Source organism: Chaetodon auriga, chromosome 6, assembly GCF_051107435.1.
Source record: "Chaetodon auriga isolate fChaAug3 chromosome 6, fChaAug3.hap1, whole genome shotgun sequence".
In the NCBI taxonomy this organism is placed as follows: Eukaryota; Metazoa; Chordata; class Actinopteri; order Chaetodontiformes; family Chaetodontidae; genus Chaetodon; species Chaetodon auriga.
This window is the reverse complement of record NC_135079.1, coordinates 8863147-8933505: the sequence shown is the minus strand read 5'-3', so window position 1 is coordinate 8933505 and position 70359 is coordinate 8863147. Positions and strand designations below refer to the sequence as shown.

The following is a 70359-nucleotide window of genomic DNA, read 5'->3' as shown; positions in this document are numbered from 1 at the left end:
AATTCTAGACAGTAGTTGTATTTAGCAGCAAATTCTCTTCTCAATAAATATAGATGTACAGTATATAAACGTCTCTTTTGGGCCAGGTTCAGGCCAAACCTGCGCGGGGAGGGGGGGGGGGTCGGTGACACTGTGGACAAGTTTCCCAAGCAGTTTGGGGGGAGTGATGATGATGATGATGATGATGATGATGATGCTCCACGCCAACATCCATCTCAGGTTACCGATCCATAGGCGAGACTGTACAGCCAGGAGATCCTTCCCAAATAAAAAAATACAGTCCAGAGAATCTAAAACAGCATGCTTTGTCTTCTGCTCTTTCCATTGCCTGAAAGGAAACACAGAAAAAGCGTCATAGTTTACAGAAGACACGGTGGGACCCCGTCAGACAACACTGAGACGAGGGACAAACAGGCTGCAAGAATTAGCTGTTAGCCGCTCCTGTCTGCGTTGCACCGAGGGATGTACAGACGGCTAACTGGATCGGAAAACCTGATGATGCTCGGGCAAGTTCTGCCGTTAAAGGGGCATTTTTTAATAGTATTTCTAGACGGATTTATGGATGTTTATGGACGAGAGAGCTGGGGAGAGGAGCAGTCCTTTTAATACAGGAATAAACAGCCGTTAAGTGCCACAATCATGTTAATGAAAGCAAAACAACCGTCAAGAACGCTTCAGCCTTTCAGTCTGAAATGGCAGTTACTGCTGTGTGTGTGTGTGTGTGTGTGTGTGTGTGTGTGTGTGTGTGTTACATGGTTAGCTGCTGAACGATGGTCTGTCAGCTCGGGGAGTGTGTACTGGAGCGCAGTGCATCATTGTCAACGCAATCAAACTACCTCGACGTAAACAACAAACACGGCTATCGTTAGTGCTCAAAGCTGTCCAGCTGGCGTGTCAGTGTTGGGAAATTCTGGCTGCACTTTGTCCGCCATTCTGATTTGAACGTTTGATTTATTGATTTCTTTCAGGATGTAAAGAGAATTTCAACAAATATAAGAAAAAATGACAGACGACAGCTTTCCTCTGTGAGCTGTCACAGCCACTGCTGCAACTGTGTTAGTCAAAGGGCCAAACTACAACAACTGACTTCCTGTAGTTTTTAGATCACTGGCATACACCTGTCCCTTTCACCTCATGCACTGTCTTTGCCTCACAACTCTCCATGCACACTCCTCAGCTCTCCTGCAGCTCCCTGGAGTTTAAAAAACCTCTGATTCGCAGTGAAAACACAAGCAATCAAAGCATCCATTCTCACATTTTCCCTCACCTGACTCAGGGTACGATGAGTTCCGGTAGCCGGGATCCCTCTGCAGCTGGACCTCCTTCAGTGTGAATATGGATATGTCTGCCAGACATAAAGAGTCAGTCAGAGCAACAGAAATCAGATCTTGCCAGGAGAATGGTGTCTTTGTCATGCAGCTGTAACTGATCCTCACTGTACACTGTAATATCCTTCAAGTCGTACCTAGCGCAGCCTGCCAAGTCTGCATTACTGTGTTGCCATTTCATTACTCACTCTCTGGCAGTGTGTGCACACGTGGCCCCAGGCTCCTGAAGTATGGCTGTCTCATTGCTTCATCAGCAGAGATCCTCTTTTTTGACTCGTACTGAAATTCGGGGGAAGTACAAGAAACATAAAGTCGTTAAAGGACGAATGAAAATGGGGTCAGCGTGATGTGCTGAAGCGCCTTGATGAGCTTCTCTCCAAACATACAGGCCTAATATAGCTGCAAAATGTGTCACACCACATTTAACATCACATTCATGCCTGGCAGATAGAGTGAGACTCACTTTTAGGAATGACATCAGCAGGTCGATGCCATCAGTGTCCAACCTGAGGGGAGGGGGAGGGGTGGAAAGGGAGGGGGGGGGAATTGAGAGCAGGAGAGAGGGGGGTCAGTGGAGGTGGGGGTGACGCACAGATGCTGGTGAGTGTAAGGAAGGAAACAGAGTCAACTATTCCACAGGATTTCCTTACAGGAAGTGACACAGAGCGCACACTCCTAACTAAACAAACCAATACTACTAATGTCTAAGTCTCTAAATCTAAAAAGCTCTGCATGCAGTCGCAGCTCTTATACCTGGGTCTGATTTGAAACATTTGCTCATTTCCATCTCCAATGATTTCAGGGCTAACAAGAGAGGTGGGGGGGGGGAGTGTTAAGAGACTGTCAAGGTGTGTAATCGTCATACAGATATCTGAAATAACCTCATGTAACAACATCGTATTTGATGTCCTTTACAAAGACACACAGCAGCAGAAAAGCAGCTGCTCACAGGTTTCCATGTCTCACCTGGGTGCGTGGTTAATGAGGGGCTGGGCCTTGTACTTGGGGAACTTGTAGGACTTGAACTCGTCGATGGAGGATATTCCGGGCCAGCTGTCTTCTGTGGGAGTGCCTGTGGAGGGACATTCAATCGACCCTGTTAGAGGCAGGCTCTAGCACGGCAGCTGGAGGGGCTTTTCACGCTGCCACGGGGGCTGCATGCCGGGGTTAATGCGATTAAAGGATCATATTAAAAGTTTGAGTGTTTCGCTGTCAGCAGGGGGCAGCACTGACCTAGCAGCCTGAAGATGAGGTGCAGCTCGTCCTCCACGGTGGAGCCTGGGAACAGGGGCCTGCCGGCAGCCATCTCGTAGAATATACAGCCCACACCCCTGACAGGAAGACACAGACTGAAGCGTCAACACAAATCCAATCCACAGGTCTTCAGTATTGGTACCAGAACTAACTTCCTGGATCAAACCACCTGAATCGGCCGGTTTCAATCTGTCCGATGAGTGAGATATCAAAGGAAGAGGCAGGAATTTGTGTAAGAGAGCAGCCGGGCACTTTGAAGTTTACATTTACAGTTAAACTCCACGACAGCTTGTTCATTAACAGCCGTGTGCCACATCAAAGTCTGCTCACCGCAGATTAGGACACCTGTCAGCTCCCCACTTCGTATGTTGCTCAACATAAGAGCACCAATTAAATGAAAGAAGCTCCGAACATCTGCGCTCACACCACAAATCACTGGAGCGGAATTAGAAACGACAGAACTTCTTTCTGCTGGAGGTTTACATTCGCCCGAGCACCTTCACTGCGCTCGCTCGTACGGACGTGACGAGCGAGGAGCCGGGAGTTTACGCTGTGTTTTCCGACGGTTGTAATCATCCCTGCTGAGTGAGGCCCACTCACCACATGTCTATCTGTGTGGAGTACTCAGAGGAGCCCAGCAGCACGTCGGGGGGCCGATACCAAAGCGTCACCACCTCGTTAGAGTATGTTTTGGTGGGCACAGACTTGGCCCTCGCCAGGCCTGTGGAGCAGAAACATGAGAATTAAAAACAGACATTTTGGAAAAGCTCATATGAGGAGTTTCAATCCAAAATGACAAATATTCATCAGGTTTTTTTAACACGGCTCAATCGGCTCACACTTTTTTGATGATGAATGCAGCTTCAGAAAAATCAGCTTTCGTCCAAACGGCAGATAATTAATTTAAAGACATGAAAGCTCACACGTGGATAATGACGTGTTTTTGTTTTTACCAAAGTCAGCCAGCTTGAGCTCTCCTCTGTCGTTGATGAGCAGATTCTGGGGCTTCAGGTCTCTGTGGAGAACTTTCCGCCTGTGACAGTACGCTAAGCCTCGCAGGATCTGGAAGAGAAAAATCTGGGAAAGCAGATATTTTAGATCAGGGACGAATCATCACATCGGTCAAAACAGCTTCAGGTTTGTATAGAATACAGGTGCTGTTGCTACATTACAATTTATCCAAACCCCTCTGGGATATAGATGATGTGGAAGAAGTTAAAATCCACTGAATCCTGACTTTTTTTATAGACACAGTACTTACATGATCCGTCCAAACTGCAGTTTCATGCACTTTAGGTATTTTCAGTCCAACTCAAAGGAACATTAAACCAAATTTCAACAAAATGCACGCAAGCCAAAGAGGTGTTTGTGGACGAGTAAGGTCAAGAGGACAAATCCCCCCACTGTCTAGACTCCACCACCAGGGGGCACACTAACAGCATTTCTTGTTGATGACAGAAACCACAAAGCCGTGACAGTTGCTGAAGTTGGCCGTGGGGCCAGCAGGCCGCCTGCGGAGGCTCACCTTGACATTCTGCATGCTCAGGATGTTCCCACAATCGTCCATGTACTGCTTGAGGTCTTTGTCCTGGATGGGGGGGGGGGGGGGGGGGGGGGGGGAGAGAGACAGAATCAGAGGAGGCTACAGGCACACCACCTGCAACAGCTGACCTGCTGAGCTGCTGTATGACTGTCCTCAGCTCTGCAGAGGGTCATGAATAATAATGTGAAATATGTTTATTTTAGCATCTGTGCTTCGTGCAGAGTAACACAGGACGGGTGAGGGCGGACGCTCTGATGGTCTCACCAGGTACTCGAAGACCAGCGTGAGCGACTTGTCTGTGTGGACGATATCGTGCAGCGTCACAATGTTGGCGTGTTTCAGGTCCTTCAGTAACGACACTAGAGGAAGAGAGAGACCACACAGCTGTAAGAGCGAGGATGTGATTACACTCTGTGATCTGAACCATAACGTTTACCTTTTTAACTTCTGACTCTGATGTCAGTGGGTTCATTGATTAAGCCAAGTAGGGTTCATGTAGAAAGTCTTACATCATTGATTAAGAAACAAAATGAGCCAGAATGTGATCATTTGCTGATCCTCTTTGACATATACTCAACTGAAAACAGCACAAAGACAATATATTTCATGTTTTACCTCATCGACTTCATTATTTTTTCAATATATATGCCTATTCTGGATTTGATGCAGCAACACGTTTCAAACAAGTTGGGACAGGAGCAACAAAAACACCTGTGTGGAACATTCCACAGGTAAACAGGTTCATTGGTAACAGGTGATAATGTTATGACTGGGTATGAAAGAGGCATCCTGGAAAGGCTCAGTCGTTCACAAGCGAGGACGGAGCGAGGTTCACCACTTTGTGAACACATGACTGTATGAAGGATGTTACTACATGAGCTCAGGAACACTTTGTGAAACTCGTCAGTTCACAGAGCTCATCTGTAAATGACTGCATTCTGTTTCTATTTACACTTTACAGAGCTACCCAACTTTCTTTTTGGAATCAGGGTTGTAAAACTTCGCATGTCTGGTTCTTCCCTGCAGTCTTACATTCACACCCCAAACCAACCACAACGCAGCGCTACAGCACAGTTTAACTGCGGGGCAAAATATCTTTAGATCTTTTAGCATTTTCGTCCTGTCATGCTCACACACTCTCGTAAAAACACTCAGAGGTAAAGCTGCTACGTAATCTAATGATATGAAAGACCACCATCAGAAAATGACAATGGAGGGAGAAATCCCAGCATTCCAGGGAAGAGAGTGATATTCCTGCTAAGCTGTCATCTAACCTTCAACCTACTAATAACAGAACTGGGCTGGATGCTGCCGAGTCTGAAACACTAGAATCCACATTAAACCTAACCGGAGGCGGTCGCGGGTCATGTTTAATACCTTCTCTGATAGCCGTGCATGGCGCCCCCTCCTCGTGCTCCAGTCTGATCTCCTTCAGCGCCACAAGGTTGTCCGTCAGCTTACTCCTCCCCTTGAAGACAGTAGCGTAGGTGCCCTGGAGGACAGGAGGAGAGGCAGAGAGGTGATTAAAGGTCTCGGGAGCTGGACTGATGCGGCACAGTCAGGCCGTCCGGGGTTCAAAGTAAACTCTATAACTGGGACAGTATGTGTTATGTCACTCAGCATGAGAACATCAGCACCTGCGAGGAAGTCGAGGTTACTGGCGAACACACACTTTCACGTACCTCCCCGAGTTTGTCCAGTTTGATGTAAGTCTCCAGCTTCCCGAATCCAATTTCTGACTGGAGGAGAGAAAAGGACAAACAGCATTAATGAGGGTGGCGTCTTTATTAGCACTGACAAGCTTACAGACACGACGGCAAATCCTTCTGACGGCCTCGCAGCGACAGAGGGGGGATGTAAGGAGGTCACACACCCCCAACCAACATCAGAGCTAATCTCTTGTGACAAAGGACTGCTGGCTTTTGGCTTTTACAATGTGTTTGTTTACAGGGAAGGAAGCCAAACTTTATTTATAATGCATGTTTAATACACAATGGAAAACTTGCGTGTGCTTTAGAGGTCAAACAACTAGTACTCATTTTTTAAGCAAAAATGGATGCGGGTTCCAGCTTGTCTTTTGTCAACATTTTCTGCTTTTTGCTGTTATTTCTGATAGTAAAGTGAATATATTTTCGGTTCTGGACACCTTCAGCTGTGGGATGGGTATTTTTCGTAAGACGTGAGAGTCCTAGGTCATTTTGAGTCTTCAGCAAAGCAACTAGGAGCATAAAAATCTACAGACTTTAAGCTGACCTCTGTCCAGCATGAAGACCAGCACCAGGTCAGCTGAGAGGCCTGGGTGCCTCATAGATTTCCAACACGTCAAACACGTCAAACTCTCTAAACATCTCTGCAGGGGAGCGTGTATGCAAATGCAGCGGAGTGGGTGAGGCGGTGTTCATACTTTCCCTTAGTTCCCCTTTTTGACGGAGGCACATTCAAAGCAAAACCACAAGCCAATTACTGAGGCAGCTGATGGAGCGAATGCTGCGGTGCGATGTAAACACATGACAACAGGCTGAGAGGAAGAGATTAGGCAGTCGGAGGGTAAGGTGTGAACTCTCATCCACTCACCTCTGTTTCTTGCTGCCTTTAAATAAAACATAATTCTCACAGCTATCTTTATATTCTGCAGCCCCTCCCTCACAGCCGCTCCGCTTCTATTTCCATCCGTTTCGGTCCAATTCTCCTCCACTGCTGATTCTCAAATCACTACCGCTCGCACTCACACGTGGGCAACAAGTACTGTGCATTTACATAAGCACAGTTTGGAGGTAAGCGCACTTCAGCTTTTTTTTTTTAAGACTTTCTCTCCACAATATTTCACACAGAAATAGCGCAGTTTCTCTCCCACAACATTTATCTGACAGTTGTGGCTTTAAGCTACCTTGCAGATCGTAGCCGCAAAATGTTAAATAAGACGAGTGGAGGACGATCAGGCGTCACACGGTTTAGCATATTTGCGTTAGACCTTTGTGTGCAGGACTGCGATTAATTAACATGCTTTATCATCCAAAAACTGTCATGAGCGCAGCAAAGACACAGCATGAGGTGAAAGGGACAGGCGTATAACAACAGGAAGCTTGTTATTCTTCTGTAGCCTGGCCATCGCACAGACATGATGCAGAGAGACTTGCACTTTCCATCGTGGATAAACCTGCATAAAAACCTGCGTTACTCCTCCTCCTAGTACAGAATTTCCCTTTCATTCTCCTTTTGACCTTGTTTTTGGTTTACATCAGCTCCTAAGAAAATTTTCTCTGGGCAGGTAACTGAAGACTGCTGCCTGCTGGGAGCTGGACACAAGGCTGATGAGCACAGTTTGCGGATTTAAGATGAAAACAACGAGCTGAAAGACATTAAAATGTTCCACAGAGCTGAAGGAAATAAGACTAACATATACACAGTGGTTGAGATGCTGAAGCACTGCACCTGTGGTACTAGCAGGGAATCAGTGTCTGACTCAGCAGGTACACTTGCTGACATAATGGCAATAAAACAGAACAATGTCATTTCTAATTTCCCTCCTCTGTCTTATCATCGCGTCTCGTTTCTCTCCTCGTCTCACCAGCGATGCTCTGCGGGAGCGTCGGCTCAGCGGCTGGTCGAAGGGCGGGCTGCTCAGCTGCAGCTTCTCCAGGTAACCGTCAGGTATCCGGATGTCGGCCGGCAGGGACAGACGTTTGTTTAGGTCCTGTGCACACACACACGCACACACAGATAGGAAAAAACAACAACACAACACCCAATTTAAAAACAGCATCAACGTGGTGTAAAACCCTGAGAAAACAGGAGTAAACCCTCAGTAAACAGCGTAAGCTCTGAATAAATACCAATGATTGACAACTAAATGGCAGAAACCCTGAGCAAACAAGTGGAATCTGTAAGAACCAGCCAGCTTTAGGCCTCACCAGTCAACAGAGAGGCCAGTGTGTGTATACGTGTGTGCATAATAACACGTGCAGCAGCATGCGTCCATACGGTTGTGTGTAGCGCACTTGTGTACATAATAAAGGCTGCCTGTGGGCCGCCTGTCAGAGTTCGAGGTAAAGTCTTTCCCAGAGCAACAAAGTACTAAAGCATGATCCTAATGACTTGTTATATAAAATAAAACACACACTCACAAAACAACGTCTGGATTCTTCCCATCATGCATTTCCTCTATTTGTATGATTACTGTTAATCCGTTCCCTCTCCCTCTCTCTAGCTGCTTTAAATCTACTTCCACTCCCTCTGAGGTAACACTGGACACTCAGTAACACCTCCTCCCCTCCCTCCTGACCAACCATACAACAATATGCAACTTTGAACTTCCACATTTCAACAACAAGCTCATTGATTACTTTCTAACTGAAGGTGACTGACACGTGGACGGCCGAGCTGACCCTTCGGTCTGTTCAAACCATGACAATGACTCAGCTTTTTGCCTTTGTGGTGGCCTTCAGCACACAGTCAGTTTCACAGGAAGTGATGTTTTTTATTAAGACTTGAGGAAATAAGACTGTACTGTAATACTGTACACTGCACACAAAATTCAGCCACAACTATTTTAATAATCAATATGGGGCTGCAACTGAGATAATTTCCATTATGTGACTGTTTTCTCGATTTGACTCATCACCTCCTGCACAAAATTTCACAAAATGTGAAAATTTCCACTACAAGTTGCTTATTTTACCTGAACAAACCCAAAAATATTCTGTGAAAATCTATAAAGCCCATCACAATTCATACTAAGGTCCACATATTCACCATGAACTAGTTTCTTATTGGCATGCATATTAGCAGCAAAGTGGCTCTTCATTAGTCATTTAAGGCACTTATTAATGCCTTATTCTGTATGATCATATTTTACAACTACTAACCCATTAATGCGTGTTTTCCACCAATAACATCCAAATTACTGACTATCAAGTATAAGTACAGAAGTTGGTGCACATGAATTATGATTTTAGTGACCCTAACCCCCAGAATAAGGCAATAATAAGTGCTTTATAAAGACTAACATGGAGCCAACAGCTACAAACATTCATGTTAATAAGCAACTAGTTAACAGGCCGGGATTATAATCAGTTCTGCTGGTCTGTAGTTTCTGTGTGCTGGCTCAGGATTGGTGGTTTGGCCCAAGAGGAGGCGATGCCATCCATCACATGACCTTTGTCCCCCCCCCCACCCTCGCACCCCCCTCCAGTTGTCCAATCAACCCGTCCTAATCTGTTACAACATGGGCCCATCTGGACCGTATTACAGTAATCCTTGTGATGTAATCCCAAAACACTGCTTCCTCTCCAACGAGAGACGTACAATCCTCTACCTGACCACAGGCGGAGGGATTTCCTTACTCTTCCTCCTCTTCTTCTTCTTCTAATAACCCTTCGTCTGAGTGTCACATCAGCACAAAGAACGAGGCCACACAGTGATTTCACTGTTGGATCACTTCATCAAAAACAAGTCTGAGGTCAATCGCGCTGCTCACAGCAGCACAAACAATGCACCGAGTGTTTGTTGAGCTGAGTCTAACTGTGTGTCTGAACGTGCTTCTGCCCAAATAAACCTCTCTGGTTGCGGAACAGTCACAGGAAGTGCAGGGTGCACTGCCTGCACGTACTCTCTACGCACAGCGAGAGGTGATGTGTCACGTCTATGTGTGGGTAGCCCCAAATGAAGTAAGCTGTGCGTTTTCTTTTTTCTTTCCTGCAGTGGTGCATGCTCGCTCGACTGGTATCTGCTTGTAAATCCACAGAGGTCTTGCAATCAAACCGGCCAATAAACACGGTCAGAGGGAGGGAAGTGTGCGTTCTTCAATCACAAGATGTTTCATCGCATGATTGCCCAGCAGGTACTGTGCAACATGTGGTTCACTGGCAAGATGTCAAAATCAGGCACACGTGAGGAAAACACGTAGAGCACAGTTTTACATTACATTCGAGTTACTTGTGGAAATAGGAAGAAGCTTTGCAACTTCTTAAATAGGTCAGATCATGTTTAAGCTGTATTCTCTGTTACAGTGTGTAAGATTCTAGTTTTGTTCTGCACACTGTTCTTCTCACGGTGTAAAAACAAGGATTATTCACATCTGCTCAGAGAGACAAGTCAACTACTCTTCTGACTGTGTGGATTTGTGAGTTAACCCTTCACTCTGAGAGGGATGAAAGGTGGAGCGTGAAGAAACAGAAACATGTCAGAACAGCAGGCAAAGTAAATGGGCAACCGTATGGCTCAGACTGAAGTGACTGGAGTGAGAATGGAGATTATTCAATGCTCAAGACAAGAACGATGAAAACAGAAACCGAAATTAAAAACCCTAAAAATGATAAATGTTCACAAGTCTATTTTACAATGAAAACGTATAGAAAATGAGGAAGACGAGAAGTCACTTTCTTGTTCACTTTCACTTTGAAACAGTTGTACTGACTCATGTCAGTTGCACATCCTCAAATCCCATTAGCATCCATTAAGGTGGACTGAAGAGATCAAGTCTCGGCTTTGTTGTACAGACAGAGAGAGAAACACACTGTTTCAGATGTTGTTTAAAGTGCTCAAGTCTTGAGTTAAATTATAAGATTTTGTCTGTTTTGCGCACACGTGGAGATATACAGTACTTTTATTTTACAAACGATTTAAGACTTAATATTTGATTCTTGATTATGCTGAACAAATCAAACAACCATCAAACACTGACGTAATTTTGTCAGTCTGATTCTCTTTAATTACTACTGGAACCTACGAAATAATCTGATGCAAGTCAAATTCAGAAATCAAGGCACCTCTGATCTCACTTTATCCGTTACCTTAAGATAAAGCAGCACGTTTTCTCCTCCCTCCTCGCGCTGCCTTTCCTGCGTCCCTACGAGCCAGCTGAATTAAAGCCGTCACTGCTGATCTGGTTCTGCATTTGTGCGCGCGTCTGTCTTTCCATATGCTCTGCTGTATTAAACTCTACATGGTGGCGCGGTGCCAGCCATGGCAACTTCATCATTTAGAGTGGCCTGCTCCTGTTCTCAGATGTTAAACGCTGCACTGTATTTCACACGCCCCGGATTAAAAAAACGCTTGTGGTGAAATGAAATCCCTCTTAAAAAACAATAAAAAATAATAACAATCACAGCGAGAAGTCTTTCCATAATGTGTTGACATTATGCAACCACCAGAGGAATGTCAAAATCTGAAATCTGCCTGCCCCTTTGACTCAGTGTGTGTGTGTGTGTGTGTGTGTGTGTGTGTGTGTGTGTGTGTGTGTGTGTGTGTTAGTGAGAGAGAGAGAAAGGGGGCTTGGGTGGCTAGAGGTGGCGGCGGCTGTGAAACCATTGTAAAACAGATTTCAAAAGTATGTTCAGCACTACAGTATGTGGAGTTAGTGTGTGCATGTGCATGTGTGCATGTGCGTGTGTGTGTGTGTGTGTGTGTGTGTGTGTGTGTGTCCTGCTGAGATTATGTGGGCAGCTGAGGACTTCTGCGTGTTCATGACACACAACGAGGATACGCCTACGCTGAGTTACAGCATGGAGCTGTAATGCACACATCATTAAATCCCACCTCTCGCAGGGAAAAGGGTCCATTGTCAAACGCTCAGATTCTTTTGCTTTTCAGTGAATTAATCACAACATACCTTCAACGCTAAAGTGGAGGCTGAACCTTTAAGCCAGGTACGACTTAATGATTCATAACGGTAACATATTCAAATGTCAGTGACGCATATCTCACAACGCATCCTCCGTTAAAAAGCAGGAAGGCTACGCAAGGACAAGTCTGAAAACACAGCGAAACAAGTCCCACCTCTGCAGAGATGCGTCTGTTCCCTCTGTTCCTCAGACAAACACCCGTGGGCGACTGCACCTCATCAGAGGAAGTCCCCGACGCCTGGTCGCTCTCCCCGTCCGAGCCCATCTTCAAGTTCTCGTGGACGATGTCTGGAGTGGAGAAAAGGAGGATGAGAGGTTGACAGATGGAGCGGGTCTGTGGAAAACAGAGCAGCGCTCGACACCAGCTGATGACTTCAGCAGGAAAGAAAAACACTCTGCCCGACACTTTAACGAGCCCCTCTGTTCTTATCAAGCCCCCGGCTGTGTCGAGCAGAGGATATTAAACAACAAGTATATTAGGTTTAATACATTTGACTGATAGATTTAATTTGTTTCGTGGCTTCGGGTCCTTACGAGACAAATCCATATATCGCACAGTAATCGTCCCATGGCTGAACAAACACAGCTTTCATACATATGAAACACTCGTTTCCTCCAGGGTTTAAGTTTTTTATGCAATGTTGTGAATTTAAATATTGTTTCTGAGTCGGGAGTCCAAGCTGCTGGTTTGTTGGAAGAGTCTTTTTTTTTTTTTTTCGGTCTCACTCATTAACAAATGGCTTATTGTGTGACTGAATGTAACACTGGAATGATTGTAGTCATATGTATGTGTGTCAGCAGTGCACTGATTTATGCCTCCAGCAGTGCGTTTGTTTAGCACGTTTTCACACATATGTCACTGTGTGTGCGTGTGTGTGTAGGCTCAGCTGACTCAGTAGAAATGCATTAGAAAAGGATTTTACATGTGCGTCTGACATTACTCAACAACCAAATCTAACAGCTTGACATTGAAATAAAAAATCTGTAATAAAATCTCGTCATTATAGCAACATCTAAACAGATTCTCCTCACCGCCATTAAAGAAATCTCCAGTACTAAATCTGTTTAAAGTCAAAGGAAAAATGTCAAAAGTGATCACGGCCTGCGTCTCACCGAGCCGACTGCCGTTGCGAGGCATGACCATGAGCGAGCCGAGGCCTCCTCCGATGACGCTCTGAGGCCGTCGCAGCGGCGGCTTTTTAAAGGAGCCTGTGTACTGGTGGAGGAAGGAGTGGACGCTGTGGGCCGACGGAGGACGGCCATTCCTCACTATGGGCTCTGTGGAGGAAGGCACAACATTTCTTTTATTATTATGACATTAAAAAAAAACTACCCACGTGCATTTTATATTATGTCTCCCCATACTTCAGGTTTACTTCCACTCTGAAGTCGTCACTCCCTCAAAACAGCTCGTCGGACACTCAAAGAGCTTTGAAAGCCCCCTGCCCCCAACACCTTTACAACATTGGATCTTGGGGGTCTGTGTCCAACAATTTCTGTGTTTTTCTGAGAGCAACAATCTGACATTCGCAGCCTCCTCACGCAGTTCATGGCCAAACAAATATAAATACGTTTGCCCTTTAGGAAAGCATGTCATAAAAACTAGTTCTCTTTGACAAATCGTCACCAAAAAGGTCAATGAATTTCACACGCTCACTTGGCGGTGGATGAAATGTATTCTGAAAACGCGTATTTCTGAGTTTATTGAGCAACTCGTTTGTGAGAAACACAGAAAAATGTTTCTGCTAAAATGCTCAAACTAGACAGCAAACATGACGGATTGTTCCTGTGAGAGGTCTGAAGCTCTGTGACTGCTTATCCCCATATTCTATATCAGAATCAGTATGTGCTTATGTTATTTTTTGTAAATATGAGCTTTAATCATTAAAAAAAAACATACATAATGTTGCCTCTGAGCATATCACATGGTTCCTTTTTCCAACCATTCACAAACAGCAAATCTCAGTTAGCATCAATCAAAATCCAGCTGGCTGAGAGTTAATATAATTGGGAGGCGGTGAGGATTTTAGGATTTCTTTTATTGGCTATCTGACAAAAATCCTTCCTATGCACTGACTTTACATTACCAGTAACGCCAAAATACCACTAGACTGCATAACATAATCACCGTTACATAAGAGGTTTTAACTTGTAATTTACTGATGCATAGATTTGCATGTAAAATCCTGTATTTTCTGTGACTTAGTAAGGTTGTCAATCGCACGCTAAATAAATTCTATTCCACATAAAGCGTGTGTTTCCAAGAATAGTGAGTTTCCTTTAAAACTGAGTGAGGCTGGCGAACTGGAGAAAACAGTGTTTGAGAACAAGGAGCTGTGCCAACAGCCACGAAAACAGAAAAACAAAGAGAGAAACAGAGATGAGAAAAGTGAAAGAACGGATGAACTCTAATACATACATTTTATGAGAGGTTGTGTGCTGTAAATAAACAGTTTAGGGTACTGGGATCTGTTAAATACACTTATAAAAACAATGTGATTTGGTTCAGTCTTCTCTTAATGTACATTAATGTTTCCTGAAAATCACATTCCTAAAACATTACACTGAAACAAGGCTTGTAATTCAATGGTTAACAGAGCTGGGACAGTTACAGTGTTCTCTCATCCAGTGTGAGCCAACATCAAAAATACAGAGAAGTCAGAGAGTCTAGACCTGAACATAATGTCTTGTCGTCTCAGCAGTGTGTTTTGGCTTGTGATAAGGGTCAACGACTGCCTGACTGGGCAGCATTTGTCCAAAAGCAAGAATGGAGCCGACAAGAGGTGAAAGATTTATCACATATAGAGTCGCACCAACTGAAACACCACCTGTGACAGCAGGGAGAAAATGGAGTCCCGGAGAAGCTGTTTAGCAGACAGTCAGAGCTCAGACAGGACAGAGGGACATGGTAGGACACGTGCACTTTCCTTCCAACAGCCTCTGAGATGAAGCACCCCTGACTGGTGTGTCACACACACTGGGCCTGATCGTCATGGTGGGAAAAAGATGACGACTCTTTTGTCAAATGTACCTTAAACCTGAATCAATTCGAGCCAGGACATAAGACACGCAGTTGCACTGTCATGCTTCATTTCACATCTACAATCCCTAAAATAAATAGTTAACAAGATTTGTGAGCTTTGAGAGGAAGCTAAACCACCACCACCCCCCCACAGCGGCCTGATTTGTCTGCCTTCCAGTTTCCAGGGTCAACCAATTCTCAGTGTATTTTTTACACTTAAATCTTATTGCCAAAATTAAACTCCCAAGATCCAGGCTGCCTTTGAGGCTGATTCAGTGCTGTGGGTGTGCGGGTCTTGTTAAGCTAAAAAAACAGATTTCGCTACGTAACAGCTTCACCACAGATATCAAAACTTTGGAACGGTTGGTGTGTCCTCTATTAAACTCCATGTCATCAATTTGTTTTGTTGTTTGCTTGCTTATACACCAATGAGGCATTTCCTAGATTTCCTGCAACAACAGAAAAATACACAGCCCCCGAGCAATATCCAGGTCCATATGCCACTTCTCCCTTATCTCTCTGCAGCTGCTGCTGCCGCTGGCCTGACTTACATAATCAGATCAGGACCAGAATGCTTTCCCCAATCACAGAGTTCAGATCACATCTCATCTGGCTACTCCATTCTGTCTCCTCTCTACCCTACTTACTGCTGCACAGGCTGCTAAAATCCCCTCACGCTAGCGCTCTCTCTCTCTCTCACACACACACACACACACACACACACACACACACACACACACACACACACACACACACACACACACACACACCATTCTGTGTCCCCACTCACCAAGCACAGAACACTCTGGCCAAACCTGGTGTTAATCACTACACAAAAAGCTCTTTACAAAGCCCAGTTAGTTCTCAGAGGGCGGTGGGGAGGAGGGGGTGGACTTGGACGATCTGATTGATTGAAGAAGGGGAAAAACTTCTCATTTGGACAAAAGACAAGAGAGGAAAACTGAGGACAGTCCTGAAAGAAGCTTGAGGGCTGGGGGGGGGGGGGGGGGGGGGGGCGCGACAAAGGGGGGCCAAAAGAGAAGAAGAGGAGCTGAAAGATAAAAATAAAGGGAGGGGGGGTGCACCAAAATGCCTAGCTGGTTTCACCAAGTCATCCAAGTTGCCGTGGCAATGTCATGGAAACTCCAGGATGTTTCCAGATCCCGAGCGCCATGGCAACGATGCGGCGGCACACTGAGGCGCGCCCCCTCCCTCACTTCCTGCACATTTTGTGAATATCAGCGGAGATAAGCCGCTGTGTCACTCTGCTTTAATTCTGACGCCTTGAAGGCCACAACCTTCAGCTGGGAGGCAGCTGAATGATGTAATCAACGACAGCGTCTGTGAGGGTGGAGCACGGCGCGTCTACAGCACCATAAACAAAGAGTCGCGTCAGGCGGAGTGTCCGTAGTCAATACACATCTGTGAAGAACAGGGAGCGATTACTGTAAAAGCCACTTTCATTTCCCGCACAGTCCACGTTAAGTGACCGGCAGCTCGAGAATTTCCAAGGACTGGATGTGCATGAACGCTTAGAGACAAACGTAAACCACGACTCCCCGAGGTGCATCGAGCTTAAAACTCTCCTGCTAACAGCGAGCTGACGCTAAACATTATACTTAGTAGAAACCTGATAGCACATTCAGCAGTGTGACTTTCAGATTCTGGGTCAGTGTTTTTGGATTTGGCTTTGGATAAAAGTCCTAATGTCCATTAAAATACAGAAACTAAATCCCATTTCAGACACGCACTTCATTACGTAAATGTACTGAAAACTTAACACGTCAGTTTGGTGTTCAAATGAAGCCCTGAGTTGCGTCCTCATTCGTGTCCTTCTCAGTCATGATGGTATAATGTTAAGGGTTAAACTATGATGTCCTTTATTCACTTAGTGACGGAAATGAAAAGCTCCTCAACCGCAGTGGAAGTCTTAAAATCTATAACTGCTGCAGAACATTCTTCTTCTTCTTTCATAACCATATTATACAGCAGGAGCTAAACATGACATAATACTGTTTTGTCATGTCTAAATAAAGCAATCACATATCTGAAACTGGTTTGTGCTGCAGGGTTTTGTTTTGAACGGCCTTTGAGTGGCTTCTCTTCCACTGCCACATCAGCTGTGGCTCACGGGTGTTGTAGCATTTACAGCCATTTAACAGGAGTTTATCCAGGAGATGCACTGAATTTACAGGTTAAAAAACTGGACACATCACAGCATGTTCAAACAGCACATAAAAACGCACCGCTGTCCTTCAGGCCATTCTCCTCAATGGTCATCTGTTCAGCCAGCTCGGACAGCGACTCGTCGATGGTGTGGCTGCCTCGCAGGGTTTGAGAGAGACGTCGCTTGAACCGCTTCATCTTCTCCATCGAGCTCTCGGGAAGGGGAGGCCTGAGGACGACAAACAAAACCACACATACTTGAGTTGTTGTTGTAAGCCACAGAAGATAATGCAGCAGCTACAATAAGCAGATAATGCAGCTTGTGTCAGTTACAGAGGAATATTTCCACTATCTGTAAGCTGCAGGGTTGATGCCGGCCTTGACATTTCACCAACAAAATCTGTAACTGCCTTTAATTCAAAAGAATACACCTCATCCGCCTGCAGCCATATTTCACAATCTCACACACGAGTCAAACTGCAACCAAAAACCTTGTTAGGTCACCAGGTATCTGACAAGACGAACAATGACACAGACCGATCGGCACTTAGACGTTAATTATGACTCAGCTCATTCAGGCGCATTACTTAACATTCCTCCCCCTGGGAAAACATGACAAGTCGGCGAGAGATTCTTAGGGGTAAGTTTGGAGTACGGTCCCTGGCACACCAGACTGTAAAAGCAAATCCTAAACCGGGGGGATTTGCTCCTGAATGGAGCAGGACTAGCCTGGGCCACATCGAGTCCACATCACACATTCCAGCCGCATTTACTGTGTGCATGAGAGTAACTGATTGTGAGAGCTCGAGACAGTATGTGTGTGAGAGACTTTGTGTGAGGAGTGGAAAAAAAAAAAAAAGATTTCAAATCAAGGCAGAGGATATTTGGGAATGTTTGGCAGGAGCAGATTACAAGAAACCTCTCCCTGTGACCTAAATGTAGAGATCATGACTGCACCACGACTGCAGATCTGGACAAGTGTCTGTCTGCACCGACGATGATGAGTAAAGTCAGACATGAAAACACATGAGTAGTATTCCTCCTCAGGGCTTGCTGCCTGTCAGCTATTCCCTAGTGACAGCCTTTTGTCTTCCAAATATCACTCATAACCTGAATTCTGTCCAGAGCGTACAACTTCCTCACTCGGCCTGAGCCAAACAGTGTAAAAGTAAGGCTGTCGTGTAAATGTTGACCATTTGAATCATCAGTTCAAGGAGAGGTCGTTTCTTCTTCTACTGAACTTTATGGCTCGGTTCCAGCGGGCACGGCCGGCGGAGCTGACTGCGGCCGTTCCAAACAAAGCTTATGATTGCACCAGACGCGCCGCAGCACGTTTCAGAAGTGTCACCGAAGCAGGTCTCAGCTCTGCTCCCCTTTAAATAGGCGCCTTGTCGAATTTTTGACGGAAGCCTCGTCAGGCTTCACCGAGGAGGCGAAGCCGGGCAGAAAGAAAATACATCACTATGAATTCATCTGGCAATTATTTCTTGCATTAATAGTTAGTCTAAAATGGCACAAATCTTGAAAAATCTGCCTTATCCAGTACCCAAGGTCATGTCTCCACATTGGTTCTTTTGTCAAACCAGCAGTTCACCAGTAACATATTCACTTTACAACAATCTGAAAGTGAAAAGCAGCAAACTCTCCCAACTGGGAAGTTCGAAACAATGTTTGGCATTTGTGCTTGATTAAATGACTTAAATGATTCACAGATCATCAAACGCTGTTGATTATTGCAGTGGAGATTTGGAAATACATGAGCCCACACTGGCAAATCAAAAAGTCGGAAAACATGACAACACTGACAGCCTATCGGGGAACAATACTGGTTTTCAGACATGGTGCCATGATTTAGGGTTTTAATTTCACATGAAGGGCTCACAAACATCTGTTTGGGAAGACGCAGTATGCGGGTTGAGAAACAGGCCAAGCAGCTGCTGAATCATCTGGAAGTTTTGAGCTACAGTGGCTCGTTTAAAAGGTTTGAACTCAGAGCTTTAAGAGGCTGCGAGTCTGCCCCCATTCCCTCCACACAGCGGACAGCAGCAACCGTCTGTCTGAACTGGGCTTCAGGCCAAAGCAAACTGGGACAGTGCAAAGGCGAAATATTAAACGGGAGATCATGAGCACTTCAACTACACAAGGAAACTTTATATATTAACAGCATCACATAGAGGTGAGGCTAAAAAGTCTGAACTTGAATACTCAAACTCATGTAACATGACCGTCCTGTCAGTTTAGCCAAGATGTTCCTTGTTTGGTCAGATATCTTTGTCACATGCCGTCCTCCCTCTCTCTCTCTCTCTCTCTCTCTCTCTCTCTCTGTGTCTGGCTACCTGATGAATTTAGGTCTAATATTCAGTCTCTTTGGGCTCCGTTTATGGTCTCCACCAATCCCTGAGGGGAATATCCGACTCTTTAGCCGCTAAACACTCCACTATGTTCACCAGCAAGTCACTAACTGTGTCTGTCTGCTGTTTGGTGCTGAGCTGGTGGTGTACAGCGGGTAGACGAAAACAGAGAGAGCGCAGACACTGAACCTAAACAGTAACGTTATGGACTGGACGGCTGAACAATGAGCTGAAAGTTCTGTAAAGCCAAGAGGAGCTGCAGATGTAAAGGACATTAAAAAGACATCAGAGGTACTGTTGGACTGATTTTGGGGTCCAGCTTTTTGTTCACTACTTTTGAGGACAAATTTATTCTGAGCTGGAACCTCCCATGAGAGGAAAAGTGCACAAATCCAACTACTTACTTTTGGCAGTCAGGGCAAATCTACAGGATCGTGAGCACAAAGGATGATGCACTCTTCTCCGCAAGCCTTCGTTTTTTTTTTTAACTATTTTTTAAAATTCAGACTGGTTAGAAAGTATTTTTGCATAATAATCCTGTCTAGCCTTGCACAGCTTTCATCCTACTTCTGTGCTCTCAGTCAAGCAACAATCAATGTAATTAGTCCAGGAACCGAGATGAGGCAGAACGTGAACTCGACTGTCATAACAGCTTCACATCAGTTATGACACATCAGCTCCAGCATGGGCAAGCAGCCTGTCATCTCCCAAACAGCTCACTGCCTTAGCCACTCTCCTGCTGCAGCCTTACACACAGCCTGCAAAATGTGCTCTGGATAGAGAGAATACACTCACGGAAAACTATTCATTCACCACAGTTGAATGATGGCCTGAAGGGGACAACAGCCATAAAACAGTGCTCATTTAAGAGTTTCTGTGAGTTCGCAGTGACTGTTCTCTGTGTTTTCTCCCCCACAGCAGGCGACACACTTGATACACAGTTCCAAGCATGTTTTGGATTTCAATGCAAATTAACATTCTGGTTAGATCTGAAACAGCTGCCAGCTGGTTGGACAAAACATGACATTCGAAGGCATTACCTTAGGCTCTAGGAGCTTGAGATGGCTATTTTTCACTATTCTATTGGCTGTTCACATATTAAACAAATGACAAAACCATGGACATTAATTAACAATGAACCCAATCATAAGCTGGAGCCTTTATTCTGAAATAGTTCTGGACAACAAAAAAGTGTTTACAGTCACTGGGGCAAACTCAAATGAGAATTATCTGGCAACAAATTGGGATACACTGACAGGCCAGACCCTCCTAATTTATGAATGTATATGATGGGGGCACGTTAACGTCTCATAAATAACCGGATGTGACCTACTATCCAGCAGACTCTGTGGACACAAATCACTTTGTGAATGTTCCATGGAAAGTTAATGGCTACAGCAGAGAGGGGGGCGGTCTACTGTGCACCCGTCTCCGGGCTGGTCCGCGTTCCAGCTCTGGGATCGAATGCGGAGCTTTGGACATGATCCGTGTCCCGAGCCTTATCCCTCCTCCCATAAGTAGGCCGGTCTGAGGTCTGAGCTCCAGATCTGCTGAGGGGTGGCCAGGGAGTTGGAGCGAGGGGGGAAATCAGGGGTGGAGCGGAGGGGTCCGAGCCATGCGCTGATTCGGGATTTGTTGCCATGGCAACCCCACTGCTTTTTCCATGCTGAAAATGCAGAGCGCTGCAGGAGGCTGCATGCATGCTGATTTTCAACCTCACACCCTATAGCAACCCTACGTCTGCGTTTTCATCCCCTGAACCAGCGATCGATACCCACTATAACATGACTCTCGCCAAGCAGACAAACTCTGACATCTGCAGCTGAATGCTAAATTGCATTTTCCACCTCTGTTTTTCTGGCAGTGCAGTCTGCAGGAGATGGGGTGGATGCGGGGGAAACGGGAGAGGAGGGGGGTTGAGGCATTATGGATGCTGCAGTGGTGACAATAGACATATGCCTCATATGGATTATGTCTTTTTCCTGCTGTAGCCACGAGCTAGCAATTGTGCTGATGATAAACAGAGGACTATTAAATGGGTAAGGTCAGAGTTCCAGCTGTGAGGAACCGCCACCCCCCCACGGCAGCCCTGCAATGCCACACTACAGCTCCACAAGCAACCATCATCACTGCATAAGTCTGTGAAATTGTCCCACTTCTGCAAGATGGACTAATCACACCACAGCCAACATCACCGCCACAGGGGGACTGCTGCCCGGGCCACCCACTGAAACAGGAAAAGCAAGGTCACAACCTCTCTGTGACCCCCACAGGCTTCGGTAAACCACCTAACGTCACTGCCTTCAGGAGAACGGGGGTCCTCGAAAACGCCTGCCTCTCCTCCCCTGGCTGCCTTACTTACAGAGGCAGAGAACAAGCGTGACTGTTGGCATGATTCACGGGTGAGCTCAGCCTTGCTTTTCTAAAGAGCAGCCTTTTCTCATCCTGGCCAAGACAATGAGGACATGAGTGAGGAGCTGGATCCATTATGGGGGCCTTATATAAAGGCTGCATTGTGCACAGAAAAAAAAAAGTAGGCTTGCTCAGGAGACGCAGGAGGTAGCGGCGTGCTGCGTGGTGCTGAGCTGAGCTGAGCATGACAGCCAGGCAGGCATGCTTCCCCCACACACACTGCAGCAGGTGAGGCGTTACTTAAACAACAAGTCTGTTTGAACTGAACCAAAGCCATTTACGTGAAACTCGCACCATATTTGCCTCTTTTCTTTGCTCTTTTCCATCCTCACTGACACACACTGTCTTCACCCGGCGTTCACACTTGTCACACGTGTCACCTGTGTCTGCAGGGCCGACAGACAGGTCAGTGGTGATGTGTGTGTGTGTGTGTGTGTGTGTGTGTGTGTGTGTGTGTTTGAGAAACACAACAGACACCTCAGCCAGAGCCTGCGGCCGAAGGAGGCCAGGCCAGACCAGTGACGCACAGCCACAGATCTCACAGGCAATAAGATTCAGCACTAGCTGATTAACACTGCTGCCATGGTTACAGCAGCTTGAGTGACAGCCGTGCTCCCATCTGAGCTTTCTTTGTGGCCCAACGCTGCCTGCAGTCAGACGGTGGAGGGAAAAGTTCAATAATGCAGGTTCATAGCTGCAGTTTAACAGTATACTGAGCTATAATATGGTTTTATAGACTCCTGGAAGAAAAGGTGTTACTGCAGAGCATCCTGCAAATTCACAATGTGTGCTGTGAATGTTCACATAATTACGGCTTAGTATTTTCATTATCAGTGCGACTGGTGCAACGATTTGTCAATTCATATGTAAATATTTTGCTGACCGGTTGATTATTAGTCATGTTTCAGCCACAAATATCACACATTTGATGGTTCCAGCTTCTCTAATGTGAGAATTCGCTGCTCTTCTTGGTCTTACGTTATAGTTATATCTCGGTTTTGGACAGATAGTCGGGCACTGAGTAGGTCACAGTGTGTTCTTGGATATTGTGATGGGCATTTTTCAGTTCCTTTTTTTTTTTGGTCTTCGATCAACTAAGAAAATAATCAGCAAATCAATCTATACAGAAAATTTGGGCGGGGCAATTAATCAAACTGTTTTTCAATTACGATTTTGGCTTCTCGTGATTCTTGTTAGAAATCCAGCACACCCGTTTCCTGTCCCTAAAAGCCCAAACTCACTCTCCGCCAGGCTGTGGCCCGTTTCATTCAGCTCACTGAGGTCAAGTGAGCCGTAAAAACGTGGTCGTGCCAACTGCTGCTGGATTTTGGTGCATGTCCATCTGTGCAGTTGCGGTACCGGTGCTTGGAACGGCCAATGACACATAAGAAAAATCCAAAACACATGCACGACTTCACACAGCAAACGGCTCATATTTAATGACTGACTGCTGTTTAGACAGGAAGTACACTGATCACAAAACATCAGGATCTGAGCGGCCTGCCACCATGACTAAACAATTTCTGGGGGAAACCCTGCAGCTTGCCTGCAGCAGAGGGGATGTTTGGCATTTTGGCTTATTGAAAGAGTTAATTCATGGGCTCTCAAAACTGCGGCAGCTACAATCAACTCATTATCATTTCAAACACTGACAGCATTTGCTATTGCCATCTCTAGACACATGTAGGCTCAGATATGCGAGTTCTTTCTGAGATTTACCTTAAATATACAATCAAATCCAGAATTATCGTGAGAAAAAAAAGGCTGTTCAAAAATCAAAACTAATCTTGAATTTTCCAAGATAACTGTGTCATGAAAAGCTAAACCAAGACTCTGAAATTAAACACTCCATTTAAATGAAAATGACACATATAAAGTGCCACTTAGACTTCACCTGATAACACAGTTTATGAATGGGATGAAAGGGAGGCATGAATAGTGACAGATAAGCCTTGTGGACCCAGCTGGGTTCAGGGCAGAGCGCTGAGATCAACAGATACAGTAGAGCCTGATATGATCAGACAGGCAGCAGGCTACTGCCACTCCAAAGCACTACTTTTCTATTTTTTTATACAATCAAATTTTTTGAAAAACATCTGTGTTTTGTGGTAGGAATCCTTTTTGGATAAAATGAGGATGAAGTAAGACAATATTGATGACTGGATCCTGGTAATTTTACAGCTACAAGATTTCTTTCTCCCCCTAAATAAAGAATTTTAGATTTGTTGATAGCATTTATTCAGTCCAGATAAGAGGCAGCATGATTAGCACCCCTCCTGTTTGGCTCATTAGGGAGATAATCGCCGAGGTGTGGACTGGATCTGAGCCTGAGTCAAGTCACCTGGCGTCCATTTGTGAACAGAGCATTAGCATCAGAGAGAGCGACAATTAGCTGGCCCCTCCCTGCCCGTCTGCGCTCATCTCACCAGCAGGTCCTGATAGCCTTTCATGGCTGTTCAAAGGGAACGACGGGCCACACTGCTATCTAACCGAGGGCAGACAGCAGGATGGGGTTATCAGAATATCAGTTTCCATATCAAACTGCAAACACAAACAGCTCCCAGTAGCCTTTGTAGTAAATTCAGACAGCCTGCATGCTAGACACAGTTGTGTGTTACAACAAACTGCAGAAAGTTATGGAGGTATCTTGTTTCTAACTGACTCTTTACTGTTAGAGCTGTACTGTGCTTACTGTTATTCATTTGGAGTCCAAGGTGTCGTCTTCAAATTTGGTGTTCAGTCCAAAACACAAAGATATTCGTCTTGTAATGATACGAAACAAAAGTGTTGTCAAACACTCATTTATGGATGTCAGAATTTGATTATGATTGGGGAAACTTTTTCTTTTCCTCGTGTGAATAGTGAGAAACTGTTAAATCTTTAGCCGTTGAACATTGGTCTGCTTTCTCAGTCCCTGATTAGAAAAACCTACTGAGCCAAGGCGGAGTGTGTCTGGGAGTTTCTAGGTTCAGCTAATTAAAAAAACAAATACACGGATTTAACGTGGTTTTTCATTAAGCCAGCAAGATCTTAATTATGAACACCTTAGCACATCTCAAATATGTGAGGCTATGCTGGCTGTAATAACATTGATCTGGGTGAAGGTATGTGTACATGTGCATGTGTGTGTCAACTTCCAAATAAAGACCAGACAAGTGTTCAGACAGTTCCTGCAAATCCTGCCAGGAGTGACAGGAAAAAAGGCAATATATGTCCCTCACCTGTTTCAGATATTAATACTGTACTGCAGATGACGACCCAGATATGTGGTGCAAGTTATTACTGTATAACTCAATCAAACAGGTTCACGGGCCAGCTGGCTCAGCGGCTGCAGTGGGGTCTTCACTACCACCAGACACTTCCAGTTTCAAACTGAGATGGAGAATCGGGGAGTGGAGGCGGCCAAGCTTGCGAGCAGCAGCATTTGTCTTGTGCGGCAACTGCATGTGAGCGGCCTGAGCTGCATGCCGGTGCCAAAGTTCTTGTGTCAATGCAACACAGAAAAGAGGAAGAGTTTGTATTCATGGCTATCTATAGATCGGAGTGGTGCCTGTGACATAGCAGCTGCTCCCCAGAGAGTGGTGACACATTAACCTTCAGCCAGCTGTCTTGGCCTGCTGCTTAAACATGAGCTCACACACTCAAGAGAGAGCGCACAATTGCATTAGCAAAACCTTGAAAAACTGTGAAGTTTGGTATCAAATCCGTCTGTGGATTCAAAAGCAGCGAATTCATTTCTGGCAAAAACACATCTATTTATGTGTATGCCCACACACGCACACACACACCCATACACATACTGGACCATCATCTGATCTGCACTGGGACTGGAGGGATCAGCACAGCGTGGCTACAGCTGTTTCACAGCGGGTCAGGTTACCTTGCCACCACCATCCCCAAGGCCCTCACCAAGGGAACGACCCAACGTCAAACCAACACACATGGGCACGCTGTCGCCCAACAGCTCCCTGCCCTCCTGCAGCTACCAGGCTCAACACATGGTATTTTAAGCCCATAAACGACACGCCCCCTGAAGATCCGGGGTGATACAAATCCTGCAAGGAAGCTCAACAGCTTGTGGATGTCAAATTAGAACTTGCTCACAGGAAATGAGAGAAAGTGCAACGACAGCTCTTTCATTCAGTCATCAGCAAAACAATATAAACTGTAAATAGTGACATGTACGACACGGGATCAACTCCAGTGTGTTTTTGGCACACCAAAACGTTTCCACATGACACATTTTTCACATGTTTCTGATTTAAATCATATTTTTAAACTGCATTTATTTAAGCAAAGTTCTTGTTTGGCTGCTTGGTCTCTTTCGCTCCAGGGAAAACATGGCTCTGTGGAAAAACACTGATCTGCTTAATGCTTTGGTATCCGAAACCGAAACACAGGTATCGTACCGGCACTAGTATTAGTATAAGACTAGTACAGTTTCTGAGCAAGCTAAATTAAAAACTAACAAAAGTAGCTATTAAAGTTTATGTTTTATACATATGAAGATTTGAAGTTTATATATTTGAACATAAGTTTGTTTTACATCTTATTATTGTTTACTCAATTAACTGATTAGTTGTTTGGCCTATAAAATGTATTCACTTTACTCTCACAGAAGAGTAAAAAAAAAGAAAATATCCACACTAAAGAAGCTGGAATCATACAGTCATTAATTGGTGACTCATTTAATAGCTGATAATTATCGATTAATCCTTGCAGCTCTCTATTTCTCATAGGTGCACTGAGTCAGTAGACTTTAAATTATACTGCTAACAACGTGACTCATACACGGGAACAATAAATGTGGCAATAAATATGTAACCACGCTGGCTCCTGGGTGTTCTCACACCAAATAAACTTCCTCATCAGTTTGCCATGAGCAGCCCCCCTCCAGAACAATGATGTCTTCCTTCCACACATCCTGCTAACTTTACACTCATCTCTCGCTCTCACTCACTCACTCACACACAAACACACACACACACACACAGGTTGACTCCCTGTAGGAGGAAGACCTCAGTGCAGGAATTCAACGAGAGCTGCCTCTTGGGGTGAGATTCCTAGAAACTGCAGCCTCCAGACGGCTCCCCGTGCGGGCTCCTGCCCCGGCCTCCCTTCAACAGCTGAAACAGCGTAAAGCTCCTAAAACTGACCCTACGGAAGCTCGGAGAGTGGCGCAGTTTGCGCGGTTGCTTCAAGTAGTTTTGAGTAAAATTTGGGAACAGAGAGACACCCCTGAAAATGTGGGTCAGTGAATGTTTTGGTAGCAACTATGCAAGACGATACACGCAGAGAGGCTGGCCAAGCCTCCGTTTTACACAAATCCTATGCAGTTTAGTGACAACCGACCGTTGGCGTTGGTGGCATTTAACAAGCAACCTGACACAAATGTTTAACCACGACGGGGGAAATGTTGAAGCGTTATCCGTCCTGAACTTAGTTTACCATTCACCATGCACGTCGTTAACCTCGCAGTTTGTTTTAGTTTAATGCGGCCATTCACCGGTGAATGGGACAAACTGAATAGCTCACACAACAAACGGCTGCTTTCACACTGCGGGCTGTGAAGTAAACATTGTTAAGCCCGTTTTGTGTCCACGCGGGGCGGTGGAAATGTCTCCCGTGTCCGCGCGGCTCTAACCGGAGCTTCAGCCGTTGTTTCACTGAGCTAAATTCACACAAACTACACCGAAAATGTTGAGGACTCTCACCAGAAACGATGAGCGTTGCTCCGACCGGAGTCCCCGACCTCGGAGCTTCTTCTCAGGCCGGATGCCGTCTTTCCCTCCGAGCGTGAAAAAAAAAACACCGACTGCTTCTTCTTTGTGGTTTCCGTGTGGTGGTAGCTACTTTCTGGTCTTCAATGTCGCTTATATCCGCGGGGCTGTAGCGTCCAGCTGCATGGCTTTGTTTTCAGGCTTTAAAGTTTCACCCCCGGTGGAAAATAGGAAGCGCCGTTGGTGGTTTTCTCAGTCTGAGAGACCATGGCAGTGTGAGACGATGGTGATTACTGGTTGATCTGAGAGTGTCCTCTGCCTGCTGACGCTGCCTGGCTGCCACCACACAGCCGTGTCATCAAAATGTCAGCGGGGAAACAGCGCCACCCTACCGTCGGTGCTGGAAACGGCAGAGAGGCCGTCAGTGCGGCCCCACAGCGACCCCTACCGGAGGAAATGCTGCTGTCCTACAAATACACATCCACACGTACAGTACCTCACCTGTCATTAAAAAGGCAAGCAAGCAAAAAGCACTTTTATTATTTACTCGAGCACAAAGTCGAGGTACTTGTACTTTATTTGAGTATTTCCATTTTATGCAATTTCTACTCCACTACATCTCAGAGGCAAATATTGTACTTTTCATAGGACAGCGACACTACAAACACATGATGATTTTATAGATACATTGCTGTAGATTAAACAGTATACAAATTAGCTCAATCTTAAACATCTACGGGAGTAAAATGCAACATACACATGAACGCAGCACTAATATTAATCCAGAAACATACAATATGATAGTGAAAAAACTGACAGGGACCATTTTACTGCAGAATGAATACTTTAACTTCTAATATTTTCAGCAGATTTTGCTGATAATACTGTCATACTTTTACTTAAGTAGTATTTCAAATACAGGACCTTTACTTGCAGGATAGTTAATGTTATTTTTACTTAAATAAGGGATCTGAATACTTCTTCCACGCCTGCTGTTAAGTTGACATCTATGTGTAGAGCGGTCATGTCTAAATGTCCATCTTAGTTGCCGTCTGTTTTGGGTTTCTGCACAACAGATTTTAAGATTTTATTCTCCCTCTTTGGTTAAAGAACTGACTATTTTGACAAAGAAAGACACAGAACAACCTTTTGGTATTCCAAAGAGGAGATTAATGTGAGGAAAAATTCATTCATTTGGAACAAAATGCAAAATTTAGAAGGAGACAGTAGGATATAGAGTATAGTCAGGATATCATACCATGTTAAGAAATCATTTTTTAAAGTTTTAGTTGACAGATCCACTACAAAAAACCTTGGACACCAGTTTAACATCAGTGTCCAAAAATGTAACTTTTTTCCTGAACTCAAGACTCACAGACTCCCCGCTGAATTAAATATCCCAGTTCACCTCAAGTCTGACATTCAGTTGGAGCAAATTAAAATGGTTCTCCTCCTCTTACGCGCTTTCCTCACATACCCGAACAAACTTACTACACATATTCAGAAACCCTCCCTCCAACTTCCTCTCACTTTCCAGAGCAACAATCCCTCCACCTCGGATTGCCCTACAAAACAATTTAAACATTCAGTCTTTTCTGGGGCACGGCCAGAATTCAGGTGGGAAAAAACTCCAGCAAACAGAAGGCTGCATACTTTCCGGCTGGACTTTATGCAGAAGCAGAGAGAGCGGCCTTGTTGAGGGGCCTCATTCAGCTGCATCTGCAAAGGAGAAATTTGGCAAGAAAAACCTGCAGCTCCAGTTCTGGGCTTCGGTTGTTTTCTGGCACTTTTCTCCAGAAACATCAGTGTTTTTGTTGTCTGTCATCCATCTTTTCTCTGATATGTGCAGGTGTTACCCAGGCAAGTGGTGTATGTCCACTATTTCTATAGTGAGCCCTTTGAGTTTTCTCCTCTATGACTGAAAAAACCGACCCTCACAGGCCCATGATATGAACTGAAGTCCAATGAAAGATAAGTGGTATGAGGTGCATAATAACTATCATCCTCAACACCTTCCTGTCACTTTGAAACCCTCTCTGCTGTCTGTTGGATTCAGCCTCTTATCAGATCTGCACAGCCACTCCCTCCCTCTCCTTTGACAAGCAGTCAATATTCCTCCAGACTCCCACCCCACCTCTCACATACGTCTTAGTCACCTCTCCCTCCTGGTCTGCCTCACTGCTCGTATCTCTCAACGATCCAGACCCAGAGCTGAAGATGGCCTGGACGTATGCATCCCTCCTGGCTCTCCTCGCTGTGCTTCTTGCACTTTTCTGTGAGTCTGATGCAGGGGAATTTATAACAGGAGTGTCTTTGGAGGGTGCAGAGTGATGATAGTGCTTTGTTTTCTTTGCATTTCATGGGGAGGTAAGCATGGGAGCCAACACTCTGTTCTAATTTAGAGCCTTCATGTTTTGTCCTCTGACCCAGTGTCTCCAGAGGCCGACTCTGCAGCTGTGCCCAGCAGCACAGGCAGCGCCAAAGATCCACAAGGTGAGGAGCTGCATCGGCTGCATCTCTTCCACGTGCGCTCTCTTCATCCCTTTATGTTGTGAGCTGAACTTGCTCCTGCTTCCACTGCAGGTCCGCTGAAGAGGATCTTCATGAAGGAGGCCGATGCCTCAAACTTCTTCAGGAGACGCAGCAGACGGGGCGTGAAGTCCCAGGATGAGATTAACGGTGAGTTCACTCGGGGTTTGTTTGAGTTTGAACTGAGGTCTGGTCAGCCAAGGTGGGGTTTGTTTGTGTTAATTGCTGGGATCTGTTTCTTATTGTACAAGACAGTTTGGCAGCAGAATTATTCTCACACTAGTTTCTTCACTGTTGTTTCATGATGGAAATTATTATGCTGTACACTGTTGATCACCAGATGTTAGTTGACCTCTGAGTCAAGAGGTTTTGATCCCTCACGCTTGTCTTTAAAACTTTATGGTGTGCAAAAACTTGTTAAGCAATTCAAAACATGAAAGCAAATCAGCAAAAGAGCTGAGATAAATCCAGCAAAAGTTTAAATACTTGAGGAATTTCCTAGAAATGTGTGTAACTCTCTCCAAGAAAGATAGGATACAACAGACTGCTGCACTCAAGTCAGCAAAGGGACATTTGGTTGGAGAAAAGTTTATTAGATGTGATTGGCCTGAATGAAACACCCCTTTTCTAGCACAACAGGCTCTCAATAAAGAAAAACATTGGACAATACACCAGACATCGATAAAGCATTGATCAATAAGCTAAGAAGTACTGCTGCCAAAGGTTTGTTGAGCACTTGAATTCTACATGAAATGATAGAGATAAGATTTGTTCTTGTTTCCATCCGGAGCATAAAAAGACACTTTACTGTGGTGGAAACAGCTTGTTCTTTTTGGCTCTTTGTATTGACAGGGAGCAAACATGTTAATGACAGCCTGGGGGGGGGTTTATGACCGTGGCGACCAGCAGCCGTTAACAGTTTTCTGATCCAGGCCTGACCAGAGACCAGACTCAGACCTGTCTGGTCACACTCTGCTGGAGGCTGCAGCAGGAGTCACAGGGCAGCATGGAGCTCGCACACACTCACCTCAGAGTACATCAGTGGATGTTTTCCTCACAAGTGTTGTGAAAATTCACATACTGTACAATGTTTGACATTCTCGAGTGATTTAACGGCACCGTTACGCACAGCTCTGCCAACAGGAAGGTGAGAGCCCACACTGAGACTGCTGCCGCTCTGAAATGGAGTTGTGTAACACGCTGTGGGTCTGTGTGTGTGTGTAACAACAACAAGACACTGTGTGGATGAAATGAACACAAAGCAGTAAAACAGTGAAAAGACTGAGATGGACAAGCGAGTGGGTGAGCGGTCGGGAGCTGAATGTGGAATGTGTCGACACACGGCAGAGAGAGGTCAGAGAAAAACCAAGTGAAAGAAGTGAGACCGATAAATTGTGCTCACTTTGAAAAGCCTCTCCTGCTGTGAAATGACACAAAAGCGCAACATCTCACTCGCAGGTCAATGAAATTTGGAAAAGAAAATATGTGATAGATGTATTAGCTGTTTCTGTAGGCGGATAAGCTGATGCACAGGTTTTTAGGCAAACACGCAGACATCAGACCTTGAACGAACGCTGCTGTTTGAGGTCTCTGAGGAAGAAGCAGGTCTGCTGTGGTGCATCGGGTGAAGGAAATGATGGATGATTAACCTGCTGTGCACTGCTCGAAAGGGATAGCAAAGCAAAAAAACAGCAGGTAGTTCCTCTCGATACGCACCCTATCAAATGTGCTTACATCTCTGCAGCTCATCTGTAAATCACAAACCTTGTAATTTAAAACTAAGTGACTCGAGTTCCAGCTCGTGTTCAGGCCTGTGCTGGGAATCCTGGTGAAAGTTCAAAGGTCATGACCTGACGTTGGAAAGGTTAGCATGGCTATCCCAAACCTTTCCTATCTCAGCTAATGGCTCTGTCTAAAGTTACTGCAGTCTGTGTATGAGTTTCACTGACGCTAGCTTGCCCACACGACACAGACGAGCGCTTTAATGTGTTCTGGTCTTCTTCAAATGTCCAGTCCGGTCATGGGATCCCTGCTGTCTGAAATCCTTGGCTTCACTACTCTCTATCTGTAATAGAACCATCTTAGAAACAGATCCAAATCAGACTGCTGAAGTCTCATATTAGCTTCTACTGAATTTAGGAATGTGTTTTTGGATGGAACCAGGAGTGCAGATATTGTCCTCCTTTACTTATACTTATTACTTATAATTGTATTATTATATAGATCCAGTCACTTCAATGTATGTGTGGACTTACTGGTTTTGTATAAAGACAGACTTGAAATGATTGATTTCTACTCATATATATCTTTCTGGATGAAGTAAAAACAGGGAAACATGACTCATTAGACTTCTTACCATCACTTGGGGGTCCAGGTTTTGTGTTTTTGTGTACAAGCAGCTTCTGTGAATCACAGCTTCACCACAAACACCAGCTTTATGGAGGTCACAGAAAGCAGCTTTTGCTCAGACACAGTGATTCAGATCTGTGGTATTTTTTGAGGTTGTGTTGAGTGTTTGTGTGTCTATACTTGCAGGCGAGCTTTGAACTGAAACCGTGGCTCCTTTAAGTTGATGCGGTTTATCTCCAGACGGCCATACTGATGGTCTTCTAAAGCTTTCGGTAGAGCATATTAAGAGTTAACTTGTTCTCAACTGATGTGTTTGAGTGCAGGTCAGAGATGACTGGCAGAAAAACAGAGGATCCAGAGTCCAAAACACTATTGAGGAAAAGTCTGATGTAGTTCTCCAAAGACTGAACTGCATGTTGTATAACTTTATGTTATTCTTATGGGAGCAGTTGTTATTTTTATGTCATGTTTTCATCTTTTTAAAACATGTTTTGGTGTAACTTTTTCTCCTTTTTTTAGTTTTATACACAGCTCTTGTCCAATAAAAAGTGGTGTGTCATTAGTGCTCAAACAAACTAAGAAATGCAAAAACGAACAAATAGAAGAATCCATTGTGCTTTTGTGATGAGACCATAAAATTATCCAAATCAGTGACTTTCGTACAGCTGATACACCAACTCCTGGTGTCTCAGGGTATTTTAGTTTAAAGTCAGTCTCTTTCTCAAACAGCTGTGTTATGTGCTGTCTATGTGTCATCATCAGCTGCTTGATATGACAATAAACAACTGAATCAAAGATGTTTATCATCGCACACTCATTTAATTCATCATCATCCCGTTCTGTGCTTGCAGCTGAGCAAAGGCAGATTCTGGCTGCAGACGAGCGAAAGAGAGAGTTTCACGAGGAGAAGAGGAACGAGTTTGAGAGCTACGCTGAAGAGGAGCACGATGGTATGCAAACACCGATATCCGATGAAGCTGAGTGGGGTGAGTTCATTCACTCAAACCGGCTCATTCATCCACTAAAACTGTCTTTATCTGCCAGAACAAGACGAGAGGACCAGAGAGAGCACCGAGCAGTGGAGGGAGTTTCACTACGACGGGATGCATCCTCCCCAAGAGTACAACCGTCACTCCATCTGAGGCCGAGAGGAGGGAGGTGACGCTGCAAGCTGACCTTTAAGGAAACACACTGAGGCTTTTCTCCTCAGACCCTGACAGCGATGCACGAGAGACATCAGGCACAGAATGAGATGTTTAGACATCTCAACTTGTTTTAAATGCGTATGTTGTTGACACTGGCTTTATTTGTTTGGAAGATCCCACCACTGTTTGTGTAAAAGTAATGATAGGAAACTTTCTCAACTTTAATTATTACAGAAGTAATCAGTTCAAAATCATGCTTAGAACTAAATTCTCTAAAGTTAGGAAATGTCCTGAATTATCGAGCTGTTAGAACGATGTTGGGTTCAGGGTCCCCTGGGTTTAACAGATGTGCAATGATTTTATAACACATGACCAGAAGCAAAAGTGTGAATATACTGTATTTACTCATATATCCTATACTTACTGTATTTTAACTCACTTGTGATTACTTAAATCTTCTAGCATGATTATTTAACAATCTGTATTCAGTAGCATCTTTTCACTGTAAGAAATGTGTATAAACTGTAAGTAACTTGCCATTTACTCCCTTTTAAAGAAGCGACAACATGTGCAAACAATCCTCTTTTTTAATACACGAATCTCTACAACTCCAAAGCACATTTCTGCAACAATATGTAATACATGCATGCCGAGGGGCTTCCAATGCTTCATATTTAGATTTCTGTTAATCTTATTGGGGGCAAAAATATAGGGAAGACAAAAATAAACACTCAAGACCCAAGCTAACTGTTGTCATTGAGATTTGTATTTACAGTAAGTAAAGGCTCAAAGTCAATAATCACCACAACATTTTTAGATAATTCAAGATGGCAAAGCCCCCCACATCGGGCAACTTCTGTTAGAGTGTTCATTTTTTCCCCCCCCCATTCATGTTGAGCGATTGAAAATGAAATAGAAGTACCACAGAGAAAATACAAAGACAGATCCCTTCTCTTCTCTGTGAGACAGTCCGTAGAGAGCGAGCGGGAAAGAGAAGGAGAGAGAGTCTTTCTGCTAAATTCAACAGGCTGGTATGAAAGCACAGTGATTAAACACAGAGTGAGTGAGCTGTTTTCAGACCAGCCGCTTCGTGAGCGGAAGCAGAGCACGATAATACAACTACTGAACTGCATGCTACTGATTTGACGATTCTGCGATGGGAGCAACCGAGATGCATCGGCATTCATTTCTTACTGCAGACATGAATGCACACTTCACTGATAAATGCTTACTTTAAAGCCAAATATGATTAAAGGTTTTTAAAGGGAAAACAATCCAATCAGTATGAGTTTTATTACTCATACAGACAATAAAGATGGATTTAAAGAAGGAAAGCATGTGTCAAACTCTCCCAATGGCACATTAGAATAACATGCAGCATTTGGAGGTTTTACTTTTGAACTATTTCGCCCTCAGCAGTGTGTGATCACTCTGAGAGGGGGTTTGGTTAGCTTCATGTTGGAGCACATCCCTGAGAAGTGGTCACACAGCAACAACACGTGGTCGCCCTCCTGTGGTCGAGGAGGACTTCACAGTCACATCAAAATGAATCAATCAATTAAAACAGCAATTAACAACTATTAGATACTGTTCCTGTACCGTTCAATAACTTCTCGATTCAATCTAGTAACACATTTACACATTTCCGCGTGTGATATTCTTACAAAAAAAAGTCTGAATATATTGTAAGAAAATAAATAATCCAATACATTAGTGCAATGCACCGGCCCACTCAGCGATCACAGCCGTGATTGAAGCGCACTGTCCAGCTCGTGTTTCACGCACACTTTAAAGCAAAGAGATAACACATACTGTCACACTGTCGGGCGTTATTACCCTGGCGAGCCATTGGAGCAAATACCACAGCGAATTAACAAGAGCTGTCAAAACGACAGAGAAAAGAAGTTCAGAGTGCAGATGATGCCACAATTATTTACTTGAAGCTTAAATTTCACTTGCATAACATGACTCCACTCAACGGCTCCAGGCAGGATATTTACACAAGGCATACAGCGGAGCGTGCTCGTCTCCAGACGCTCACAGTCCAAAGTGATAGCAGCTTCCATAAAGAGTTCCCTTTAGTGTGGCACTTCCAGACCCAGCTGCTTCGTTGTCTGCCAGGCCACCATGGTCCAGGCTGAACATGGCTTCCACAACTTCTGGTGAGCATCTTCCCCTCTGTACTTCCGGGTCTGTATGACAGTGGGAGAGGGAGCAGCGCGGTGCCGTGCTGAGCCGTGGTAAATGGAGCTGAGCCAACGCTCCTTAATTTCCTCCCGTGGTTTGGCAGAAACAGATGGGAGGTTGCGGGATGGGCAAACTGGGCGACGACGTCGAATCAGAGGACTGGGATGGTTTTATCCCATCTCAAAGCTCTGTGGTCTCCCAGCTCACCTCCCGCGGAACCTGGCGTCATTTAGTCCCAGTGTGGATGACCGTAACCGTGGAGGGTCGTGGCCGCGAGGGCTCGGCCACCACCGATGGCTCCTCTCGTACCGGAGACTGGACATCAGAGTCCTGATTGTACACTTTCACAGCAGAGGGCAAAGGAGCTATTGGGGGGCCTGTGGGAGATAACACAGTTTCAGTAAAGATTTGCATGTCATTAAGTAAGTTTAGGAGAAATAGAAGTTAAACTGACAATCCAGCCCCCTCAGGCCATCATTGACTGTGTAGGGGTGAGACAGGATCCAGGGTTTGAACTATTCCTGTCACTTTTCACGTGAACATGCGAGTCCAACATTATGAATGTGTTCCAGGAGAGGAGTGTCTGAAAACATGCATCCATATTTAAATGATATCACGCCTCACCACCGCTCTCTATGACAGCCCTAAGGCCATCCCTCAACACTTTACGAACTATGAAAAACAGGCCAAAAATAAATGCTATCATTTAAATAAATTTTAAAAAAAAAGAATAATTTCCCTGAAACAGCACTCATTTTTAGCCAATGTTACTCAAACAAGAGTGAATAATGCAATTTTCAGCCTTGGATTAACACTCCTTTGACGCTCGAGTGAGTATCAGACTCGGGTCTGACTCAATAAACTACAGCGGCCTTGTCCATCGTAATGAGTGAACATGTGTGACTCAGTTACGTGTTTTTTAATAGGTTCCGGCCAACAATGGAAGTCTGTCACACAGAGGATGTTTGTCTTGTATGTCTTTATTTCTACTTTCATCTTTATTATCACATGGGTTTTATTCTCCATCTTATTTTCCATTTATTTATCTGTTTTTATGTCCTTCCTCTGTAAAGCACTCACTTGGTGCATGTGATTTCCTTCTTGTCAAGCCCTTTGAGCTGCGATTCCTGTATGAAAGCTGCTATACAAATAGTTTATTATCATTATACTTTGGCACTACAAAGGAAGGTAATGAACATACTGAGAGTGCAGATAATAGTGATTTTAATCTGCTCATTAGTTTTCTGCCTGGCTGCATAAGTGCACAAAGTCAACATGAATTATATAAAACAAAGAAAAACTGAATATGGCACCAGAAACATCATGACCATGTGGCTTGTGTCAAACTGTTCAGGCTGTTTAATTGAAATTTGCACCTCAAGAGCTTTTGAAACAGTTGCCAATTAGCTGAATGAAGACGGAGATGGAGTGAACGGAGCTCGGGGGGGGGGGGCACGTTAGTAGAAGCTGGACAGGTTTGCATGCACAGAGAGCATGTGAAGTGTCACTCACAGTCCTTCAGGGAGAGCGGGGTGCAGTCCACAGACTGGCTCTTGGCTGGAGCGCGGCTCTGAGGGCTGGACACAGAGTTGGAGTTGTGAATGTTGCTGCCAAAGCTGGTGCCCAGCTGCAGGCGCCTCATGTGGCGGATCACAGCCGTCGCATTAAAGGCTTGCTGTGAAGACAGGGTGTAAACCAAAGTGAAACCAGAGGCAGATCCCAGGAGAAACGCAAACCACTGTGTGTTTCTGCTCTTCAAAAAGATGGAGAATACTGTGTGTGCACCTGTTAACTAATAAGTGAGAACTGAGAGAGGTGAAGTCTCGTGTGCTCACCCTCCATTTGCTTTTGGCGAAGTTTTTCCGCATCTGTCGACTGACTGATTCATGTATGTTCTTGCAGAGAGCAGTGTCTCCTGCAATCCTGAAAATTAAAGTCAAGTCCTTTTAGATCATGTAAATTACAATTCACACGTACAAACACAACATCACCCAACCCATTTATATCTGAGCGTGTAATACCTTGGGAATTGTCCTCATGCTGCCTTCTATTTGCTCGGATCACTTATTTATTTATCTTTGATCGATGGGTTGATGTTTTTTGCAGGCGCTCGCACACTGTATCACTTTCTGTCACATTCATCATAATATCTCTGTATGAAACCTTGTCAATGAAAGCCATTTTTCTCTGTTATGATAACTGTTACCGGTGTCACAAACCACATATTTGAATCAGAGCGACCACCTGCCCAGGACCCAACAGGCCCATTACCGGCTAACAGACCTATTCATATTGGCCACCTCAGCTGGAGACAGCAGCCCACGCTAGCTCGCTCTCGTTAGCTCCCGCTCAGGCCTGGGAAGACATCCTAATTGTTCATTAAAGCTTCCACATTCTTCAAGCATCCTTCAAGACGCCAGCCACTAATTGGCAGCCATTTATTCAGCAGATTTCTCTCCGAGGGCTGGCGGTGCCGAGCAGAGGTAGGTTCGCGGCTCGGAGCCATGGCGACAGATGACCGTGGGAGGACATGCTCTCCATGACAAATGCGTAAGCCTGGCAATCTGCGTCATACTGCTGTTTAATCGCACCGAGATGTGTGGTTCCCTGTGATTGTCTGGTTGAGGCGCAGTGTGGCGGCGGTTAGTTTCTCACCAAGGGTGCTGAAGAGCCTGGTCACATGTGAATCTCTTCTCCGGGTCCTTCTCCATTAGGCAGCTGATGAAGTCTTTGGCTGTGAAGGGAATTGAAAAGGTCAAGAACACATCCAGCTGAGAACATGTTCTCCCGCAGCGAAGGACTTTAATCTTTTTTCTGGTCCTGCAATTTCTTAAAAAAAATTGCTAATTCCTGGAAAGAGCTATTTGGTAATTAATTAATTACAGAGAAAATAGAGACAAGGCAGGACACATACTAAATGCCAGATCCCATATTTCAGTTTTTAAGGTGGAACTAAGAATTGTTACAGTAGGCTGATTTCCAGAAGAGTTTCCATGAAAAGACAGTTATCTTTCAAGACTGGAAAAAAATGACAGAGATCTATTTAAAGACAAGAAAATATGAAGGTAATATCAGAAAGACTTTCTGAGTTATGCTTTAATTGTTAACTGAAAAACTACCAATAACATATTGTCCTTTTGAGGATCCTTCCAAGAAATTCTTTGGACCAGGACAACCAACAAAAGGCAGCAAAGGGTTATCAGCTGCATCATGAATCTAACTGAACACATGAAAAATGGCGCACTTAAATCATTTTAGAAATTTAAAGCTCAACAGTCAACAGAGTCAACAGTGTGACTGTTTACTTCTGATTAACGTGAGCTAGCTAACTCTGCTAGCCTTAACCTGCTCACTACTGTTATAAGAGTTTATGTAGTGATGCTACAGCAGCATGCAGAACATGGATGGCTAACATCACCTGAACTGAGGGGTTTATTTTATGTTATGCTATGTTAGCTGCTTGTAGGTAGCTAACTGAAAGCACTGGTGCTCAGTATAAGGTAGCTAAAAATCATCCTATTTATCATCTTTGTACTTTAAGCCTGCATTCACCACTACTGTAACACACAAGCTCTCTCTCTCTCTCTCTCTCTCTCTCTCTCTCTCTCTCTCTCACACACACACACACACACACACACACACACACACCACTGACCAATCACTGCTCTGGAAATAACAAGCCCACCTCATTATCATATATTCATTAAGAAAATGTAAAATGTGTTGTATTGAGAATATAAGGATAAAACAAAGGATTAAATGAGTGCCAAGACCCCAAAACAGTGAAACTAGGAAGTTGTTTGTTAGAAAAACTTTGGGTAACTAAAATAAAGTGTTATCATTTATTTGAAAAAAAAAAAACAAACACACAGGGTACACACACACACACACACAAACAAATACGTCATAGCTCACCGGAGTCTGATATGTCATCCCAGTAGGGTGCGTCAAACTCATAGTCTGCCTTGAGAATCTGCTCAAAGAGCTTCGAATCATTCTCGTCATAGAAAGGAGGGTAACCGCAAAGCCTGAGAAGATGAAGATGGATGATTACACAACAACAGTCTGTGTGAGTGCTGCCATCCAGCCGATGCTAGAAACTTTAACCCAAATCTAAAAGGATTTGCTGTGGCCTAATCTCATTCAGTGGTGGTTTGATTTTTCATATAGCATGCAACAGCAGACGGTTCAGAGGGATTATAGACATTACATGAATACTACAAGGGCAAAAATGGGATAAAAACAGCCCATTTTCATATGATATGGAAAAAGACGGACACGCAATCTGCAAATCTACAACATAAATTCATGAGGTTATGTGAGCCATAATCTTGATTATGAAAGAGTATAAATGAGTCTATAACAAAAACCATGCAGAAGCCTCATTTGTGACTGCATTAGAAACTCTTTCATCTAATTACCTTAAAATTCATCACACCTAACGAATGGATAACAACACCAGGGATTTTCTCTCTGCTAACGAGCGACACCACTTAATTAGTTTGGCAGCTTTCCACTGAAAGCTTTACAGGCTCTGTCAAATAGGAACAGTAGCTGTCAGCATCTCTCAGACTTGACTCTCCAACAGCTAAACTCAACTAAAAAAAACTCAACAGCTAAACACGTTATCTTCTATATGAATCTTACTGATGTTTTTATGTATTTTACTCTTTAAGCCTATGGTGTGGCTCTGGGGATGCTTATGTCGGTCCAGACTGAAATATCTCAACAACAACTGGACGAATCCCATTACATTTTTGGCCCCCAGAGGATGAATCCTACTGAATTTGATGATTGTTTGACCGTTCATCAAGATACCATGAGATTTAGTTTTGTTTTTTAACCTATCTTGAAATTTGGAACAGGTATTCATGTTCCCCTCAACTAATGCTAACTAAGCTAAACTAAAGACATTCCCATCAGCCTTAGCTGTGTTAAGCGATAGTTATCAAATGTTAGCATGCTAACACACCAAGCTAAAGCTCCAAATCCACACTACATAATAACGCTATACAGTATACATAATAAGCATCGTGGTATAGTGTTTTAGCAGTTAGTATACAAAAATATCAGATACATTTAACCATTTTATACAAACAGGAAATGATGCAATATGTGCGATGTCAGCTGATAATAAACTCTGACTTTGTAATGTCACTGCCAACTAAACTTCACAAATAGACATAAAAATACTTTCATACTACAAATGCACTTATAATCAGTATGTAGTATGAGTTTGGGACAAGATGATGGCACCTGCTCAACATCAACATGTTAGCATTGTTATCATGAGTATGTTAGCATGCTAGCGATTTAGCTTACTTCAAAGCAGCTACTGTCTCACAGAACAGCTAGCATGGCCGTGGGCTCATTTATTGTTCGATTCTGATCTTGTTATTTGTTTTAGGTTGATGTTTGTTGGCCAGGACACTCTTGACGAAGGCATCTTTAATCTGTGTGAGTGAGGTTTCTTGGTGGTTTCTGATCTGAATGAGGACTTCCTGTTTAAATGAAGCTTTAGAAAATACATTTAAAAGATCAAGCTATTAAACACACAAAATAAGCTTAACTTAATGACCTTGTTTATATTCAAAAGTGAGCACTTACAGAATATAAGCGATGACCCCAATAGACCAGCAGTCCACAGCTTTGCTGTAGGGCTTCTGTGCTAAAACCTCAGGAGCTGGAAGAATGAAATTATTTTTTTAATATTCATCTGGTGGAACAATGCAGTTTTCGACCCTTCACCATGAAACAGAGGCTGGAGAAGAACGTGAATGTCTGCCTGTAGCAGATGGCTAAAGTTATCCTGTGGCTGCTGGCAGATTAGATTAGATCATGTTTAGCCAACTAGTGGATCTAATTATCCCAGAGGAAGTTTCCACCAGAGCTCAGAGGTCATCCTCACCCACGTATCCTGGAGTCCCACAGGCGGTGGCCATCACGTCACCGGTTCCCTCCATCTTTGACAAGCCAAAGTCACTGATCATGATCTTTGATTCATCACAGGGACTGAAATACAGCAGGTTCTCAGGCTGGAAACGAAAGGATAGAGCCAAAATGTGTGTTCATATGACCTCCTGTACTGTCTGTGTATATTAATTCCAGTCGTCCAGACAGTAAGATATCAGACAAAACATGAAACGAAATCCCCTGGATTTGTTATTCAAGAGTTAAGAAGAGTTTTACAGCTCATCCTAGAGGCTTCATCAGTTTTACTGAGAAGGAAAATCTCTGACATTTAACCTCTGTGGGTGATCCCCTGCAAGCGCTCATGCAATAGCCCCCACATGCGTTAAATAGCAGGGATTTCCCCTCTCAGTAAGACTAAAGAGGTCTCTTCAACAACAGAGGCTGATGATGCTGTAAGGAACTGTTTCTGACTGTGAATAGTTAATACTGCTGTACCTTCAGGTCTCTGTGCACTATGCCCATGGAGTGCAGATAGTTGACCGCATCCAGAACCTGCCGAATGAGCCGACTGGCATCCATCTCTGTGTAAAAGCCTTTCTCCACGATGCGGTCAAACAGCTCACCCCCAGACACCCTGTCAGCACACACACGGTCATTGTAATATCAGCATCTAATCACAAGTGACAGATTCAATGTAAGAACAAATTGGTGATTGGCTGATGAGTATTTGTCATGTGTAGATGTCAGGTTAACCTACATGGGCTGACCAGAAATGTAATTGTCATTTTAAGGCTGTAGTTAAAATCAGTCAGTGCTGCTAACACACTTTATTTTTCCTAATGCATCTTTCCAGTATTTCTCATATGTCACTGCGATTTTTGAGACTTTTTCACGTTATGTAACTTTGCAGTATTTGCAGCTCATGTACCAGCAGTTCTTCTCAGCTACCTAAAATTGCAATGACACAACAAGTGACTCATATTAAGTTGAGCATCAATCATGAGTATGTGCCGGCTTTCAGACGACTGGCAATGAATGTTTTTATAAGTGAGACTTCAAAGCAACATTATGCACCTTGCAGAGGTACAATGAGGGCAGATAATCGCCGTCTAAATTGCGGGTGCATTAGTCACAAACACTGTGAAATTAAGTGGAGAGGGGAAAGGCCTCTGAAATCATGAAGACAAGCGTCTCTCACAGGAAAACGGTATGGCTCAGAGGAACAGTTGTCACACGTACACCTCCACAAACACTGACTGAAATACATTAAGTAGATATTTGCAAAGATAAATAACACAAAAATGACCATTAAGTTGAATCAACAGCTAAGAGTTTACAGGAAATTACACACTCCCTTTCTTACCAAGAATCAGATGAGAAGATTGATACCTCTCTCATGCTTATATGATCAATAAATTCCTCTGTGCTTAAATAAAAACCCTTTATCAGTGTGTATAATCAGTGCCAAAACCAAAGTGTCAGAACAGATTGTGGTTTTCACAGACAATTCTCTATATTTGATGTTACTGTCAGCAGAAATAGGTTTATTAGGGCTGGAAAAAACAGACATTGCGATATGAAAAAATACAGGAAGTGTTTTCAGCAGATGACCTGAAAAGCTCTATTTAGAAATCATTGTAAAACCATTAGGGTGATTTTGTAGGACAGTGCATCTACACAGAAAACCAAAAGCAGGCTCTCAAGACAAGCGTGGCTGCAGCTGAAAATGCTAATATTTCTGAGCTGGAACTCTGCATCGTCTCCATGTTTCAAGAGGTGGCTCAATGAATTGATTTCTATAGTGAAGATGGAACAAGTTCATTTAAGCAAAAGGAGGTCAGAAAACCATTTCCTGAAGGCGTGGGAACTGTTTTTGACACTCTGATCAGACCTAACCCCACCTATGAGTGCTTTTCTTTCCTCTCGGCAGAAAGGGTAGATTCCTTTTGTGCTAATTTTGCTGCTGATTGGGGGCTTTGGACTACTTTGAGAGACCTGGATGTAAATCCCCTGTTTTTCTTTCTGCTATTTTGTGTAATGGTACTTGGTGCTTTATGTTTATTGTGTGTATTTGTTTGTATTGAAATAAGCTGAAAAAGGCAGCCTCTGGGTGTGTGTATTCTCGTCATAAGCAGCTTCTCATCTTGGTGTTGGTTAAAAGTTAAAAATGTATGTTTTAAATCAATATAAAAGAGTGTCTCTCTAGCCAAACTGTTGCAACGCATGCCAAATGGTCACACGGTCAAAACCAGTCCGATTCCAGCCGGCGACTTTGTTGCATGTCTACCCCTCTCTACCTCTCCCTCTCCACTGTCACTGTCTAATAAAAGGTATAAAATGCCAAAAAAAAACAAAAAAAAAAACTGATCTTACTGATCAAAATCTTTGTGACTCACTTGAATGTCACCCAATTATCCTCCCAATTCACGCCAAACAGATCATGTTTAAGGAGTTAATCTGCAGACTTGCTTCTGAGAAATGAGACCTCTCTATGGACATCACTTTTTGAGCCATGACAACACCCAACATGTGGCGTGCAACAGACTAGGCAAGCCTTGTTTTATGCCTGGCCGCTTGTTATGAATGCCTTTACTGTGTGGTACCACGCATTATAAAATGGCCAAGACTGCCTTACTTGCCATTGCGTCCTGTCAATGCTGAAATGATATATCCTGCAGCCCTGACATTTATATGTTCCTGGTGTCATAAAAATGCACAAGCACATATGTAATGTCTGGCTACATGGACAGGAAACTAAGTCACAGGTTTGGAAACAGGTTCAAAATCTTTTGCAGTGGATGGAATGTTTCTTCATGCAGACAGTTTTGAGAGTCTGTGAGGATCCTGGAAATACTTCCAGAACAGCTGTAAGGGATTTTAAACGACCTTCTGAGGTCAGTGGCGTTGCTAGGGTCTCTTCTTGTGGCTCCAAGCAAGAAATCCCTGGGGCCCCTGCCACACCCGTTCACACCGCAAAAATTTGGTTTTTGCACACATAAATGCACAATTTCTGGGACATTTGAGATGAATACTGAAAAAATAGATTAGTGGTTCGCAAAGTGAGGTCCAGGGACCAACAGAGGTCCCTGAAAGCCCAGGCCTATCAGCCTCGGCCACATGTAAATAAGTGGCCGAGGCCCCCCTAGTGGCTGGGGGCAAGCAACTGCCTGGCTTGCCTGTCCGCAAGCCCGGCCCCTGTCTGAGGTTAGGCTAGCCCAGCATATGACATCCCATAAAACCACAGCTTGTTTTTACACTTTAGTTTTTGTATGGAATAAACAAAAAAGGATAGGCTAGCTGTTTCGCCTTGTTTCCAGTCTTTACGCTAAGCTAAGCTAACTGACAGTGTTATACCTATATGAGTGGTATCAGTCTTCTCATCTGACCCTCAGATAAGCATGTTTCTCAACTCAATCATCTGCATACCTTTCTCATTTTCCAAGGACACTACAGACGCTTATTCAGGCAACAGACACATCACATTATCAAAATGACGTATCACATGGGAGACAAAGAGCTGACCCTAACAAGCGATGTGGTGGGTTGATGTACTTACAGCTGCATTATGAGGTACAGGTGGTTTGAGCTCTCGTAGATGTCCTCCAGAGCCACGATATTCTCATGCTTTATCCTGGAGAGGAAGAGCAGAAAATTCACTTTGTGTGCTGTCAGCCTGTGTTCATTTCAGCACAGGCCACTAATGTGGAGCAATTAGCCTTTTCTTTTGTTAAAATGATGCCCTGCCAACGGACAACAGAACGTTTTTTGCTTTCTGTGGCAGCACTTTGCCTGTATTTAGACCGTGTGTGTGTGTGTAGACATGTGTATGTTCACGCTTGTCAAAAATGAACCCGGCAGACGCGTATGCTTCACACGAGGGAGAAAACCTTTTGTGTGAGACGGAGAGCAGGGGGATTCTTCGAGGATGCTAATCAGTGAGTCATGAAGCGGCAAACCCCATAAGCAGGAGCACCTGAAGAAAATAATATAGGATGGATCACGACGCCGGGAGCCTGTGTCCAGGCAACCAACCAGCAAGGCTTTAATATTAAAAAGAAAACCTCTGCAAGGAGAAATGCATATGACAGCGTGCTCACAAGGGCAGGTGGCTGAAAAGGAAAAGGTGGGGGAGGAGGAGAAGGAGGAGGAGGCGGGGAGAGTCTCAAAGGAGCAAACAACCTTCACAACTTCCTCTCTAAGTCCAGCACGAAAATGAGGTTCAGTTTGAGAGCTGTTAGACAAACAAAGCCAAGAAAGGAGTATGAAGAGAGGGAGAAAAATGGGTGAGAAATCAAGACAAGGAGGGAGAGAGAGAGAGAGAGAGAGAGAGAGAGAGAGAGAGAGAGAGAGAGAGAGAGAGAGAGGAAGTCAAAGGATAGCAACTGTAACCAGGCAACGACACCCAACAGCTGGCATGATCACTTCAAGAGTGACTGATAACTGAGCTCCTCTGGGGAATTATTACCCATCAGGCCCTGGAGGAGGATGGAGTGTCACCTGGTGTCAGTGCAATCCTATCATACCCTCTGTGTGTGTGTGTGTGTGTGTGTGTGTGTGTGTGTGTGTGTGTGTGTGTGTGTGTGTGTGTGTGTGTGTGTGCGTGTGTGTATGTGCTAAGTCCCAAAATGGTGGATAAGATGGGATTCGACAAGGAAGTCACTTAAGTCTGACAATGACTGTTAAATAAACTGAGCCGGCGTCCCAACTCTGAGTCATTACTCTGAGTGGAGAGAGACACGCAGACGCTTCCCCGGAGGACGCCGCGAGCTGGTGACCCCTTCTTGAAGTGGCGTCCTTCTTCTGCAAACTCCCCCACGGCCTCGTCATGCAGCACCTACCTCCTCAGCACGGCGATTTCATTTTCAATGCTCGTCTCCTTCCCCTTCAGCGCTTTTTTCGGGATGCACTTGATTGCGACCATCTTTCCCGTGGCCTTCTCCTGAGCCATCACCACCTCTGAAAACGCGCCGCTGCGAGACAGAAAGAGGAACATGTTAGGCCCGCTTTATATGCGCTCGGGCAATATTGACACAGAAAGCCTATCGTGTGCGAGTGGACGGAGGGCACTCAGAGGCAGACAGGCCAGAGTACACAAACAGCATATTGTGAATATTTACTGAGAACTGGCAAAGTCCCGGACTATGGCCGACAGCCTTCTGTGTTGGCTTACGCTCAGTGCCCGTGTGCCGCCAAAAGCATGGCAAACACTTTTAAAACCTCTAAAAAACACCCATTTAGGACGGCAGATAGCGTGTCTTCCTCGGGCCATCTGCCTCCATACATGAGAGAGCCTTTAAAAACAAATAGGGAATTAAGGGAATATTTGCTCAAGCAATCTGTACCAGTTGCCATGATACCACAGTCAGTCAGTCCACCTTAATAAATCTCGCTGAGCAGGCAGCATGATTGCTTTCCTCCCCCCCTCTTCTTGTTTTCATCGCACACCTTCACAGGCACCTTCTCCCTCCGTGCGCCGTCAGCAGGGTTTGATGAGAAGATGTTAAAAAAAAAAAAAAAAAAGGGGGTGATTGTTGATTTGAACTCTGGGTCATGTTCACTGGACCAAAACCAGTGATATGATCTAAAGGACTACAATAATCCTCGATCCACTCATGAACGCGTGGCTTGGATGAAGGCAGTAAACTGAGCCTACAGTCCTGAGATTTTCTGTGTTTTTGCAGTACTGCTGTCCTACCCCGGTTCACTCTGCATCAACTCAAAGCCAGGTGTGGTTCTCCACCTATATTCTCCACTACAGCTCTCTTGGTTTTTGGCTACTTCATTTTTGCTGCTGTTTTGAAGCTAAATGAGTGGGCTGGCATGGCCGACACAACACTTGTACAGCAACAGGGCCTTTCAATGACATATCACATGTAATAGATTACATCTCAAAGGCACATTGCAGCCTTGGGAACAAGGTCAGTTTGTCCACACACACAGTTTATTCACTGAAAATCGCAGTCCAGTGGCTCTTGTTGGAGCGGATGCCAGAAGAAATCTCTTTCTTGCTCGCAGCCAAAAGCATCCAGAAGAAATATTCATCCTGTGCCATGAATCCATCTGTGATTTAGCCCAGTTCTAATGTACTAAAAGAGCAATCAACTTCTAACCCAGAAATTTTCATCATCTCTTTAGTAACCTTATGGGAAAAACAGGAATAATGGCCCAAACTGCCTCCTGCATTTGTTTCCTCCCTTTCTGACATGAGCTTTAATTGCTGGAATAAGTGTCTTACTGGATCGTTATCAGTTACACAAACGCAAAACTGGCATAGAGAGAAACACTTGAAGTGATCCACAAAAGGGAAGGCAGCCGGCATCAAAAGGTCCGTTAATGTTCTCAAAGTGTAATCAGTTCCTCCCAGCAGGCTCTAAACTCAGCAGCGCTCACTGCACTAAGTCCCACCGAGGCCATCAAATCCACGCTAATCCCTCACTCCACCATCGCACGGGGTGGGGGGCGGGGGGAGGGTAAGTCCGAGCCACATCAACACAGACTGCACAAACACACTACCTGGTCACAGAGCCCGGCCCCAGGTGTGATGAGGTGGAACACACTCGCTGCAAACAAACAGACGCGAGAGGCCTCAGAGCTTATGTCCTTCTGACTTTGACCTCATTCTGACACATGATGTGGGACAATATGCAGATTCAAGGGCTTGTGTAAGTGAGGGAGTTTGTGCACCACTCGCTGGCCTGTTACAGCACTATCTTCCCACCGCAGCTGTTGCCGTGAGGACAATGAGCATCATTTCTATTCAGCGCATGCGACCGGTTTCCACAGCTGTGTGGACATTAGGAGAAGTACAAAATTCCCCCATCAGCACGCCGAGCCTGTCGAGCCACTCTCTTGCAGCGTTTCAGAGCACGCTTTCTGCAGCAGGAGACACACAATGATGAAAACCACAGGAAACCCGTGAACTCACTGAGAGGGTGGTTAGAAAAGCATAGCGCCATTTCTGTCCCCCTGCTCACCACATTGACAAGCAGCGACATCACTTCCTGTGAATGACAACATGACAGAATCCAAGCCTGTGACTTTCCTCGCTCTGTCGGTGCATGAGGCACGACAAGCTGCGTTGCAAGCTCTGAGAGAATTCAGTCTATTCAGTCGTAATTCACAGGAAAGAAAAGGTGCGATGTCTGCTACAGACATGCATATGGTGATGCTTCTGCCCACATGCCGTGTCTACACATATATGCATACACACAAAGATACAGCAACCCGTCCACAACAACCACACAAAACTCTGAAACCATTTGTCGATCAAAAGAACATTAATCAGCAGCTATTTTGATAAGTGATTCATCGTTTCAGCTAAGCAAACATTTGCAGGTTCCAGCTCTTCAAATGTAAGAATCTTTCTTTGTCTTAAAGGACGGTAAATGAAATATATTTCAGGACTAATAAAGAAATCTGAAGACGGCACGTTAGGCTGCGAGGAGAATTCTTCACTGCGCTTTAATATTTCATTGGCGGAATCAAGACAATAATTAGCAGATTAATCAAAATAATGGTTAACTTATGAGACGACCAGCACACCAAATTCATGTCTGCTAATAATCCTAGATGTGATCTGGTGCAGCATTAAGTGATGAGAGAGAGCTCCATCTAAATTGGACTCTTTGCTGAAGCTCTTCTCAATCTATTACGCAAGATAAATATGTTTGTATAGCTGCAGAATGTTTCTGACCCGGTGTCACAGACTGCACAATCAAGTCAGCACGCTGACTCACTCGCTTGAATAATAATAGCTGAATTTTAAGTTCTTCCCGGAGCCACAGAGCTCCCTCTTCACGGCTCTTGGATGACAGAATGAGCTGCGTGTGTGACAGTCTGCAGTCACACACTACCACCACACGATGTACAGGACGGCCGAGCCAAACCGGCTGACTAATGTGAAATGTGAATGTGGGCTGCTCTCTGTGTGAAACCCGCGGCTGATGCTGCAGATGCAAAAGCGAACATCCATCCCGAGAACTTTTTCAGGCTGCGACCTCAGCTGGCCGTTCCTGCCGATTATGAAATCCAGGGCAGTATTGATGGAGGGAGTTGGTTTTGATGGAGGGAGGCTGGGGTCTCGACGACAAAGGCTGGCCTATTGACATTCACAGGCAGTGTTTTGTGGCGCTGCTGAGTAATCACTCTGAATCATCTTGTGTAAGATGCATTACAGAGGCCCGTTACGCAACATATGGGATGGAAAAGTCAGGACTTAATAATCCAGGTAGAGCTACCGCCGGTGTAACCTACTGTGCTCAAAGTCACGGCGCAATGACAGCTTTAACCAGAAATATGACAGGTGACGTAATCTATGCTGTCAGAAAATGCACAGAAAAGTCATGTACGGTGTTTGTGAAGGAATCATAACGAGGGGCAAGCCAACAGAGGTACAGAGTCAATCTAGAAGCAGACAGATACTGAACATTTGAGACCATCACTGATTCTCCTAATCATCAGATTGACCAATAAAGAGCCAGTATGCTACTAATACGTATGCTCATGGACAACGAGTTAATTCCAAACATGTGAACCTTAATATAAAGTGTTTTTATATTATAAGATATAGAGATATTTTTACAGTTACACAAAACACTTGTTATTTTTAACTTCACACCACCATCTGCTCAGCTGTGATATGCTACTCTGTCGACTCAGAGTTTTGTAAATTATAGTGTCCGCGGGACAAACTACCTGCTTCGAGCTTGCAGGCCGTACTCTCTGCAGTGTGCATTATTATTCTGGTCATACACCGGCCTCTCTGCTCTCGGATCAGGTTTATACGTTTGCTGTAAAGCTGCTGTAAATTATGAGGGCAATGGTCGAAGAAGTATTAAGATGCTTTAATTAAAAAGATGTACAACAATGTAAAAGTACTCCATTGTAGCTTGGCTAATGCCACATAATAAAACTTGATAATGACACATAATATATAATGTTGAGATATCAGCCAATTTATAATGTACAAACAAAAAAAGGTCTTACATACAAAACATTATTATCTGCAAAACATCTTAAGAAAAGTACTTATGTTTCAGTAATATTAGTGGTTCATTAGCAGTTAAACAGCATTTTAAAGCTGGAGCCGGTTGAGGTGGAACTAATTTTAAATACTTTACATTAAATTGGGTAGATTAATCTAGAATGTATCAGGTGTATCTTACTTTATAAACTGATGACATGCTTTAGATGTAAAAAATCTTAAATCTGTAAAGCATAGAGCTGAAACTATTTGTCAAATAATCGACGGGCAGAGGAATAGTTGGCCACTATTTTGATAACTGATTCATCATTTAAGTCATTTTTCACACAAAAATTCCACCTTTCTTTCAACTCAAAGACGTCCCAAGTCCATTTTCCGACATTTTATAGACTCAAAGATGAATCACTTAAAGAGATTTTTTTTTTTTTTTTTTTTTTTTGAAGCAGGGTTTTATGAGGTACTTATCCACAGTCAGCGTATTACCTGCAGTATATGGCAGGCAGCATGACCCCTGTCTGGAGAAGCAGCAGAAGTACCGGTGTAGGAAGCTAAGTATTGTAGTACTGTGGACGGGGTCAGCAGTAAAACACATTTTATCCACCTAAAAAAGGCCCAATATCAGACTAAGTGTACGCTACATTTAGAATATCTACACTGCTTTACGTTGCCGTCAGACAGCTCTTTCCTTTGGCACTATATTCCTCTCCACCGTAGCACTTCTGTATTCCTACCCATGCCGCGCACTGTGTTATGCTGCAGCTGTTTGGGTCAAAGTTTCAGCGGTTTATGGAAGACACTTCAAATGCAATAAGACTAAAATGAGTGATTATGACAACAATAACAAATCCTGTTGCCTGTGCAGGCACGAGGACGGCGTTATAATCCAGAGTGTAAAGAGGAGGAATTTATGCAGATGGAGGGGAAGGGTAAAGGTTGTTCGCTAAGTCCTTTAATTCACTCGTAGGTATTTAGGGCTATCTTACCTGCTGGGCGGGTTCAGCAGTGCTCCTCAGTAAGTGTCTATCTGACTTATTTGGGGGTGTTTTTCATAATCCTCTCTGGAGAAATGACCACTGCAAACGCAGAGTTGTCACAATGTTGTGTATGGAGCGTTGCTTATGACGGCAGGGTAAAGGGTGAAAATACACATAAACAGATACTGATTCTTCTCAGGTGGCTCTTTTTAGGTGGCTAATATGCGTTTTGTTGCCGACGCGGTCCACAGCAGTCCATTGCTCAGCTTCCCACACTGGTACTCCTGCAGCTTCTCCAAACTGGAGGCGTGCCGACCGCCATCTACTGTAGATAACAGAGTGACGATGGATAAGTAGCTCATACAAACCCACTTCAAAAAATCCAAATTTTCCCTTTGATTGAGAAAACTCAACGGCAGATTAATCGATAATGAGACTAATCCTCAGTAAGGCGTCTTGTAATTCTTTAAAACAAATGCTGTGGAGAACAAAGCACAAGTTGCATAAAATGGTAGCACTCAAAGTACTGCACAAATACCTCAAAATTGTATTTGAGTTACTCTCCACCACTGCACAGGGCCAGTGTGATTATTTCACGTGGTTTTCATCTGTGGCCCTTGGTGACAGACTAGCCAAAACTGGTTTTCTGTCCTTTCAGGTAGTAAACAGCATTGATCTGGTGCTGCAGAGTTAAATCTACTCCAATAATATGACTAGAATGAAATCCAGCAGCTCTCACAGTCCCAGCGACTGAATCTGGAAACCATTGAGGCTGCTTTCCAGGAATGTGCTCTTTGCGTTCGCCCCACCGCTGATCAAACAGAGAAAGATGGTCAGTTTACAGCCTGATAAGAGCTAATGCTGCTCATAAACAACTAAAAAGGAAAAATATGTATCGCTCGAGGGAAATGTTGGGCAGAAGCCTGTCTGAAGCCATAGAGCAGGCTGTCAGAGGGAAGCTGAATTATTTTAATAAGGGCGATTACCGCCTCCTGTGCTCTGATACAAGGCAGTTTGGTACACTTCAGCTCTCTGAGTGCAGAGGATAGCACACTGTGGCTCTGTCAGCATTCAATGTGGCGAGAGGGATATGAGTATAGATGGAAGCTCAGAAAATGACGGCACGTAAAACATACGACGCATGTTCTCTGTGAATTATTTCACTGCGCATCGTTACTGTCAATGACAACGTGTCTCCTCCCACAGTGAATGTAGCTGAGGATGGTAATGGTGGTGGTGGTGGTGGTGGTGGGGAGTGGCTGGTAGTGTCTTATTCAAAGAAAAGACTTCCATCATCCTAGTTGCCTAGCTGCCATTTTCACTCAACAAGTCTCTCCACAAGCTGTGTTTCAGAAAATGATCAATGCATGGAGGCAGCCACTTTAATGCATCAGGGACGGGGACGGCTTTGTCAGAGCCAGGGTCAGTTTAATATCAGCCGCAGAGGCCCGTTTATTCATTAACATCGGACTAAGGAAAGGTGATTTTCCTGTTTGTTGCAAAGGAGAGTTGTAAAGATGTGTCTCTACGCTCCGTTTGGTCCGGCTGTGGGAGCTAACTGAGGGCAACTTTAGCAAATCAAGCTTCAGAGAGCGGGATTCTGGAAATACATGACAAAGCACTTAGGAGGGATGCAGCTGGGAAGGAACATGACATTTAAATGACTAAATGTGCATTCTTCAAGTTATTCACCTGAGGGGAGCATGTCGTAGAGTCCAATTCATACTGGATGGAAATATCTGAGAGATTACGTGGATATACAACAACACACCAGGTGATATTCATTTTCCTAAATGAACACATAGCATGAAGTAACATCTCCGATAAGGATTTCTAACTCAATATCAGCATGGCGTTACGTCATCAGTGTCTCAGACAAAATTCTCAACACCTCCACTGTGAGTAACAAGTTGCTGCACATGTACAGCACAGACCCCACTGGGATCTCTGAAGGCGCTTGTGGTCGGGTTACTTAATTTGCTTCCACAGGAGTATCAGCAGCTTAAGGGTCTGAAATTAGCCGCAAGGCAAGTGGCGGTGAGGAAGGAGGACTGGCTTCAGTGGCGAAGATCTCATTAGCTCACAACAGCTACTGCAAGGAAAGACGTACGGCCTTACTGACACCACCGCAGGCTTCCTCCCTCCAAACTCCTATCAATATCTAATCAGTCAAACTGTCCACACACAGTCTGGCCTCCAGCTGTAGCTGAGATCAAATCTTCTATTTCTGTATGACGTTCACACTGATGTGCACTTTATCTTTAAATTTACACAGCCTACTGTTTCAGAGAGCCAAGTATCATCTGCCAGTTTAACTGAACAATAACATTGCCTGAACCACTGAGCCTCTCGCAGTCGTGTTTATCTCACAGGTGTGACTGCTGAGGTGTGCAGCAGCTTGCACCAAAGTAAAAGCAGCAATACCGCAATAGAAAAATACTGTTGCAAGTTAAAACGTAGAAGTATCAACAATTTAAAGCATCGCTTAAGTACACAACATGCTATTATTATTAACAACTTTATTGTTTTGGCTGGTGGAGGTGAAGCTTACTTTAATACTATAATTTCTGACAATACATCACGTTTTATTGTCAGATGCATGTTGTGGAGTAGAAATATATCATGAAAATACTCTGGAAAAGCATTTAAAATGTACTGAAGGACAGTACTTGAGTACGAGTACATCCACTGCCAGTATGTGGAGTAATGAATGAGGTCTGATCGGCACATTTACAGAGGGATGATCCCCCTACGGACCCTGATGGGGAAACCTGACAAGGACACTACAGTTCAAAGGTGGAGCAGCAGGAAGAGGAAGAGGAGGAGGATAATCTGCGTCTCGTCCTCTGACCAACAGTCCCTGCCCCCTTCATTTTTAATCCTCAAGCAAAGCTGAAGGGCTGCTGGGCTTTTCTGGCCCCGGCCGGCCTGTCGTGAACCCCGCTGCGCTGCGACAAGGCACTCACTGATTAAGACACACAGGAACTAGTAAATGGGACTTACTTCAAGTTAATCAGGACGAGTACAAGCTGTATTATGTGTAACAGAAGGGCTGAACTGTGACAAACCGGCCCCGGAGATGTGCATTGGGCTGTGGGCGAGGGACGTGTGTTCCTCCAACCTGGCCATTGTGTGGACAGTAAATCACGATGATTCACTGCCGTTATTCAGAGGCTCTTCACACATAAATGAAAGCCTTAGGGAAATCAGAACAGCCTCCAGGTAGGAGCGTCTGACTGTTTAGTGCACCAGCTGAAGTGTAGTGTGAAGTGAATCACCAGTCCGTATGACAATTTTATGATGCCGCTCCTCAGGAAAATCAGGTCTGCGGTCATGCCGAGCAGCAGCGTTTCGCTAAATGAGAAGATGATGAAGACAGCCGAGAAGATTACTCTAAGTTTAAACCAGATGAGGTTGTGAGTAACTGCAAACCGCGACGCGTCTGTTTTACCATCTATGACTGACCAGCTCCCCAGCAGAGCTGCAACCACGCTGACTAGAGGCCATTTCTGCTCAGCTTGACACCAGTTTGTGAGTCCAAATTAGAAAAACAAACACATTTCCCCGGGGAGACTCCTTCCTCCACACAGGCCTCAACACAAACATCACCGCAGTCAACTCCTCTCAGTCACTGGACGTTCTTGTCTTTAGGAGACAAAGACCAGCAGGAAAATGAGAAACACACTCTGTTAAATGTGTGATAGCATCAAGCTATCCATCACAACACCGCCTCAGACTTGGTCTGTCATAAAAGCTCAACCTCTCTTTGACCACTTTCCCTTTGGGTCTTCCATTCAGGGGAACACTTAGGCTCTCTTCCCGCAGCATAACTTATTCAAAGAAGAAAAGCCATGAAGTCAAGCAGCACTAACAGCGGACCAAAATAAACTCTGGAATTCGTCTGCGCTGCGGTCCAAGGCCAAGAGAGTCACTTCAACCAAAGTGGACCCTAAACCACGAGAACAAGCCAAAGGAAGCCGGGCTGCAGGACAGTTCTCACAAAGTCTCCACTGTGCAAACAAGTATCAGTCTGTAAAACCCAGACATAATGTTCCTCAGCTGAAATCTGCTCCACTGTTTGAAGAAGAGAGAGGCTGAGCATGAGAAAACAAAGTCATCACAGATGGTCGCTCAAATTTGGGAGCCCGTTTCATCATTTGTGTATGCAAATAGGCCCTGCTGTCTCTGTCAGAGTTGTTATGTTGGACAAAAAGAGCCCAAATAAATGGCGGCCCGCACGTACACGCTCCTCATCTGATCTGATCTGATCTGATCTGATCCGTGTGAGGCACAAAAACACGTTGCAGCACTTTCTGAATGAACTGTGACATAACGAGGGGGCATCACGCGTGTCTGACTTCACGCGCTGAGGTCTTATTTCCACTCCCTGAACAATTCACTGATGCTGGTCCTGACTGGATTTAAGAAATGTCTCTGTCAGGCGGCTCTAAGTTCAAAAGGCCCTGTCTGTCTGTCTGTCTGTCTCTGTCTGTCTGTCTGTCTGTCTGTCTGTCACGATTCTCTGTGAATTCGGCGAATATTCAACAGCTGTCAGTCGCTTTTCATTTCCGTTCAAACGCTACAATGTGCCATTGTTGTCTGACGCTCATTTACACAACTGGCTGCAAAGTTTCTCGTCGCCTGCGAGGCTGTGTTGTCTCGTTACTCACGTCCCAAGGACTTCCTTGAAGTCAAACATCTTCTTGATATCATCGACGTGCTTTTTCCAAGATCCATCGCTGGACTCGCCGTTTTCTTTCGCCATTTCGCACCGGGGTGGGAGGGCAGGGGAGGCGGGTGAGGGGAGGAAGAGAGGAGCCGCCGCCGGAGGATCACCACAGTCGTCTCACCAAGCCAGAAAAGAAAAGAAAAGTATTGCACTTCTGTATTTCGCCAAGGGCTTCCTGGCTATTTGTCAGCGCAGACTATCTCGCTTCCTCAGCCCATGCATGCAGCCAGGCGAGCCCAAGGAGGGGAGGGGAGGGGAGGGGGGGGGTATGTCCTACCCCGAGAGGTTATTTGACTAATCTGTTTGACGTAGCGGATCCCGACACTGAGCTTCCCCACTGTTCAGATCACTGTGACGGGGGAACACAGGCTCTCCTCCTCCTCCTCCACCTGCTCCTCCTCCTCCTCCTCACCGGGCGGGATTCAGTCAGTGTGAGGCGGCGATGCGGTGCGCTCCGGTCGGGCTGCTTGCAGGAGGATGACACTTCGGTCGCATCCAAGCCGCTGTGCCACCGAGTCACACCGAGCGCCCTGTGGTTGTTATAGCGATGGGAGGAGTGGGAGGCTGCTGCTCCCGCCTATCCATCTGACAGCCAGCACAACGAGCGATTTAAGTGTTCGCATTGCACCAAACCAGCGACCCGGTGCAAACTCCGCTGGGCTCCACGGTGTCAGGGTGTGTTTGTGCATGTTCACACTTCGGGCAAGTTTTGTGGTTGCTTGTTGCACAAACAGATGCTTTCGTTTCATGGGAAATTTAAGGGCAGGGGCGTAGCTGGGAGCAACGGGGGCCCCATGCACTGCAGGTGACCCTTGGCGCCCCCCTCCCTGTATGTTTTGTGTGTTTGTAGGCATGTTGGTGTGAAATTGCATCAAATCTGGGATGAAATGTGCAGAAATGAACACTGGAAATGGGTAAATAAAAATTTTATCTGAAAAAAGTCAGGAATAGCCGAGGGAATCCTCCTCAGGCCCGACAGACGTGCAGTAAATGTTGTATGTACAGACGAAACACAGCAAAAAAAAGTGTAGAAAAAGACTCAGAATCAGAGTCGGCTTGTGCTCATTTGACTCGGAGTCAAATTCAGAAACAGGATGAAGTTAAAGAGGAGCCCCAGCGTCTGTTTACAGGTCTTCGGTATAACCACTGACGTGAGAAAAGGAGTTGTATGAAGCCTTCTATAGCTCCAGTGGGAGCTGTGTGAAAGTATGATCGAGTCAGACCCGTCAACCCTCCAGTTTTTCCCAGGATGGGAACTCTCCCACAGCTATCAATGCAAAACCGACCTGAAAGACCATCTTTCACGTTACATAAAGTCAAACTTCACAGTGTGTCAGCTCTTAAACAAGGGGGACATTAGGACAAAAGAAACATGATGCATGAACATGAAAATAGATTTATTTGAAAATATTTCCATTGAACATTCGGATTGGGTTTATTTACACGAGCCGTTCAATGCTTTTATTTTCAGTTCAACTCTTAGTTTAAACCATGGTTAATTCATGAAAATGCTCAATTACTCCTGAGGCCAAACGTGTACCAGGAAATGTCCAAATACATCTAAGTCAAGGCTGGATAAACATTTAACAGTCAGAAAGGAAACAACTCTCTTTGATTGTTCAGCAATCCAGTTAAAGGGCTCCCCTTACATAAATACTTAAAAGATAATGCTCAGAGATTTCTAACAACTCAAACTGATATTTGTTGTTAAGAATAGTACAAAAAAACTCACGTGGACCAAACGCATGAGACGACTGAACAGATCAGATTCCTGATATGTGGAGCCCGCAGGCTCACCACAGGTAAGAAACAGTCACCAGTGCTACAAATATGACAGTCAGCTAAAAGTGCTTCTTTACGACGAACACACTGTAAACATCATCTCTAAGGCCTCGGTTCACATCTGTTTTCTTACCGTATTGCTTCGTACCTTCACACATAGAGAATACAGGCATAGTCAATTAGAGAGAGGGGAAACACTTCAGGGCTTCAGGCTTTGCCTTCAAATCAGAAACGTAACAATTCAAACCTGTTTTTGACTATAAGAATACAAATAAAATAATCGACACTATTCTCTGTAACACCCAGTTTTTTATATTATTGACCAATTTATCTCATAGCTGCACAATCCACATCACCTTAAAAGGTCCAATGTGCAGGATTTAGATGAATCTTTTGGCAGACACAGAATTTAGTGTTCAGAATTGTGTTTTCTTTAGTGTAAAATCACCTGGAAATAGGAATTGCTGTGTTTTTGATACCTCTGAATGAGCTCTTTATATCTGCAGGGGGTTTGAATTCTCTTCCAGAGACGGTCTTTAGCATTTTTAGCACCCACTGTAGAGGAGGGTGAGGTGAGGGGAATTCAGTTGGTTGCAATCTACAACCTCACTGCTAGAGGCCGGTAAATCCTACACACTGGACCTTTAAAGGTAGCTGCCGTGCTGCAGCTTTGCACATTTGGCGATGACGCAGGGAAGGTAGTGTAGTACTGTTGCTTGTGTGCTGGTTACTTTGGTTTCCAGTCTTGTTGAGTCTTAGGAGAAGGTATCGGTGAGGATGGCCTCTTGTTGCTGCTGATGAAGGGTCCCGATGCCGACGGCGGGGGCCGGCAGAGCAGGTCTGCTCACTAACCGGAGCTGAGAGGACAGAGGAGACAGTGCAGTGTGTGCGAGGTCCACGATTCATTTCAGAGGCTTTTTATTTAGCGAAACACTGCTCACCTTGCAGGCCAGCTGCTTCTCAAACCTCGGAGCTACAAAAGACCAAGGACCCATGTTCTGAGGCTCCTCCTGGCTCCATATGAACTCTGTGGAGGAAAAGAGGACACGATTCAGCGTTTTTCAGGGCGAGTTCACACCAATCATGTGACTTCACACAGATTAGGGAGTTCTTCTGCTGCCCTTTGACCACAAACTGAAACAAACTTCAGATCTGCTGCAGCGCGTTTGGTGGGGGGGTGAAAACAGTGAAACAGAGAGCTGAAGTGAAACCTCCACTCAGAATCACACTGACATTTACAGCCTCTGAACACACCTTCACTCAACAGTATTTCAGGCGGTTCACTCAGAAACACAAATGGATGTCATGTAATTGATATTTTTGAAACTTAAATAAATTGCCTGATGAACTGATTCATTGTTTTACAGTAATCATTTTTAATCATAGATGCTAAAGCAAACCTTCTATGACTGTAGATTTTATGTGTTTGTGTTTTGGGGAGCTGGTCTGACAAAATGAGTCATTTTAATAACTGACTTTAGTGAAAACCGCCAATAAAATCATGTTCCTCTTCTGACGTGAGGAAGAGAGGAAATCATCTTCACTGAGCTCAGCCGACGACCCACAAACACAAAGGATTTATGCGTAAAGAGACGGATGTTGACACTGTCAGGTTAGCCTGCAGTTCCTCATTCTTGGAAAGTCTTTCAAAACACAATGAAGCAGTCACAGTCTGGACTGACGTTCAGCTGCGCAGGGTGGACAAAATAACAGAGACAGTGAACGGCGCTCTGGTGAAGCTCACCCTTCACATTTCTTCTTGTCGCTGATACACCAGCGTTTGTTTTTCTTCTCTGTCTTTTCCTTTTGTAACGCTGTCTTCAGGGCTCACTTGTGAAAGTGACTGTCAGGCTTCTATTGAAGCCGCCGCACGCTGCTGAATGCCTTTCAGCTTACTGTGACTCACTCACGTAGCTGCTTTTGCAATTTCTGAATCTCTGAACGAGCGTGTTGAAGAAAAGTCCCATTCTTCAGAGAGATAAAACTGAAATAACTTTCTGCTGCCAGTAAAGGTCAAAGGTCGTTGCTCACTTTGAATCCCTCTCACTGAAGGATGCAGACAAAGCCAGACATCTATCAAGGTGTCGACAGCCTCATCAGGACAAACACAAAATGAGTGCGTCGCCGTAGAAGTGAAGGACTCATATCTGAGCAAACCACAGAAAACTTTGTGTTCTGTTTTTTCAGTCAGTCAGACTTTGATGGCGTCTTTGTAGATTTATCAAAAAAAAGCAAAGCTAAAAGGATTAAAGCAGAACATGTAGAGCTTTTAGTTTCTCAGAAAGACATTTATGTCTGGAACAAACTTCAAGATCTGAGGCTTCCGATCTAAACTCTTAAATCAAGCATTTTTCTCTTTGCATCTGCTTTTTACTACATTTGGGGTTCTTATTATTAAGGTTTATTCTGTTACATTATTTTGTCTGTGTTTACTCTTGAGCTACTATTGTTGTTTTAATGCATTTTTAAGCTTGATGAGTTGCCTTTGTGTCTGAAAAGTACCTATTGAGCCTCAAAAATTGTGACATGCAAAAAACAGGAAAACAAAGTGTCAGCAAACAACAGCAGACAGCAAGGAACAGTGGACACGAAGAGACGAACTGATACTGGAAATAAGTGATGATGAAAACAGAAATCATATATGATGAGCTTCAGCAGTGGGGTTTTTGTAATGGCTGTTAATTTGTCCTCTGTGTTCCTTCTTTGGTTTCTAAGTCAAGCGGATGAACAGAAATAGCAACGTATGGTGAGGAACACAGCCTGGTCCTCCACACTGAACCGTTCACAGCTGTTAAATGAGATTTGTCAAAGTGTTAATTTGTTCATAAACAAGCCCTGGTTTTCACGACAAGCAAAAAGCTAAACAGAAGTGAACTTTTCCCCAAACGACTGCACTGAAATCATACAAACTGTGGTCGTGATGGCACTTATGAAGTCAGCCTGCCTCCTAACAGCACACGTACCTTTAGCTTTGGGGTATTTTTTGAGCTCCTGCTGCAGAGGCTCCAGAGGGAACGGACACAGCTCCTCCACACGGATGAGTGCTGTGTTCTGGTTGGCTGCTGATGTCTCCCTCTGCTTCAGCAGGGCATAGTAATGCTTCCCTGAGCACAGCACCACCTTCTGGACACTGGATGGAAAAAGAAAAAAGGAGCAAGGTTTCATGTACATGTGCATGTGTTAATGTTTCTGAAGCGTTTTCAAAGTTTTAGCCCTTTTTTTTATAAAACTAGTCCATGAACACTGCAATTACGACGCCCTGCAAACTACAGAATAAATTACAATCATTAATAAAGTCTGATGATGATGACATCTGTACCTTTCTGCTGAGACCGAAGTGTCACCTAAAACCGGTCTGAACGATGTTCCTGGTGCCAGTTCAGCCAGACTGGAAACCGCCCCCTGGCAAAAGAACAAACATTATTCAGCCGCTTGCATGGAAACATCAGTGTGACGGAGACAGATCAGTTTAATGTTTCTTCTTCACGACATCTGCAGCGCTTACAGAAAATCTGAGCAGAGTCTTGGGCCCAACCACAATGAGCGGTTTGCGGAAGTTACGGATCATCTGTCTCCTCAGCAGGTGGAAGTACTGAGCAGGAGTGGTGGGGTTGACCACAGCCATGTTCACATTGTCGCCGTCCACGCCCTCCTCTCTGCTGTCACACATCTAAGAGACAAAAGAGGGCCAGCTGGCGATCCTTTACAATCCAGGTAACGTGTAACACAACACACAGCCAACTAGAAGACACACATTCACCTAAGAAACATCCACACTTGTAAACATTTGCAGTCTCAATAACAGAGTATGAATGTGGTGATGCTCGGCAGCAGAGACCTGGACGTCCTGACGTCCGGATATTTCCACCAGTTAACCAATAACAACAGTTCAAAGTCCAAATCTGGAGGATGGTCAGTGCTTGCAACGTTAAAGTGGACTGTGTTCGTGACCTCATGAGATGATTACTGGTCCTTTACTGTACGAGCTGACATGTTTATCCATCAGTGTAATGTTTGCATTAAAAAGCTGTTTAGCAAAGCAGATTTAGAGCTGAGCTTTGAAAACAACAGTCCTCTGTTAGTCTGTGAAAAGTTCAAAATCAGCAGGTTTTCTCGCATAAATTTACCAATTTTCCATCTGTGCGGTGCGTGATTGAACGCTACTTCTTATGTTGTAATGTGAACTTATTTGAATCCAGACACAATCAGACCTTTAAAAAACACCAATCACACCATGTAGTGGACTGTACTGTGAAAGGTCAACAATGTCAGACATGAGTTATGTCTGAAATCACCCCACACGTACTACACAGTGCACTCCATTCAACCCCCTCTGTTTTCAGTGTTGTAACTGTGTCCATGCACATGTTTAAGCTAACATCGCCACACTGCCATGAGTCACCTTTATAGATCTGTGTGACACTAAAGCTGTCACCGATGACGCAAAATGACGATGATTCTCAAGCATCTGAAATCTCAATTTACTATTCACAACAGTGTAAACTGCAGGGGGTCAATTATATAGAGAGTAGTGAATGGGGAAGGAAGGATTTCCAACACAGCCTCAATCTTATGTCTTTTGTGAGCCGACTACTGGTGGCCAATTAAGTAACATTATCTCTGTGGCTTTGCTATTGATTTCACCTGTAAATAATGTCCTCTGTGCTGCATTACGCTCCTTTGCACTGAAGAAAACTGGCCTGGGCTGGCATGTACCATGACTCTTACCATACCATGACATATTCTGCACTATTTTTGCACAAATGCCCAGAAAAGAATAATTCTCTGAATATGACTCCTCAGTTCATTCCTCAGTTCCTAGTATGCAGGTGCCATCTTGCTTTTTTTTTTATCTCTGCACCAGCTCATGAACACAGTGGACAAGCCCAACTCCAAAAAGTTGGCCCGCTGTATAAAAGGTAAATAAAAACAGAATGCAATCATCTGCAAACAAACTGTGTTCACAGACAATGTTTTTGAGATTTTTTGATGAGGTAAAACGTTAAATATATTGTCTTTGTAATGTTTTCAGTTGAGCAAGTGTCACATTCTGTTTTATTTATGTTTTGCACAGTGTCCCAACTTTTTTGGATCCAGGGTTATAATAGTTGTGCCTAACATGATCAAAGGGGAAAAGAACATTGGCCCACATCTAAAACCCTTTCCATGTTATTAACTTTTCCACTGGCTGAGGTCAAACATTAACGTCCATGAAACTCCAAGCGTGTTTTGGTGTATCTTTAATCAACAGCTGATGGATTTGCAGCACTAGAACATGTAGTTATGCCACATCATATGAGATGCATGATAAGAGATGGGAAAGATTCCCAAGTTTATGAATGAATGACGTGAGGCAGCCATGTTTGCTTGGTTTTCATGCTGTAACATAATATATTAAGTGCCAAGTCTGACATATTTCTCAGTTAAAATTTCCCCAGGGATGCTGACCTGCCATTTACACAAAATCAGAAACTGGTAAATTGGCTTAATGTGAATGTGACATTACAGGACCACAGACCTGGAGGAAGCGCTCCATATGGCAGGATGAGTGCTCAGGTCCAGCTCCATCGTAGCCGTGAGGCAGCAGGATCACCATCCCATTCTGTAGCAGCCACTTGGCTTCACCTGGGGACACAGCAGTTTCACATCTGATGTGCGAAGATTTTTCCAAAAATAAAAGATAATGAGCGAAATTGTGAATCTGCTGAAAGCACCAGTGGGCAGACGTTTACCTCCAGACAGGAAGGTATCAAAGATGATCTGTGCTCCATTGAAGAAATCTCCAAACTGGGCCTCCCAGATGGGAAGGAGCTTCGGCTGTGCGATGCTCATACCATACTCAAATCCAAGCACCGCCTCCTCAGACAGCGGGCTGTTGCACACCTGAACACACACAATACGCCACAATGTTTGATATTATGTAAGAATAAATGTTCTAAATATGTCATGACGGATCACACGGATGGGCTGTCTGGTGTAAATTGTTTCACCTCCAGGAAACCGGCCTGCTGCGGGCTGATGTGGTTCAGAGGGATGAACGTGTCGTTAGTGTCTTGACACACCACCATCGCGTGCCGCTGACTGAACGTGCCTCGTCCAACATCCTGTCCACTGATTCGAATATTAAACCCTGTAACAACAACGTTTTGAAATCTACAAATCCATTTCTCAAACTTCTCTTAAATGTGATCTCGTGTACTTTCTGCTTGACGCTGACCTTGAGAGAGGAGAGAGCCGAAAGCCAAAGCCTCTGCTGTGGACCAGTCCAGTTTGGTCCCATCTTCCAACTTCTGCAACCGAGCCTGAGATCACAAAAGAAAAAAAAAAATAAATCATCATCTCACTGCTGCCATATCAACGACAGACGATGCAGTGGAAAAGATGGCCACACCTGTACGTGGGTCTTCATAAGGTGGCTGTGCAGCTGGATGTGCTCAGGGATGTCCACAGATTTTGCCCCCACAAACTGCAGCAGGGGAGTGGGGACACCCGTGTCCCAGGTGCTGACTCGAGCCTGGGGTTCCACCAGATCCCCCCAGCGGCCCTGCAGGTTGGTGGGTGGAGGGCTGTACAGGGTCATGTTGGACAGCTTGTCGTTGAGCATGCTGTAGTGTTTGGACTTGATCTCGTCGCGCTCAGCATCGGTCATCAGACCCTCGGAGATCAGCTGGTCTGAGTAGAAGTCAGGGACGCTCTTACGGGATCTGTGAAGATATGGCAACGTGATGCATTAATCAGTATTTTTATATAAAAATGACAATGTATCCGTGGTGGAAAAACCATTTTGTTATTAAAAAAATTGACTGTTTTGGTTTAACTCCATTGCAAATGCAAAAACAAAATGCTGCACTTACAAAGTTCAGTTTTAACAAAACTCAAGTTACACATTACCAAGAAAAAAAAACATGTTGGTAGGAACTTTGTCTTTCTGGTCAGAGCCCAAAAATTTCAGCAGGTCACACAGAAAAGCAAGTGGCATCAGTTCTGACTCTACAGCAGCAGTGATTACCCTAAAACTGTTGAGGGGAAACCTGGTGACCTGCAGTGGTGTACAGTATAAACTGGAATCAGACCTACTATTGTTGTTTTGTATTCAATGTGAAGTCTTGGTTGGACATTTTTTAGCTGTAGGTGAATCAGACTGACCGGATGATCTTGTACATGGCAGGGTTGGTGAAGAAAGGCTCATCCAGCTCGTTGTGGCCCCACTGACGGTAGCAGATCAGGTCCAGGATGATGTCTTTCCTGAAAAGCCGCTGGTAGTCCACAGCCAGCCGAGTGGCCCGTATCACGTCCTCTGCGTCATCTCCGTTTACGTGGATGACGGCGCAGTTCACCATCTTACCTGCGACACAAATGTGAGCACTCGTAACAGGATACGTGAGCTGCGATACTTTGAAAGCAAATCTCAAGTTTTACCTCACATCAAATTGTATCGAGCAGATGTTTCTAAGAAAGTAGTCTAATTACTCTGATCAGTATCTACAACATTCACTGACCGACGTCACTGCAGTACAAAGAGGATCTCCCCCTCTCGGATGGAGTGGTGTAGCCCACTTGGTTGTTCACTATGAGGTGGATGCTCCCACCGACTCTGTAGTGAGGGAGGTTTGAAAGGGTCAACGTCTCTGTAACAATCCCTTGGCCAGTGAAGGAGCCGTCACCGTGGACCTGCGAGAGGAGGACACAGATTCTGTTGATGTTTTGGTAACACCGCTCGAGGGTTCAATAAGGACATCTTTAACAATAAATACTGACAGTATTAAGTTACTCTTCTTGTATATTTATTGGCTGCATGTTCGTATTAGCTGCTGTGAATCAGCACCTGCAGACAGACGACGTGGTCCCCCGGCTGGGCGCAGTCATCGGGCGAATAGTCACCTTCCTTCTTGAGCTGCTGCCTGGCTCGCGTTTTGCCCTGAGCCACGGGGTTGATCGCCTCGAGGTGAGACGGGTTGGGCAGCATGGTCACGTGAAGAGGGTGTCCAGCTCCGAAATCCAACTCCACTGAGGAGGTGAGGTGGGAGAGGACGTCGCCGACGGCAGGCGAGTTGTCCGGGAACTCGCTGAGGCCACGCATCTTACGGAACATGAGCTGGAGAGAAGAAATGATGGAGAAACAGTGTTGTTTGATCTCATCTTACCCTTGTTTGCTCTCTGGTAGCTGGCCATGACTTTCTGTTTACTTGTGCTGCTGATAACAGCGGTGCAGCGTAAACTAATCTTATCAGGCTGTGGATAACTTGAAAGTGTTCATGTCTCATTGAATGTGGCTGTCTCGGGCTGATTAACCTCTGGTGGGAACTTCAGCAGGCCTGTCAGGAGGTTGAGTCGGCCTCTGTGCGGCATGCCGATGACAATGTCAGTGACCCCGCTGTGGGCCGCCTGGTAGAAAAGCTCGTGGAAGAAGCCCATCATGCTCTCTGCTCCTTCTCCTCCATAACGTTTCACAGTAGCAAACTTGGTGGCTAGAAAGTGGTCAAATTCCTGCAGGTTGTGAGAGGAAATACATGAAATCACCACATGAAACATTGTTTTACATTGGATATGGATGTTATCCTCTGCCTCTTTCGTCTCGGATCTACCTGAGACTCCAGCATGACCTTGGCCAGCTGCCTCCTCTCCTCGGTGGAGAAACTCCTCTTCTTGAGTTCCTCAAAGCGGTCAGCGAACCACTCCCTCTCCTCCAGGCTGCTGAGCTGGCTGGTCTCCACTGACAGGTGGCCGCAGTAGGCTTCTTCCAGGTAGGCCTTAACCTCCTCCACTGAGGCCTCCGCTTTGCCAAAGTGTCGTAAACCTGCAGAGGTACATTGAACGAGCAGTGATAACACATACATAAGGTTGTGACTGTTTGTCATGTCTGGTGAGTTTCATGCTTTACTCAATAGTCTTCAGTCCTGCACCACTGGCCTCTAGTCTTATGTAATCAAGACTATCTTGTACCTGCCATGAACAGTGAATGAAGTTAGCTGGCTGGACTTCTATTTTAACCTCAGCTGGAAGGTAAAACCATCTTCCAACCTTTTCCATCCTTATACCTACAAAAACAGCCAATTTACAGATAAATAAAGTTGTTTATTTAGTTCTTTCTGTGGCACTTTGCAGTGTTTCCCTGCAGAATGACAGTCAGGGTGGACACAGCAAAAAAACATCATCATCACTCAATAAATCAATATGTGATATGATCTAAATATAACTTCTACCATAATCAGTCAATTATTATCAGTGAGGTTTATCCTACAAAGAAGATGAAGAAAAAGGATTCTTTAGTTGTGAAATAAACGTTCTTTAAAAAGTCCAGATTACACAGTATGTAAAGCAAAGTACGTAAAAATGCACTTAGTATTAAGAGTTAAAACAATTAAATGCAGAAAAATGGTCCCTGTGATATACTATTATATTATGATATTACATTACTATTACTCATGCATTGATTAAGACAGGATATGACTGTTGTAGTTGATTGAGAAACAGCTAATGTTTATTGTTTCATCCCACCACTGAGATCACATAATGTTGCATGAATATGAGACACAGAACGTGTTGAGAAGGAGTAGAAACTGTCATTAACCCAGCATGTGAAGCATGCATCCTGCAGGTCTCATCCCCAGCTGTCAGGTACCTGAGGTGTTGAGCGGTCCTCTGATGCTGCCACTCAGCATGTTTATCTCCGGGACGCTGTCAGCAACAGGCTTCTGGGGCTGTAGGGGGTTAATTTTAGCAGCCTTGTGCCCATGTTGCCTGTATGCCTCCACCAGACGGGACAGGCCATGATCTACGCACAGAGCAGAGCAACAGTCAGGATGAGCTGTCCTAAAACCGGCGTCAGTGAGCCACTGAGAGCAAAGGCAACTAAACCATCATCTGCATCTGAAAACTCACTGGGAGTGACATGTGACGCACGTATAAAACGAATACTGGAATAAAATGGCGTTATGAACAAGAATTAAAGTGCATTTGTTAGTCAGTAACATTATGTTATCGCGGTACAGACTCCTCGCCTTCTAATCGGGTGATGTTAAAGTGTCCACACCGTGAATTAACCCCATACTGACCTTGATTCAGCGCCGCGATGCACTCGCTCTGCACCCTCTGCTGCCTCTCGCTCTGTTTGGGTCGGTATCCGTACACACCTTTTTCGGTGTGATAACAGCTGCCGACAACCTGGCGAGCGACACAGGGCGGCAGTCTCGTGAGCGACTTCTTCAGGAAAAGTACGGCCGACATGATTAAAAGTTCTGCTTCACGCCACACGCCACCGGCTACAGGACAGCGGCCATACTGCCAAGACAGCGACGTTATGGGAGGAGACGCCGCACCGGAAGCCTATTGGCTGACGGTCCTGCACTCGTTTCACAATCCTGCTTCGAGGAAATGCGCTTTTTATTTGTTTATTTATTTATTTTTTGTTACTTTTCTTTCACATTTATCAAACAGCAGGTGTATACTTGTAGTACACAGGGATGCATTTGGAGCAACGGTGCATTGTGTTTAGGCTAAACTAGCGTAAAATGCTCAAAGTAACTGAAGCAGCCCGCGTGACGTAGCGCAACAAGTGTCATCGAGCAACATCTGCGCTGCGTTCACGTGCTCCTTGTATATTCCAGATTCTACACGTGGAAAGCAGGATTTCAATTGGTTTTGGTAAAAAACCAATATCTCTCTATATTGATTTTTCTAGTTACTCACTGCTTAAAATTCCCCCTTAGCGACATGATACATTCTGGAGCAACGGTGCATTATGTTTATACTTCATTAGAATGCTCAAAGAACGGATGTAAGCGAAGTAGCCATCGTGACGTAGCGCAACAAGTGTCATCAGGGAACGACACTTGCGCCGCGTTCAGGTGCTCCTTGTAAATTCCATGTTGCACATTTGGAAGGAAAGATTTCAAGTGGTATTGGTAACAAAATGACCGATTTCTATTTCTCTGTATATTGCTCTTACTAGTTATTTGTTTCTCGGAAAACCATTATAACTAATTTGCTTTTGTGTGGCTACAATTTGCCTGTGATACAAGATGAGCTTTGTTCCTGTACGACAGAATCAGCTTTGTTTTGTTCATTCATTTAAGGATGGCCTGAGTTGACACAGCTGAGACCTTAGACTCAAATGTTAGCTGCAGCTGTGTAAAAGCCTCATTAACTGTAACAGCAGCAGAACCCAGTGCTGTGAAGCCTCATTTCCAGTTCAGAAAGTCTCAGATGAACCATTAAAATGTTTTGCAGCATGCTTTATAATCAGCTCTCAGCTGTTTAAGGTTTCTTTATCGGCTCACTTGGTTGGGTTTTCAAAGTTTTGTTAATAATGGTTAATAATTTAAATGCTTACACATTATGCAAAGATTTAGAGCCAAACAGACTGAGACTACACCTCTCTGCTATTTTCTGGTACAATCTCTGCCACCGGGTGGAGATATTTTGCAGCATTTCCTGTTTGAAGGAGAAGATAAACCACAAGCATTTGTTCTTATAAAGTCATAAGTTATTATATGTTGCTTTCAGAAGTCATATAGTGATTAAGTTGGAGGAGGAGAATCTTGAGGTAAATTTCTTTGTCATTTTCAGGAAAAACTGCTAAGGAAAATTACGAGAAATGACATTTTTAATATGAAGCCATTACAAAGCTCTTTAAATAGTCTGCAGACTCTGCTCAGTCCATAGATTCTGCTGGTTGGAGACGGTGTCATTTACATTTTATTTTCACGATGAAATCAAACATTTGGTTTCCAATTTTCCATGTCAAAAATGTTGGTCCTTGGTTGGGCACACTACTCATTAAATTAACAAGCAAGGTCATTTGATTGCAACTTTAATGAAGAATTAATGAATAATAACCAATTTAACAGTAGAGGAAAATGCAGAAAAGGAGGAAGACATGCCAGTTTCGTTTCACAACACAGTCATCAGACCATGATGCAATGCTGCAGAACATGTTATGTCTGGTTAAAAGGTGAGGCGAGGCTCTCTTTATCCTGATAGTAATGACTCCATCTCTTGCCTGTGTTACACTGCTATCACTGTCGCTAGAGTTATTATCCTCTCTATATACAGATGGTCAAAGGTCATTCTCAAGGCCCTATAGAACGGCACTCTGGGAAATAACAGTCTCAGGTAGCTGAGGGGGGTGAATAACCTACAAAATGTAAATACTTTCACTTTATAATAACCTCAGTGAGATACTTGACACTGCAGAACGATCATATAAATCAGTATAAAAGGATCCGAGCCTTTCCCGAGCTGCAGTCTCTGAGAACGCTTTAGCGATGATTGTTTGGGCGTTATTGACCCCAGTATGAGACAAACTCACCCCTGATGGTGTGGAACATCAAATCAGTCTGTGCTGACAG

General features: G+C 44.5%; 4 protein-coding genes across 5 annotated transcripts in view; 1 reads left to right on the top strand and 3 right to left on the bottom strand.

The window, feature by feature from the left end:
* Positions 1-27786, bottom strand: part of LOC143322028 (cyclin-dependent kinase 17-like) — a 28848-nt gene extending 1062 nt beyond the window's left edge. Inside the window, exons 1-18 of one of the 2 annotated variants that reach the window (XM_076732873.1) lie at positions 27413-27713; positions 17016-17164; positions 12861-13025; positions 11902-12035; positions 7694-7819; positions 5808-5864; positions 5503-5617; positions 4390-4484; positions 4108-4170; positions 3536-3659; positions 3183-3303; positions 2562-2659; positions 2295-2400; positions 2082-2132; positions 1792-1834; positions 1517-1607; positions 1268-1345; positions 1-328 (exon numbers count right to left, since the gene is read on the bottom strand). The exon at positions 1-328 is cut by the window's left edge and continues 1062 nt beyond it. In XM_076732873.1, the coding sequence (XP_076588988.1) occupies positions 291-328; positions 1268-1345; positions 1517-1607; positions 1792-1834; positions 2082-2132; positions 2295-2400; positions 2562-2659; positions 3183-3303; positions 3536-3659; positions 4108-4170; positions 4390-4484; positions 5503-5617; positions 5808-5864; positions 7694-7819; positions 11902-12035; positions 12861-13025; positions 17016-17142 (1632 nt within the window). In that variant the 5' untranslated portion in view covers positions 17143-17164; positions 27413-27713 and the 3' untranslated portion in view covers positions 1-290. Of the gene's footprint in view, positions 329-1267; positions 1346-1516; positions 1608-1791; positions 1835-2081; positions 2133-2294; positions 2401-2561; positions 2660-3182; positions 3304-3535; positions 3660-4107; positions 4171-4389; positions 4485-5502; positions 5618-5807; positions 5865-7693; positions 7820-11901; positions 12036-12860; positions 13026-17015; positions 17165-27412 lie in introns of both variants that reach the window. The other variant, XM_076732874.1, reaches the window with a different exon arrangement.
* A 1796-nt stretch (positions 27787-29582) lies between these two features.
* On the top strand, positions 29583-34017 carry ucmab (upper zone of growth plate and cartilage matrix associated b). The gene is made up of 5 exons (XM_076732961.1): positions 29583-29693; positions 29849-29911; positions 30002-30097; positions 33148-33246; positions 33341-34017. Exons 1-5 carry the CDS (start codon positions 29636-29638, stop codon positions 33436-33438), a joined length of 414 nt encoding a protein of 137 aa, XP_076589076.1. The 5' UTR covers positions 29583-29635; the 3' UTR covers positions 33439-34017.
* On the bottom strand, positions 34011-56737 carry camk1db (calcium/calmodulin-dependent protein kinase 1Db). Its single transcript, XM_076732960.1, has 11 exons — positions 56169-56737; positions 46380-46511; positions 45098-45172; positions 42037-42175; positions 41537-41663; positions 41236-41311; positions 39544-39656; positions 38284-38362; positions 37464-37551; positions 37141-37303; positions 34011-36005 (listed from the first exon to the last, which is right to left on the bottom strand). The coding sequence occupies exons 1-11, from the start codon at positions 56261-56263 to the stop codon at positions 35854-35856; spliced, it is 1239 nt and encodes a 412-aa protein (XP_076589075.1). The 5' UTR covers positions 56264-56737; the 3' UTR covers positions 34011-35853.
* Positions 56738-57599: 862 nt separating this feature from the next.
* dhtkd1 (dehydrogenase E1 and transketolase domain containing 1) lies at positions 57600-68305 on the bottom strand. Its single transcript, XM_076733922.1, has 17 exons — positions 68065-68305; positions 67632-67784; positions 66595-66806; positions 66302-66496; positions 65835-66104; positions 65509-65680; positions 65156-65354; positions 64401-64713; positions 64227-64311; positions 64000-64139; positions 63742-63892; positions 63528-63634; positions 61515-61679; positions 61329-61411; positions 60973-61139; positions 58951-59036; positions 57600-58866 (listed from the first exon to the last, which is right to left on the bottom strand). The coding sequence occupies exons 1-17, from the start codon at positions 68234-68236 to the stop codon at positions 58765-58767; spliced, it is 2772 nt and encodes a 923-aa protein (XP_076590037.1). The 5' UTR covers positions 68237-68305; the 3' UTR covers positions 57600-58764.
* Between the last annotated feature and the right edge of the window lie 2054 nt (positions 68306-70359).

Excerpts from the sequence above, each read along its gene's own strand:
- ucmab (XM_076732961.1), top strand. The coding sequence starts at position 29,636 with ATGGCCTGGACGTATGCATCCCTCCTGGCTCTCCTCGCTGTGCTTCTT. Across the intron at positions 29,694-29,848 it reads TGTGCTTCTTGCACTTTTCT|TGTCTCCAGAGGCCGACTCT; the intron begins GTGAGTCTGATG and ends CCTCTGACCCAG. Across the intron at positions 30,098-33,147 it reads GTCCCAGGATGAGATTAACG|CTGAGCAAAGGCAGATTCTG; the intron begins GTGAGTTCACTC and ends CTGTGCTTGCAG.
- camk1db (XM_076732960.1), bottom strand. The coding sequence starts at position 56,263 with ATGGCGAAAGAAAACGGCGAGTCCAGCGATGGATCTTGGAAAAAGCAC. Across the intron at positions 46,512-56,168 it reads TTCAAGGAAGTCCTTGGGAC|CGGCGCGTTTTCAGAGGTGG; the intron begins GTGAGTAACGAG and ends TCTGTCTCGCAG. Across the intron at positions 45,173-46,379 it reads GAAATCGCCGTGCTGAGGAG|GATAAAGCATGAGAATATCG; the intron begins GTAGGTGCTGCA and ends CTTCCTCTCCAG.
- dhtkd1 (XM_076733922.1), bottom strand. The coding sequence starts at position 68,236 with ATGTCGGCCGTACTTTTCCTGAAGAAGTCGCTCACGAGACTGCCGCCC. Across the intron at positions 66,105-66,301 it reads TGCTGAAGTTCCCACCAGAG|CTCATGTTCCGTAAGATGCG; the intron begins GTTAATCAGCCC and ends TCTTCTCTCCAG. Across the intron at positions 59,037-60,972 it reads AAAATACCCCAAAGCTAAAG|AGTTCATATGGAGCCAGGAG; the intron begins GTACGTGTGCTG and ends TTTCCTCCACAG.